Consider the following 70045-nt stretch of genomic DNA (forward strand, 5'->3'; position numbering starts at 1 on the left):
GTTTAAGAAATTGTCGTTGGAAGAGTTTAGCAAAGTACAATTTAATGTGTTCCCCACGTATTTCAAGTTCCAAATTGTCTCGCCCTTGATTTTGGGCCTCTTGTCTCCTTACAAGTATTGTCCATTCACTCTTGGTGCTTTAGTTGCTTCATCAATTTCTGGTTTGATCAACTTGGTGTTTGTCGAGCCAGCTTGCCATCTGATTAAGGAGGAAAGAATAAAATTGACTGCTATTAATAAGGACAAGAAGGAGAATGGTGAATTGAGTGACGAAATGCAAGCTTTGAACAAGAAATTTGGCAGATGGCACGGATTGAGTCTTTTGGCTAATCTCGTTTCTATCTTTTCCCTTGGTGCATATGGATTGGCCCTGGCAAAAGCATTGAGCAGACTTCCCTATTAAGTACACTATTGAGCACTATCGAGCACTATCGAGCACTATCGAGCGAAGCGAGATAGTGGAGCAGCATTGACTGACAGTGTTGACTGACGCTTTGCTCGATAGTAGCAGTATTGACTGACGCTTTGCTCGATAGTAGCAGTATTGACTGACGCTTTGCTCGATAGTGGAGCATCATTGACACTAGTGACACTATCGAGCAGGGGTGAGAAGAAGTTTCCCTGTGGATTTTGTGGTTTTTCAATTTGGCGAAAAGTGTTACTCTGTATATACTAAATCTAAATCAATCTATATGTATATCTTATTTATATATATCTATGTCATTCACATCAATATGCTAAAGCTTACTGACGCTTCCTTTTCATTATCTCGTTATGTTCCCTTTTCATTATCTCGTCGTGCTCCCTCTTTAATCTTTCATCTTCAATTTTTTGTTTAGCAAGTTCCTCCTTATATAAGATAGGACCATATTGAAACAAGTACAAGTACCAAATGAAAATTTGCGTTATCAAAAATAGACTAAAGTATACAACTAATTTATTTGTTGAAATGTCGGGGTTGAGGAGCCATTTCTTTATGATCCAGAGGTAATGAAAAATTCCTATACTCATCGCAATAACACCAACTATAAAATATTTGATATCCTTGATAAGCTTGGACTTAACGCTTCGGTCATTGTGTTTTTGGCTCGTTTCAACCATCTCAAAATCTCAGTGTTTGACTCTTGGATAGTGGCTCTTTGATTATCTAATTCAAGTCTCACTATCGAGCGAAGCGAGATAGTTGAGATAGGAGATAGTCAGTGCTGCTCCCACTATCGAGCAAAGCGAGATAGTGGAAGCTTGAATTAGACTGCTGAAAAATTTCGGTGCGGAGCTACCATCACAGCAGCACTAGCAGCGACACTAGCAAGCGAAGCGAGCTAGTGGAGCAGTAGAAGTAGAGAGTACACACAATGTTGCCCCACCATCGAGCAGAGCGAGGTAGTCGAGATAGTGGAGATGACAGCTAGTATGCTCCACTATCGAGTATGGCGAGATAGTGTCGGTAACCGCTAGTATGCTCCACTATCTTGCTCTGCTCGATAGTGTCGATAGTGTCGGTAACCACTAGTATGCCCCACTATAGAACAGAGATAGTGGAGCAACTTTTTGTAGCTTGTTATAACACTATCGAGCAAAGCGAGATAGTGTTGCTTTGCTCGATAGTGTTGCTCTGCTCGATAGTGTTGCTCTGCTCGATAGTGTTGCTTTGCTCGATAGTGTTGCTCTGTTCGATAGTGTTGCTCTGCTCGATAGTGTTGCTTTGCTCGATAGTGTAGCGTGTGTAAGGAAAGGAACAGAGAAATGGGGCAGAGGATATGATAAAAAAGAAACAGCGATAGGAAGGAGGCATAGGATATGATGAAAGAAGCATATGTATAAAAGGAAACAGTCTCTAGTCTCTAGTCTCTTCTCTCGTTCGACTAGAATCGCTTTGCTCGTCTAGATCATGACAGTTGAATTCCTCTAGCCACTGCAAAAATTTAAAAGTATTCATACTTTTTCATTTTAGTCATGTCTCGACACTATCGAGCAGTGCAAGAAATCAACATTATATAATTTTAACAAATATAAAAAGTAATTATATAGATAATGATGAAAGTTCAGACAAATGTGGTATCTCTAAAAGATGGTTATTAGTGAGACCATGCTATACATATATAATTATTGATAATTTGTTTAGTACATCATATTTAATTATAGATTCAATATCTGATAATTTAAAACGCTTTGAAGTATTTAGTAAATCTTCAAAAGCTAATAATAAATATATGGTTAATAAAGGTAAAGATGAGAAAATAAGATCAGAATATACTGTTAAATTAAATACAAATATACCAAGACGAATTCTTTTGCGTTTAGCTTTGAAACAAATTATGGATCCGTTGTTGATGGAAACACCATCAACCACATCTTGTATAAGTTGTACCTAAAAATCCATTAGAATTTTGTGGTAAGAAAAATAAAAAATGTGTTGAATTCTTAAAAAATGTTGTTATAAATAATGATAAAGGTAGAAAATTTAAAGATAGAATGAAACGAATAAAAGATATTAATAAAGACTTAGATATTAAATTGAATGCTTATGTTAGTAATATAGATGCAAGTACTCCTGGAGTCGTATGTAATGCTTTTAGATATTTAGCAGATAGATATAGGTTTAATAATATAGATAAATATTTCAGGAAACATGGTAAAAAAGATTATTTGTTTTTATCAAAAAATCCACTTAGTAGTACTAAATCAAGAAAAGTACTAAATGGTGTACATGGATGTTGTGATAGAGATAGAGATGAATTCCCTTACTCCTCAACTAAAGATAATACTAACTTAAAAAAAGATGTCAGCATATTATGTGTTAATAGTATAACAGATAACAGATTAGATGGATCTAGATTAGGTAGATTTTATGCTGCAAGTACTTATAATAATATTGATTATAGTAAAAGTTTTCCATTCTGGCCAAATATGGATATAAAATCATCTGAAATACCAAAAAGATATGAAACTAGTCCTGTTGATGGGTTTATTTTATTTTTTAACATAGAGGGAGTTGATTGTAACTTAAAGACTAATGAACCTTTATTCAATGGTAAACTTTTTTCTGAAGCTATTCGATACCCAACATTTGAATAATATCGTAAGTAAATTTAAATCTAATAGGTTTGTCGAAAGACCTATATTTTTGAAAATTAAATCCTTCACTGAAATAGAATTCGTATTCTCCATTTATAAAATAAAAATAGTAATTATTTCTAGATCTACATGTTTCTCTATAGGTTTGATGATAAGTACTATATTTATAATCTTCATCACTATGTTCTTCTTTGCAATTGTATACATCGCATTTATAAATTTGAACCCCATATTTAATTTTGAATATGTCTTTTTCATTTATAATAATAAAACTTTTGTCTATCAAAAAATATAATCTTATGTCATCTTTAACTACTATATAATATATGTTACAACTAGATATTTCATTGTCGACAAAATCATTTATAATTTCGTCTTCATTTTTTACATTGACTATTATTAATTCATTAGATTCAATTTTTTTATTGTTATAAACATAAGCTTTAATTGGATCAGATACTACAACTCTCATGATTGCAAAGTTTGCTGTGCTCTACTATTTTATCATATAAATCTAGATCTTTTGCATAACAAGCATAAAGATAATCTTGATCTGCGATTGTAAAAGGTAATATAATATGGTAAGTAAAAGGAGTTGACGTAGACTAAACTCCAAATTTCTTATTTCTAGTATATATTATCTATATGCCGCTAGCTTCTCCATAATTATCAAAAATATATTTCTTAATACCAAAGACTGAATCGTACTCAACAATTTTAAAATCTTTATCTATTTCTGTATCAATATTAAGATCACGTGGTTTGAAAATTATCATTTTTATAATATTATAATATTTATATCACATATATATATATCTCTTATTATTTCATAAATGTAACTGTAATAAAATATACAAAGAAGAACATATATAATAGTCCCCCCCCCCCGGAGCTATATAATCCGGAACGGGCTATCAATTGTTTTTACTTTTTTTCCCTTGTCGATGAAGTGGGGTAAATGAGTGTTGCATCCCCCCCCCTCTTCCCCCACGTTCTCTTTGGAAAAATATAGACAGGGCCTAGAATTTAAGTTTTTTTTATTTCAAGGGTTTATATAGTTGTTTGCGTGGGTTTATATAGTTGATACTATCGAGCGAAGCGAGATAGTGCAGCATAGGCTGCCACTGGCACTATCAAGCAAAGTGAGATAGTAGAGAAACACTTTGTAGCCATACCATTGACACTATAGAGTAACACTTTGTGACCATACTATTGATACGATCGAGCAGACAAGATAGTTGATTCATTTAGGTTACCCTCGCAAACATCGATTAATGAGTGGGAATTTAAATACGATTTTATCCCCAAAACCGAACAGAAAGTACCTCTAATTAGCAGAGAAGCAGTAAAGCAAGATATAGCTCATGAGAAGGCTAAATCTGTCGAAAGGGAATTGTTCACAAAAGAGTGTAACTCATCGCATAAAGTTGAAGCAAACGAAGCACATGTTGCACTATCGAGCAGAGGTACTGACTAGCTTGTAACAACACTATCGAGCAGAGCGAGATAGTGGAGCAATATCGACTAGCTTCTTACAACACTATCTCGCTCTGTTCGATAGTGTCATCTCTTTCCACTTGATAGTGGAGCAGTACTAGCTTCTTACAACACTATCTCTTTCTGCTCGATAGTGGAGCAATATCGACTAGCTTCTTACACTATCTCGCTCTGCTCGATAGTGGAGCAGTACTAGCTTCTTATAACACTATCTCGCTCTGCTCGATAGTGGAGCAGTACTAGCTTCTTATAACACTATCTTGCCCTGTTCGATAGTGTAGCACCATTGACTAGTAAAAAATATACCACGACATTCTTACTATTCAAGAAAAAAAAGTGCTTACATTTTAGCTGATTTTCAGTCAAAAAAATGAAGCTCCACCTTGATCTTCAATGATGAAAGAAACATTGGAATAAAAAGAAAATAGTTTCTAGTTTCTAGTTTCTAGTGTCTAGTGTCTAGTTTCTTCTCTCATTAAACTAGACTTGCTTTGCTCGTCTAGTTGGATGAGATTATCTACAAAGGACGTTAGGTCATTAAACGCCGCTACGACTCAATTCCCAATTTCGCCGAATATAGTTGACTCACAACTGCTCCAAACGCCTCACTTTTTTACAGATTTTTTACATCTCGCCTTACTTTTTTATTTACAGATTTTTTACCGCTCGCCAAGCAAAGATCCTATTGTTTCGGAGGTGCATTTCCCTTTCTGAGCAAACGGTTCCGTCGACGCATGTCACTCTGAGCAAACGGTTCCGTCGACGCATTTCCCTTTGAGCAAACGGTTCGGTCGACGCATTTCACTCTGCGGATTGTTCCGTCGACGCATTTCACTACCGAAAAAAAAAAAGAAACTAAAAAAAAGAAAAGGCATCACAAAAAAAATGAGATGAGAATGCCTTATATCAATTTTTTCAATATACATATACCAGAAATGCCTATTATTTCCTGAAAATTTTTTAAACAGAGTTTATTGCTCAAGGATCTCCAAACTAAATTAACTTTATATTGGCATAATTTGCTTTATTTGGAATGAGTAATCGATGATGAGCTCTTGCCAAAAAAAAAAAAAAAAGAAAAAAAAAAAGAGAAGAATGACATTTGATGTCACTTTGTAATTAAGATGGTTACAATCAACTGTTTCTTATAATTCATGTATCCTTTCTATTTTCTTTCATTTCTTGTAATTCTTTCATCCTTGTAATTCTTTCATCCTTTGTCTCAGCTCTGGTGAGATCTTTATCCAAAATTGGTGAAAAATGTCAAAGGAATCAAAACTTGAAGATAATTACACATTATCGTCACTTCGACTACAATCTCCAAGCAAACAAGAAATAAGCACCACTACCACCACGACAAATGAGCAGCACACTGAAAATTCTGTAAAAGACTCTTGCGTTGTTTCCTTTTTCAAATCCTTTCAAATTGAAAAAAAAGGGTTTGAAAATGGTGAGATTGAAGTTTTAACGCCCGAAGATAACTTACGTCCATACCAAGTTAAATTGATTGCGCTAGCATCATGTATTGGTTCAGGTTTATTTATAAGTAGTTCATCAGTCATATCCGAAGCAGGTCCAGGTGGTGCTATTATTGGATATGTGATTGTTGCATTTTTGATTTTCTTGGTTGTTCAAGCTTTGGGCGAGTTGACAAGCTCCTACCCAGTAAGAGGCAATTTCCTCATCTATAACTCGAGATTCATAGACGAGTCATGGGCTTTTGCAATGAATTGGAATTACTGTTTACAGTGGATAGTTACTATCCCCTTGTCTTTGGTTTCCGCTTCTTTAACAATAGATTTTTGGGATAGTCTGATTAACCCAGCAGCATGGATAAGTATCTTTTGGATAGTCATTTGTGTAATCAATATCTTTGGTGTTCGTGGTTATGGCTATGCTGAAAGTTTTTTTTCAATTGTTAAGTTATTGGCCATTGTTGGATTTTGCATTTTGGCGATTATTCTTATTGCAGGTGGTGGTCAACAAGGGTATATCGGTGGTAAAAACTGGCATCCACCATTTGTCAATGGATTTAAGGGAACTTGTAATACCCTTGTCAATGCAGCATTTAGTTTTTCGGGTACAGAGTTGGCCGCAGTTGCTGCTGCAGAAACATCAAATCCTCGAAAATCATTATTGAAAGCAACTAAGCAGATTTTTTGGAGAATTGCTCTTTTTTACATGTTGTCTATTATATTGCTTTGTTTTTTGGTTAGATACGACGACCCGGGCTTAGCGGGAAATTCAGATTCCTCAACTTCCCCCTTTGTTATTGCCATTACAAATGGCGGTATTAAGGTCCTACCATCTATTTTCAATGTCGTGATTCTCCTTTCTGTTTTATCGGTTGCTAATGCTAGTGTTTTTGCCACTTATAAACCATTGGTGGCACTTGCCGAGGCCGGTCATGGACCAAAGTTTTTGGCGTATATGGATCGCAAGGGGCGACCAATTTTTTCAATTTTGATCGCATTGGCATTTGGACTAATTGGGTTTGTTTGTGCCTCGAAAAGCCAAGTCACCGTTTTTAATTGGTTGCTCTCTTTGGCTGGATTGTCTTGTATTTTCATTTGGTTTTCCATATCCTTGGCTCAAGTGCGTGTCAATTACGCTTGCAAAGTTCAAGGCGTTCAATTGGATCGAGCTTTCAATGCAATTGGTGGAGACTATGGTGCTTATTGCTCAATGATTATCAACGTTTTGATCTTGATGGCTCAATTTTATGTCGCATTATTTCCAGTCGGAGGCAAACCACCATTACAAGCAACTACATTTTTCCAAGCATATTTGGCTGCTCCCATTGTATTAGTTTTTTATGTTGGTCATAAGATTTGGACTAGAAACTGGAGATTGTATATCAAGGCCGAGGATATCGACTTGATGACTGGAAGAAACCTTGTTGATGTCGAAATTACAAAACAGGAAATCTACGAAGACGAAATGAACTGGAAACTGAAACCCTTTTGGTACAAGGCTATTCGTATCTGGTGTTAATATAGAGTTTAGCATTTTGCACTTTATCAGATTAATCTCTTTTTTTTTTGGTTTTTCCGCTCCGCTCTCCTTTTCTTTTTTTTCCGAAAAAAGTTTTTCCGCTCTGGTATTTCCGATAATCACGTGATTCTTTTTTTTTTGGCACCTGACGAAATTTTCCACGCTGGAGGAAATTTTTCAAGTTCAAGGAGATTGGGGTGAAGAGAAGAGGAGAGGAAAGGGAGATTGTGAAGGGTTGACTGACAATTTGAGGAGTTGACGATAGAGGGTTTTGGTATAAGGATAATAGAGAACAAAGGTTTGGTTGCGTTCTTATAAATATTTTGACAAATGAGCAATGTACAGCATCTTTTGACTGAATTGAGCGGTTTGCTTCTGGAGTCAAAAAAACGGTATCCTGAGGTTAAGCACTCGGTAGATGATATTGTCAAGACGTTGAAGTCATATAAGCCAACAACTCCCTTGGCGGCCATTCAAGATACCAATGTCCAATCGAAAGTAGCGCATAGTTTAATTCTGGCCTGTGATACAGGGAACGTCAAGTTGAACAATACGGCTCTTCCAATAATCCAGCGTCTTTTATTGGTGCTGTTCTTGCCCAATAGCAATCTAAAGAGTCTAATAAGCTCTTTTTCCGAAGCTTCACATCTATCGGTAGACATTCAGTTGAAAATACTACAATGTTTACCGCCATTGGTGTCTAATTACGGCATGTTTCTCACCGAGGACGTCATATTGGACTTGCTCGATGTGTGTTCCAGTTTAACGTCGAACAATAGGTCGCCAATAGTTATGAATGCGGCATCGGCTACTCTACAGCAATTGTTCTCCGATATCTTTGAGAATGCTAAAAAACTCAACTCGGATGTTCCAAAACAGTACATGGTTGAGATTGAAGGTGAGGAACCAATTAAGTTGGACGCTTTTTCTAATGAAGCATATTTAATGTTTCGTGATTTGGGACTAATCATCAATAACAAAAAAACGATGCACTTTAAACAACTGATGCATATCAAAGTATCATCAGCTTTGGAAATTATTGAAAATTTGCTCCATAGCCACAAGACCACTTTTGAAACCCATCAAGAATTGGCTAATTTACTACGCACGGAGATTGTCCCAGCATTGTTGAAAATACTAAACTCACAAAATAAAAATTTTTCATTAATAACTAGATCTATACGAATCATTCAGATCTTATTAAGTACACAATTGCAAAACTTACAAATTGAAATTGAAATCATCATTTCGTATCTTAATCATATGTTGCTTGAAAACAGTGAGGACCTAAAAGATGAGGCAGCGCCAAATTGGGAAAAAGTGCTTGTTCTAGAGATGTACAAAAATTTGTTTCAGGATTTCAATGTTATCAAGTCCATTTATGAAACTTATGATTATGATGATCAGAAGAAAGATGTGTTGAGGGAGCTTTTCACGATCATGAATGCTTACTTACAAAACAATAACCAATTTTGTGATGATATAGTACGTTCTCCAGGAATGGTTTTGGAACATAGCCAACATAACCAACAACAGCAGCAACAACAGCAGCAGCAGCAACAACAACAGCAACAACAACAACAGCAGCAGCAGCAGCAGCATACAAACACTAGTCGAGGTCGAGTAGTACACTTTCTATCTCAAGAAAATTCAAGTCTCAAAACTTCGATATTAGATCATTTGGACAAGTCAGAGCCACCCTCAAACATTCCTTATGCGTACCCGGTATATTTGATTTACGAGATTTTATTGCTATATTCCAATGGAGTCTCCAGCTTTGTAAGCTTTCTTTCTGGTGCTGATAAAGACCAGAAAAATTTAGAGTCTGATGTCGACTTTGTCAATGCTATTATTAAATCCACGGCACTAGAAGCTTCCTCCATCTTTCAACAATACATATATACGTCAACTTCAGACATTATGTTTGGCAATGTTTTGAAATCATTCCGAGTTTTCACGCACAGGGTTGGACTATTAGGAGTGAACTCCATTCGCGATGAATTGCTCTTGATTTTATCCAAAGCAATTACAAACAACATAAGTAAGAAAATACAGCAGCAACAGCAACAGCAACAGCAAACACCACAATCATCAGCTTCAACAGCACCATTGTCATTACAAGAAGAAACAGCCTCTATCTTAGAGGGACAGAAGAAACAATTGATGGCAATTGGGGGTTCATTAGTAGATACAATCAGTGCAACTATGCAGTATTCGGGAGTTGATCACAATGCCAATTCAAGTGGTCCTTCTGCGGCAGTTGTAGAGAGACCAAGATACTTTAACTCTAGACAAGTTCAGTGTTTAAAAACGCTCTTGAGCTTAGCGGCCAGTTTAGGATCGACTTTGGGAAGCTCATGGTCGATTGTTTGGATAACATTACAATGGTGCACATATTTTTTGGAGGGATGCGACCAATACAGTGGGGTTATTAATGCCAAACAACAAAAAGCTCAAGCAAGTGATCTTCAAATGAGTAATAAAGACCTTAGCATCGTTGACACTTCGTATAGGAAACTTTTTGAGGCTATTGCAGAAATGTCAACAGCTTCATTTGAAGAGCTACTTGTTTGCATAATAGAACTTTCCGATGCTGCATTGTTTTTAGATTTAAATGAGTTTGAAAAATTTGAACTAAAAGAGTGTCCATATAACAAAACTTATTATTTACGAATAGTTCTTGAATTGTCCGAATTAAACACTATCAAGTTTTTCATTGAGGACGACAAAATCTGGGATGTGGTCTCTGATTACTTTACAAGATTAGGAGCTGCCAGAAATTTGAGTACAAATCTAAGATTGTTTGCTGTTTCTGCTTATACCAATGTTATTCAATCCGTGGCACAAAAGGGGTTTGAAACGGATGTTGATGAAATCACCAAAAGAACTTCAAAAAAGTCATTGGAAGGAATGAACCTTTGCTTGCAAAAGCTCTTTCATCGGGGCATTCCAAAAGAGCTTTTGATACTCAATTGTCAAGTTGAAATTCATTTGATCATTTTGAAAACATTACACCACTTGATTGAAAAGTATGATTCTCGTTATCAACAATCTTGGGGCCAAGTCTTTGAAATACTTAATACACCATTCAAGATAACTGGTGATCTCGGTAATGGAAACAGCAGCGACAACAACAACAACAATGATGATTCAAATTTGCGACAGAAACTCCAATCCCTTGTTGAGAAATCGTTTGAGACATTGAAATTAATTTTGGACGAATTTTTATCTTCACTCCCCTTCCAGCAATTAAAAATTTTAGTTGATACACTAGTTGATTTTGCATGTCAAACATATGACCTTAATATCTCGTTTAGTGCTGTGAGTTATTTTTGGCTTATCAGTGATTCGCTTAAATCCAGACTTTTGTCGTCGAGTAATAGCAAGGGAATTGACTCATTAAAGGACATCAATCTGGAGTCAGAATTAGTGACTTTTATTGAAACGAGCAAAGAGAGCTACGCTTCGTATGTCTGTCTTGATTTGTATCTCTTGTTTTGTTTAGCTAAGCTTTCCAAGAAAGAAACGCAAAGAGTTCAAGTACGAGAAGGTGCTATTCAGACGTTTTTTCGAATTATCAATGACCATGGACCGATATTGGAGGACAATTGGGATATGATTTATGACATTGCATTTCCCTCCATGATTGAGATATGCCCTGAACAACACTACTCTAAGGAATGGGAAGAAACGTTAGTTTTATTATTGGGAGGGTTTACAACAATGTATCGAAGATTCTTTTGCAATCATAATGACGGGAAGAAAGAAGAAGAAAAAGAGGAAGAAGATCCAAGGATTTGTTCTAGATGGAAAGTATTGGTTGATTACATGCAAAAATTGTTACAAAAGAATTTGATTGAAATTAATTTGATTGTATTCAAGGCATTTCAAGAGTTACTTCAAGAACCCAGAGGATTTTTTAGTCAAGAGGTATCCTACATGCTATTCAACTTATGGAGCAGCATATCTATTGAATATGACTTGGTGAATCCTGAGTATCAAGAATCGTTAGTCCAGTACATGAAATGTTTTCCGCTGTTGTATCAGATTCTCAAATCTAATATAACACCCAAACAAATCAGTATTATTGTGGATTTATTCAACAAGAGTGCAAGATACCCTGTGTTACCGCAGCACCAATCCGATGATATCAAACCATCCAAACTTCAATCGTCTGTTTTGTATAATATAGGTGAATTAGATGCTGGCGAACAAGTCATTCAGCCTGCTGTCGTTCAATTATTGACCAATATCATTGTATACCCCTTTGGTGTCAAGTCACGTATTCAGCAGAAATTGTCTACAAATTCAGTTGTCAAGAACAATTACAGGATTCCAACCTTCATTGCCATAAGTCGAAGTGCGCTTGAATTAATGCAAGTTAAATTTGAAAAATTTGGCTACTTGGAGTGTTTTGAAGATGACCAAGGATTAACGAGGTGTATGAGATCGTTACTTGAGATAGTAGAGAACAAGGAAAACGAAAGTGTTCAAACAAATTCACCTACATTATGGATCAAGAGTCAAGAAATTTTGCGAGGTTTAATCAAGGCACAATTAGACAAGGAAGATATGACTACAAGCGATGAGCTTTGGAGTTTGTTTGTAAAAAGTTTAACATTGACTTTTAAGAATGAGAACACGAGAGCTGGCTCTCTGGATGAAGCTACAAAGATTGTCCAATATTCTCATTTAAGGGATATAGTATTGACCAAATTGGTAAAAACGGATAAGGCTCAACTAGTTGAAAGTTTTTTATTGGAAATTTACAACAACTCCTATATATATGGGTTGAACGAAATGGAAAAAAATTTGATATTGGATGGCGTTGAAGATGACGACAATCTTAAAGCAATAGACAGATTCACGTCATTCAAGTTTGACGAATTTTTTGGCACGACGGAACCTTTGCATCTATTACCCAATACTGAAATAAGGTTCAATTGCCTTTATGAACTTTATAAGCTTCTCAAATTAGAAACCAGTTGTAAACTACAAATTGAAATCTATTTCTTGAGAAGAATTTGCTTTAGTTTGAGAAGAGCTGTTGCCGATTTGAAATTGACCTTAAAGTGTCCTTTACCAATCCTACAATTGGAAGAGTTGAATTTAATAATTCAAATGTTGACGGACTTGCAAGTTTCTGAAGAGAATAAAAAAGAATTTGCAAAGCTACGCATCTTGTTGACTCAGTTGATACCTCATGCTTATAAGATTCGAGGGTTGAGTGAAAAGTTGCCTCAACTATTATTGTCGGTTGGGGCTATAGGTAATAGCTGCTAGTACTACACTTGCTAGTACTACTACCCACGATGCCTTGTGTGTTATTATGTATAGTATGAAATGAAATGAAAATAAAATCAACGTGTTTTAACTAAAGAGAATATAAATTTAGCCTAATAATGATAAAACTCCACTACCGTCATCATCATCATCATCGTCATCATCATCATTTTTGACATCTCCTTTGGTCGTCAGCGTAGAAGTTGACAAAACAATTGTTTGCAGTAAAGCACAGATCGCTTAAAGTACCATCTTCATTGGTACAGTTTGGAGTATATGGACTCAATCTGTATCTAAAATTAGTGAATGTCTGACTAAACTCTACATCGCTCGTGTTCCATAAACGTTGAGCAACATATTTATGCCAGAAAGTACCATTCAATGGCGCATCCTCGGGCCATGTGTGTTCTGGATCATAAACGTCTCTTGTACTATATTCCACCTCCCATTCAGGCTCTTCACCATCATTAACAAAAGTGACATTCAATTGAGCATAGTAATTGTAGGCGTTGATGATGTTGAAACTTTCGTTTTCAACTTCGTACCATTTCCATGATGGATTATAGGCAACGAATGGTGTCACAGATTGAGCGACCCATGCCATATTGAGGACATCATTGGCAACGGCATTAGCAGCAGTTACATTGCTCGTGTAAAGGATTGTGAATTGATCTTCATGGGTGTGGCCATAGAACAAACTTGCAATAGTATATGGAGAGAATCTTTCAACGATTTTACCAAAGATTCTTGAGTGAACTGGCAAGACATCATTGTGGTTTGGAGGAACGTGAGCCATGATCCAAACTCTTTGTCCTTTTGATTCAGCATCCACTAATTCGTCAACGAGGAACTTCCAATTTCCGAATAAATCAGCATTGGTAGTATGATCAATATATGCCCATAAATTGGATCTGTAATATGTGTTTGAGTTCAAAGCAATGATTTTCAATCCACGGTTGGTCACATACGAGAACCCTGTGTAATGTTTCTTTAAATCGTTGGCATCTTTTTCATCAAACCATTCATTATTAATCCATAAATTAACCATATCATCAATATTGTAGTCATAGGAATGGTTTTTAGTTTGAAATTGATGTGGTGCCATTTGAGCATATGGGAAGGTATCATGGTTACCCAAGGATGGCATAATTGGAATATTGTTCAAGAACTTTTTCATCAAGTTGAAAGACTTTACTTCAGCTTCCTTGGTAACATTTGGAGTACAATGAGCAGTATCGTGATCGACCAAGTCACCAGTGAACAAAACCAACTCGAAATTTTTCTTTGCATGTAATTTGGCAACTTCAACCAAGGAACTGTTCATCAATAATTCTGGACTGTCAGAAAGATAACCTCCGAAAGGAGTTGCTGGAGCATTGTTGTAATTGTAGCCACGATACTTTGGGAGATCATAGTAGTCTCCTTTGATATATGTGTTGTTCTCGTCATACCTAGCATCTGGGTAAAAGGAAAAATCAAAAGTTTCAAGAGATGGGTTAAGGTTTTTATAATAGGTGGTGAAGTTGTAGTCTATTCCTGGCAACTCTTTATTGTATGATTCTGGAAGACAACATGGGTAAGAGGAACAGTTGGATTCTGAACCAAACGTGTACCTTGGTTGGATATGGAAGTCAGTAATGTGAACAACATTGAATCTTTCGCTGTTGTTTTTGTATTCTGGTTGTTGATAGTACTCTGGTTTCTTTGCTGGCCACCAACTTTGCATATCAAAAATTTCCTCAACGTTTGGAGTCTTTGGCAACCTACACAGTCCCACGCTACTGGCAAGAGAACAAAAGTATTCCAAGTCCAAATCGCTGGAAACATTGAACCTTTTGATAACTTGCAAGAAATCGTTATCGAAAAAATTGACACTTCTACCAGAAGTTATACCTGAATCGGAATCTTCATTAAATGATTCGAAATTTTCCGATTTAGTAGTAACAAAGAATTCTCTAGCATCACATCTATAAATGTTCTTTCTGTTCAAACAATCTTGGAATAACATCAAGGTAACAAGATGTTCTTGTTCAGGATAGTCTTCAACCATTTGCTTAGCATATCTCATTTTATACTTGCATAGCTCACACTTTGTACCATTAAAGTTTTTCAATTTTTGAATATGATAATTGATGAAATCAGTTTCATTTAAAGGCAAATTGACATAGATATCCAAAGGCAGGACAGTGTCTGATTTTTTGGATAAGATCTGACGTTGAAGTGAGCTATATCCTGGTACAGTAAAGGAAACTGCACCAACAGCTAAAACAAGCACCGATAAAACGTCCAAAGCAAGCATTTCTCAAGTAAAGAAAAGTTGCAAAAAACAAAATAGTTGCAAAAACAAAAGTTGCAAAAACAAAAGTTGCAAAAACAAAAGTTGCAAAAACAAAAGTTGCAAAATGAAAAAAAAAAAGAAAAAAAAAGAGGGAACGGAGAGCGGGAAATAGGACCCAGTTATATGTGCTCAGGTCCTCGTGGGGAAAGACGGCATTTCCTTTTTGAAGAAAACATTGCGTTCATGTTGCATGTTGAAAGTAGACAATAAAACCCAATAAACCGACTGGCTTCACCAATTAAATGGGTTGAAAACAGAAGCCGCTCAATTCTTCATGCTACCGAGGATTGTGTTTCGCAGCAACGTGGGCGAGAAAAACAAAAAGAATTACTCCACGTGAGCCGAGCTAGAAATTTCAACAATAGAAACAACAAAAATGATTAGCAAAGGAAGGAAGTCTATTGTTTGGGGTATGCTTTACAGCTATCCATTTTGGTAATTGCCGAAAATTCCCACCATTAACCGAGAAAACGGCACTATTTGAATACCTTGTGATATAATTAACAAAGCAACACGTGCTCCGCAAAGGAAGAGCCTTTGATAAACAAAGCACTTGTTACATGAATGAATGAAAAGAACCCGTGGGACACTAGAGCTACACGAGTGAGCGAAGCGAGTAAGTGGAGCAGTTTGTAAATAGACTATCGAGTAGAGCTCCACTAGGGAGCGAAGCGAGTAAGTGGAGCAGTATGTAAAGAGACTATCGAGCAGAGCGACACTAGCTCGCTTCGCTCTCTAGTGGAGCAGTATATAGAGAGGTATCTACTTTTGGATAGATAGCGCTTCTAGGTAGAAAAGGCTTCTAAGTAGATAAAACCTTTTTGAGCGAGGAAAGTTGACGGGTAATTGGTAGGAGTTAGATTATACCCAGTGTAGTCAGTGTTCCACTATCGAGCAGCGAGATAGTCTCTCTCGATAGTGTCGGTAGCAGTCAGTGTTCCACTATCGAGCAGCGAGATAGTGTCTCTCGATAGTGTCTCTCAACAGTGTCGGCCATAGATTCAGACATCTATATCCTCACTTGATTTCCTGTAAACCATTATTCAGAATGATACTGTGAGGTATCTAGAGGTATCTAGAGGTAACTAGAGGTAACTAGAGGTAACTAGAGGTAACTAGAGGTAACTAGAGGTATCTAGAGGTATCTACGTTTGTTGAACCCGGTGTAGTAAGTGTTGGCCATAGATTGTAGTCAATGCTACTCCACTATCTCGCTCCGCTCGATAGTGTCGCTTCCATATGCTAACAATTTAACAGTATGAGTTATCGCGCTAAAGTTTTCTCTATAAAAACTTCATCTATAATAGTTTCCTCTGTAAATAATCTATAAAAGTGTTTTTTCAGAAAAAACCCCGTTAAAGAACTCGTAAAACTCTTTATTATTGGAAAAATCCAGTGTCGTCAGTGCTGCCCCACTATCGAGCGGGGCCAAAATTACAACACTATCGAGCGGAGCGAGAATTACAACACTATCGAGCGGAGCGAGATAGTGTAGCACACTGACAGTAGCTTGTTGCAACACTATTGAGTGAAGCGAGGTACACTTTGTAGCTTAGTACACTATCGAGCGGAGAGAGATAGTGTAGCATACTGACAGTAGCTTGTTACAACACTATCTCGCTCTGCTCGATAGTGTTGCTCGATAGTGGAGCAAATTGACATTAGCTTGTTACAACACTATCTCGCTCTGCTCGATAGTGTTGCTCGATAGTGGAGCAAATTGACATTAGCTTGTTACAACACTATCTCGCTCTGCTCGATAGTGTTGCTCGATAGTGTATCTCGATAGTGTCGCGTAAGGGCCCTCTCTTTTAAAGTCATTCTTAAAATCTTAGAAACCTCTCGAATGCACTAGCAAAACTGCCTTTAATGAAAGGGTCTATTGTTTTCGAAAATTAGACGAAACGCTACCATCAATTAGAGCTTACATATCATTCTAAATTTAGAAATAGAATCTTGATAGGGGCTTCTTAGGTGACACGGCACTAGGGAGCGAAGCGAGCTAGTGGAACAGTATGTAGAGAGGTTAGAAAGCGAAGCGAGCTAGTGGAACAGTAAGTAAATAAACTATTAAGCAGTAAGTAAATAGACTATTGAGTAGTATATTAATAGACTATTGAGCAGTAAGTGATGGACTATTGAGTAGTAAGTGATGGACTATTGAGTAGTAAGTGATGGACTATTGAGTAGTATAGACTATCTCGCTCTGCTCGATAGTCTAGCTTTAGTTTTAAACTAAGCCTCTAGGTAATGCGACACTAGGGGGCGAAGCGAGCTAGTGGAGCAGTATATAGAGAGGTATCTACTTTAGGATAGATAGAGCCTCTTTTAGCGATGAAAGTGATTGAAAAGAGTTAAATTAAACTCAGTGTGGTCAGTGCTGCGCCACTATTGAGCGGAGCGAGATAGTGTTGTAACAAGCTACTTTCAGTGTGCCCCACTATCTCGCTCCGCTCGATAGTGTTATAGCAAGCTACTTTCAGTGTGCTCCACTATCTCGCTCCGCTCGATAGTGTTGTAACAAGCTACTTCCAGTGTGCTCCACTATCTCGCTCCGCTCGATAGTGTTGTAACAAGCTACTTTCAGTGTGCTCCACTATCTCGCTCCGCTCGATAGTGCTGTAACAAGCTACTTTCAATGTGTTCCACTATCTCGCTCCGCTCGATAGTGGTGTCACTAGTGTCGCTTATTTTCTTTTTTTTAGCCTTGATCAAATCAGTAAACAATAGATTCCATAAATATAAACAAGATGAAACCCCGTGTGTTCTACTATATCGCTGTATTGGCACTACTACCTTGCTACGTCTACTCTACTTCCTTATTCTCATTGCTACATTACTCTTGCTCCACTATCGAGTGGAGCACACTAGTGACACCAGCTCCACTATAGAGCGGGGCGAGATAGTGCTACATTACTCTTCCTCCCCTATTGACCGGAGCGAGATAGTGGAGCACACTAGTGACACCAGCTCCACTATCTCGCCTTGCTCGATAGTGCTACATTACTCTTGCTTTACTACCTTGCTCCACTCGATAGTGGAGCACACTAGTGACACCAGCTCCACTACCTGCTCCGCTCGATAGTGGAGTACACTAGTGCTATTCTTAGTATCTACAATTATATTTTTTCTAAAGAATCTCAATCTTTCCAAGGCTCTGGTCAATAGAAATTCAAGTATATTTGCAAGCGCTCGATAGTAATCTAAGCCCAGTGTAATAAATGCTGCTCCACTACCTTGCTCCGCTCGATAGTGCTACATTACTCTTGCATCACTACCTCGCTCCGCTCGATAGTGCTACATTCTCTTGCTTTACTATCTCGCCTTGCTCGATAGTGCTACATTACTCTTGCATCACTACCTCGCTCCGCTCGATAGTGCTACATTCTCTTGCTTTACTATCTCGCCTTGCTCGATAGTGGTGCTTAGTGGATTGCCGGGTAACTTTTCTTTCTTTTCTTTTTTTTTTTTTTCTTTGCTTTATTTGATACATCAAGGTTACATTGAAGAGATTGGACAAGAAGAGGAAATTGGTATACTGGAAAACAGGGTAGAGGTGACAGGTTTCTTTCACAGATAGTAATATTTGCCTAGTTTTGAGCTGTTAGATATGTCCTATGGTAGAGGTACTAGTCCCAATAGAGGTTATATGGAGTTTGATCCTGAATCAGGAGATAATCTAAGTAGGAAACGATCACTCGTTAGACCAGAAAGATCAAGGATAGATCCTAATCATCCAAGGTTCCACTATACGCAAGTAGCTAACCAAGAGTCGGATCATATCAAAGTACAAGTTTCCTCAAATGCAATACATCCTCCTCCTCGTGGCTCAAACGATTTGACCAGATCAAGGTCCCATTTGAGCCCTTATTCCTCGCAGAGATCAGACTCTCAACATCTGCAACTGCAACTGCAACTGCAACTGCAACTGCAACTGCAACGCCGCCACCACCACCACCAACAGCAGCTGCGTCACCCGCTACGTCAACAACATGGCCCCCTCGGCACTGACGTTGCCCCGCCTTCTCCACTCGATGACGAAAATGAAGGAATACCTCTTATGGATATTCACAACTCATCGCCAGGAACAAGCTTCAACAACAATAAAACAAACTTGAAAGGTGGTAGAGAAGTATACGGATTGAACGATGAAGTTGGCGGCGAATTCGGTAGAACTCCACTGAGAAGCAAGGTCATTTCGAACGGGTTGCCGAGACCACAAGTTCAAGGATCGAAATCCCGTAAAAAGAAAGCTGGTAAAAAGCACGATATTTATTTTTGGAAAGTATATTGTTACGCTGTGACATTTTGGGCTCCTTCACCATTATTGAAATTGTTTGGACTTCCTACAAAAGATCGTCAGTTTGCTTGGAGAGAAAAAATGGGATTGATCTCATGTATATTGTACATTGGTGCCCTTGTTGCTTATTTGACTTTTGGTTTTACGAAAACAGTATGCTCTTCAGAAAAATTGAGAACAAGAATAAATGAAGTTAGTACCTCAAGCTTGATCATTAATGGAAGATCTTTTGATTTGTCTTCTTCAAAACATCCAGCGGCTGCAGGGATTGGCGCGGGTTCTAATGTCTTGTATCCTCCTATCAATGCCGGTGGTAAAGATGCTTCGTTTTTGTTCCAAAATGTAAATGGTAATTGCAAGGGTTTGATTTTGCCAAAGGAAGGTTGTACTATACCGTTTAATGAAAATAACGAGTTAGCCTGGTATATGCCGTGTCGTTTTTTTGATCAAGATGGCTCTAACGAAGTTAACAACACTCAGGTGTATTATAATGGATGGGCTTGTCATACAAGTGAAGTGGCACGTAGAGCTTATTATGGGCTTAAAGTATCAGGTGATGTTTATTTCACTTGGGATGATATTAGAAACTCGTCAAGAAATTTGGTTGTTTATTCAGGAACTGTTTTGGATTTGAATTTGATAAATTGGATCCAGAATGAAGATGTAACTTATCCCGAATTGTTTGACAGATTACGCGATGATCCAACGTTCCATGGTTTGGATATATCCATGGTTTTAACTAGTCCAAGTGAACGTCAAGCGGCTAGGTGTTTGACTGAAATTATAAAAGTTGGTGTTATTGATTCAGATACCATTGGTTGTATCGCTTCGCAAATTGTCTTGATTGTTTCTTTGGTGTTTATTTTATCGGTTGTTGTTGTGAAGTTTATTATGGCTTGTTGGTTTAGATGGGTTACTTCGAGAAAACAAGGTGCAACTGAATATGATAATAAATCAATGGTGGCAAGAAACAAGGCTATCGAAAATTGGGTTGATAACAATAACTCAGCAATTGGGACTCAAATCAAAACTGTTCCACTAAGAGCAAGAGCTAATTACAAATCAGCAAAAACTAACAGGCAAAGTGTTTTCCATAGGTCACAAAAGCTTTCGCTTGGACCAAATGCCGATTTGTCACAATATTACGATAATCCTAGTGCGCTTTCAAAAACTTTCAAGTATACAACAATGTCAACACAAGCTGCGTTATTAGGACGTAACGGATATGGTAAAAAGTCTCTGACAGTTTCAGGAAAGAATGGTGGTAGTGGTGCAAAACAATCAACTATCTACCTCAACGATCAAGGTTCATCAACAGATTTGTTGAACCGTCCCATTTCAACTTACAATCCATTTGAAGCCTTTGACGAGCAAGCAGCTGTTGTTCATGGATTATCCCCAGATATTATCCATCCAGACATCGTTCCTCAACCGCCTGTTGAATATCAACCTTTTGGATTTCCCTTGGCGCATACCATCAATTTGGTCACTTGTTACTCCGAAGATGCAGATGGTATACGTACCACTTTGGACTCTATTGCAACTACAGATTTTCCCAATTCTCACAAATTGATTCTTGTGATTTGTGATGGTTTGATTAAAGGTTCTGGTAATGACAGAACCACTCCGGATATAGTTTTGGATATGATGTCTGATTTAACTGTGCCAAGAGATGAGGTTGAACCATATTCATATGTTGCAGTTGCTCAAGGAAGCAAGCGTCATAATATGGCCAAAGTTTATGCAGGGTTTTATGATTATGACGATGGAACAGTTCCACCTGAAAAGCAACAACGTGTTCCGATGATTACTGTGGTCAAATGTGGTACTCCTGAAGAAGCAAACTTGCCTAAACCAGGTAATAGAGGTAAGCGTGATTCACAAATTATTTTAATGTCCTTTTTACAAAAAGTTGTATTTGACGAAAGGATGACAAGTTTAGAGTTTGAAATGTTGCAAGCAATTTGGAGAGTTACGGGGCTAATGGCGGAGTTTTATGAAATTGTGCTTATGGTTGATGCAGATACTAGAGTGTTTCCTGATTCACTAACACATATGGTTGCTGAAATGGTCAAAGATCCTCTGGTGATGGGGTTATGTGGAGAAACCAAGATTTCAAATAAGGCGCAATCGTGGGTTACTGCAATTCAAGTGTTTGAGTATTATATCTCGCATCATCAAGCAAAGGCTTTTGAATCTATATTTGGTGGTGTTACTTGTTTACCGGGATGTTTTTGTATGTATAGGATTAAAGCTCCCAAAGGATCCGATGGGTACTGGGTTCCTATTTTGGCCAATCCAGATATTGTTGAAAGATATTCAGATAATGTGGTTGATACATTGCACAAGAAGAATTTATTACTTTTAGGTGAGGATAGATATCTTTCTTCATTGATGTTGAGAACGTTCCCCAAGAGGAAACAGATTTTTGTTCCTAAAGCTGCTTGTAAAACAATTGTTCCTGATAAGTTCAAAGTCTTGTTATCACAGCGTCGTAGGTGGATCAATTCCACGGTGCACAACTTGATGGAATTGGTATTGGTGAATGATTTATGTGGTACGTTTTGCTTTTCGATGCAATTTGTTATTTTTATTGAATTGGTTGGTACATTGGTTCTTCCAGCGGCAATTGCATTCACGATTTATGTTATTATTTTTGCTATTGTTTCGAAACCAACGCCAGTTATGTCATTGGTATTGTTGGCTATTATATTTGGATTACCTGGATGTCTTATTGTTATAACCATTTCATCACTATCATATATCATATACTTTTTCATTTACTTGATGGCCTTACCAATTTGGAATTTTGTTTTACCGTCTTATGCATATTGGAAATTTGATGATTTCAGTTGGGGTGAAACAAGAACTGTGGCTGGTGAGGGCAAGGGAGATCATGGAACTAGTGAGGGTGTATTTGATGCATCAAAAATCAAAATGAGAAGATGGAGAGAATGGGAAAGAGAACGCAGAAGTGAGGAAAATGCTATTATTGCTACTGCTGCTGCTGGCCAAGGTGGTCAGGGAATTGGTACTAACCAGAGAGGATATTCATCTAATCAAAATTTGGTTGCCCCTTCAGCCGTTTGGGATCCTTCAAATAATGAAAAAATAATTGATGATTTCGAAAATGAAGGATCTTACTCTGAATCTAATTGATAAAGAGGAACGAGAGAGAGAGAAAGAGAGAGAGAGAGAGAACAATGTAGAGTAGATTATATATATATGACATTATATGGGCAAAACAGTATTTATTGAACTCATTATATGTGGTGTAACTATGAAGAATCAGTGCAGCTGGCACGTTTCTTGTAGATGAAGAACTAGTGCAGCTGGCACGTTTCTTGTAGATGAAGAACTAGTGCAGCTGGCACGTTTCTTGTAGATGAAGAACTAGTGCAGCTGGCACGTTTCTTGTAGATGAAGAACTAGTGCAGCTGGCACGTTTCTTGTAGATGAAGAACTAGTGCAGCTGGCACGTTTCTTGTAGATGAAGAATCAGTGCAGCTGCAAATACAACTTTAAATTCTATTCTTCAGCTAAAGCTGCACCATTACGCCGTAAACAGCCTCTCGTAAAATATACCATCAACGTTGCTTCATTATGATAATTGATGTGTCCCAATTGTATTGAATAGAAATTAATTCTTGAGGGGTATTGACAAAACGGCTTTTGTCATCAATCTATTGTCTCATGTAGCCTACAAAAACAAGGGACACAATGAATGCTGACAGCCTTTGTTAAACTCTGCATGCCAGACCAATGTTTCATTGTGTGACAGAATTGAGCTTATGCTTGAATAGCAAAACTTCAACAAACACTATTTCCCTCAATTTAACCAGTTCAACGGTTCTACCTTTTTCACCAGTTCACGTCAGTTTAAAACTCATCATTAGTAGAAGAAAACGCACAAGATACCGCTGAGGATCTGACACTTGACTCTGTCGAGTTTTCACTACTTGAAGAAGCGCCTCCTTTTTCAATATATCTCTTTTTAAACTTCTTCAATCGCCATGTATTTTTGACCTTTTTGATCAGCGGTTTGAATGCAGAGTTTGGTGTAGCTAATGCAGTTAACATTGTATGTAGAAGTTCAAAGTATCGAACAAAGAAATAAGAGGGCTAACCAAATAAACCAATTCTACCAAGCTATATATATATATATATATATATTGTAATACCAGGAATAGCTAATACGCAAAACCGGATCTTCTATACAAAAAGGGTTAGTCTTTTTTGCACTTTGCTATGCAGAAATGTTATTCTGTTGATTCTTGTTTCATACCTAATTTTAACAAGCAAGCAATATATATTAACTACACGCACAAAGTCTCCCTCCCCACCACCACACCCACACACATACATATGAACACCTTGGGGTTATACTAGGGTGGAAGGAGGCGTGGTGTTAGATAAGTAGTAAGGAAAATATACGTTTCATACAATAAAAAAAAAAGGTAAAAAAAATTTTACTTGAAACAGACGAAGTGCAAGAACTAAAGTTGAAAAAGTAAAGTCTTTTTTCAACTAGCAACGTTCAAAGGCACTAAAAATGATAAAGAGACCTCCTGGTTTGCACCATGTGACAAGTAGTACTTGTCGAATAAAATTATCGAGCCATATGGACAAATAAGGTTTTATCATCTTTGAAAAATTTTCCTTTTGGCTTATACTAACAAATTAGAAACCCCTTAGGTATATTTTTTTTGCATTTCTTTTTTTCTTTTTTTGTGGAGGGGAAAGGGAGTAGACCATGTATTAAATTGCCGTACTCTACTATCGAGCAAAGCGAGATAGTGGAGTAACTTGTTGTAACACTGACGGGTAATTGGAAATTTAAAAAGTCCCTGCTGTGCAAATGAAGGATCTTAGACTGGTTTGGGATCCTAAACCAGTTTATGATCCTAAACCAGTTTACTGTTTCCCTCCTTGCTCATGCTGAAACAAAATACAAACCCTTTTCTTTTCATGCAGCTTCTTACTTCTATCCTCCAATAAATTTACTCATTTCATCGACACCACAACCAAAGAAAACAACATATTCCTATTATTATATTATCTCTTCTTTTTAGTATTGACTTGAAATTTGCACTAGGTGACGTAAGAACTGGAAACAATTGGAAAAGGAAAAAAAAAATGGATTTTCTGAAAACGCAATTTCGCTAATATTTTTTTATTCTGATTAATCGATTTGAAGATCTGGCGTAGCATAAAGTAGGTGGAGGGTAGGTAATAGAAAGTATACGTTGATCTAATTTTGTTTATCCATAAAGAATTTCGGTCTATAAATTTCAATTGTTACACTGCTCCATACTTCAATGGCTGCGAAAAAAAAAAATAAAAAAAAAAACAGATTAGCAATAATCAAAGCCAAGTTTCCAAAAGTGTTATGCTGTGCTAGTTTCGACTTTACTACGTAATTTAATACGAAAACTGTGGGTTACAATATGTATACTTACATTTGGGTATATTTTTGTCACTTTTACTGAGAAATTGATACGGTCGTTAGGCTCGTTTGAGATGTAATTTTTGTCCAGTGTTGCTACAAAGTGCTGCTCTAGTGTTGCTACAAAGTGTTGCTCTAGTGTTGCTACAAAGTGCTGATCCAGATCCAAAAGAAAAGCCTTTAAAGTAAATAATCTAAATTTATAATAGAGAAAAAAAACCATATACATCTATATATGTATAAGTTCAATCTAATTGGAATTTTTTTTATGAAAATTTGGTAGTAGTAGAATTGAATTAATAACGATTAGAATCTAAACCGATTTTTATCAACAACGATGAAAAAGTCAACCAGAATGAAAAAGAAAGATAAAAAATAAAATAAAATAAACCCGAATTCAAGGTTAAACTTGATTGAAGAAAAAAGGAATTTTTTTTGAAACTGCAGTTCAAAAAATAACAAACTGTCTCCCTCTCTTTCTCCCTGCTTCTGGTTACAAGTCCCACTCTTTCTCCCTGCTTCTGGTTACAAGTCCCACTCTTTCTCCCTGCTTCTGGTTACAAGTCCCACTCTTTCTCCCTGCTTCTGGTTACAAGTCCCACTCTTTCTCCCTGCTTCTGGTTACAAGTCCCACTCCTTCTCCCTGCTTCTGGTTACAAGTCACTCAAAATGCATTTAGTAGTTTCTTCTCTTTAATGAAGCTGCGGCACTGTTAGCAGCTCCCACCAATTGGTTCAAGTTGTTAGCTAAATTTCCAGTGTCCACGGTAGGTGCTGTGGCTGTGGCAGTACCATATTGGTTAATCAACGAGTCCAAAGCATTTGTGTTTCCAGCAGCGGCAGCGGTAACGGCAGCTGTGGTAGTGGTAGTGACGGCCTTGGCAGTTGTGGAAGCTGGAGCAGCGGCAGCAGCGACATCTCTAGTTGAAACAGTTGAAGTTGAAGCAGCAGATGAACCAGTAGCATTATCAATTTCTGATGCACTAACTAAACCTTTTGTCAAGGCATTACCCAAGAATGATGCAATAGCACCAGCCCAAGTACCGGCATTTGCTTCAATGTATGATAAAGCAGAATCCCATAATCCAGATGATTTGGCCCATCCGTAAATTTCTTGGGCAACAACCAAACCAGTTTGGAAAGCAGTAGTCAAAAAGTTAATAGTAGCTTGTGGATCAGCCAAAACCTTATTGATCAATGAAGAAACAATTCCTGAATCTTTGATTTGAGTAACAATAAACGACAAGATTGAAGCCAAGTCTCTCTTGTCCATGTATTCTCCATCAAGGATAACGTCCCTCTTTGCTGCAGTAGTAGCAGGAGTAGCTGCAGCTGTTGAAGATGAGGAGGAACCGCTCAACCATGAAGTAATCAAATTGACAGCAGTACCAAAGATTGATTTAGCAACATTCAAAAAGGCGTTTCTCAAGTCAGCGTCATTTAAGAAACTATTGAAAATTGATCCCAATAAACCAGAGTTCCAAATAGCTTTAATCAAAGCAGGACCCTGAACAACAGCAGTTTGAATTGCTGATTGAATAATAGCTTTAATGGAAGAAGAAATAGCTTCATCGGTGGTTAAAATGTGCCAAATGTCACCAATAATTCCAGAATTGGTTAAAGCAGTGATCAAATCTCCCAAGACGGAATCGCTTCTTTTATCGTGTTCAATCAACTCGTCTCCTGATAAAAATTCTCTCTTTGCATTGTGATTTTGGAGTTCACTTAAAATAGCCAATACTTCATTGATATCTTCTCTCTTGACCATAGTTTGCTCAGAGATGATAGCTGGAGCTGGAGCAGCTGAAACAAAGGCTGAGGAAGCTAATATAGCTAAAAGGGTAGCTTGTGAAAATTTCATTTTTGAATAACTTTAATTTGTCAAAAGGTTGCAAATGGAAGATTTAAGATTGTTGAAAGTTGCAAAATATTCTTATTTAAAATAAATAAAAAAGTGGAAAATATGTGACACTTGGTAGCGAGCAAAGAAAGCGTCAATTGAAGAAAATGGAAAAGAAAGCAAGATTTTGATTAATAAATCAATCAGGGAACTCTGATGTATATTGCTTTGAGGGTCTGGGGGAATTAAAAGAAACAAGAGTCCATTATCAAAATGAGGAAAATTGTATAGATATTTATAATCGAGATTATTGAGAAAAAATTAAGTTAAAAAAAAGAAAAGAAAGAAGGAAAAAGAAATTGAATTGAAGACTTTACTCATAATAGGTTGGTTCTTTGATGATAAAGCTCCTTTACATTTAGACATTATGCCTTGTTAACTAAAGTTGGTAAAGTATTAAATTTATTATTATGGATATTTTGAGTTTGTTCTCCAAATACTAAAAAAAAAATTATATTAAACTAAAATTCATTTACCTAAATAGGAAATAAATGCAGCAGCCAAAAATAAAAAAATTGTTAATAGAAGTTCATAGTGATGTGAGTGGTTATAGTGAGTAAAACTTAACTCGATATAGCAATGACCATGGAGATGGTTAGAAGATAACCCTGTGTGGGTAAAATTTTACAAAAGGTTGAAATTTTCAAGTGTTTACTCCTCAAGTGTTTACTCCTTTTTCAAGTGTTTTCCTTTTTCAAGTGTTTTCTCCTTTTCCTGTTACTTCATTATAGTTGTTTGTTTCTTTTTTTCCTTCAGTAAAAGTGGAAAATGGTATAATTGAGTTTGAAAGGAAATGTATATGGAGAGCTTTCAAATTAAAGTTGGTATTTATTTGCATAAACTCTCAGATACTTGCAGAACATTTGATAATCGATTCACATTGTTTTATTACATATTATATTATTAGAAAATATGCTCACTTCTTACTCCTCCTCCTCCTTCTCTTCCTCCCCCTCCTTTTCTTCCTCCACCTCCCCTCCCCCCCTCATTTTAGGCTCCTGTCTATTTCTGTAAGCCTTACCAGTAAACTGCGTCGAATCTCCTTTTACTCGTTGCTTTTTTTATTTATTATTTTGTCTTTTTAGTTAAAGCCGTAAGGGAACAAAAGTCAAAATTTAATTACTGTATATATTACATTTGGTAGCAATGGGCCAAGAAACAGACGAAAGAAACTCAATGGGGTAATTAAGAAATTATGAAACAGGCCCCATTAGAAATGACACATGTGTTTTTGTGAGGGAACAAGTCCGAACCTGTGCAATACAACAAGGCCCAACAACAATCATTAATTGAAGAAGAAGAGTTGCCAAAGAAGGAGAAGGAGAAAAAAAAATAAGTTTGTACCAAAAGGTATAGCTTACCCATTTGAATTTAATAGCTTTTAATAGCTTTTAATAGCATTTCCATTTGATTTAATAGCTTTTAATAGCATTTCCATTTGATTTAATAGCTTTTAATAGCATTCCCATTTGATTTAATAGCTTTTAATAGCTTTTAATTTGATTTTATAGCTTTCCCATTTGATTTTATAGCTTTCCCATTGATTTTATAGATTTTTCCATTTCAATTTAATAGCCTTTTCCATTTGTTTCTCTATAGTGATTCTAGCCAGTTTTCTATTGTTTTATTTATTTGTCTTGATGAAAAACCGTAATTCGGGCAATTGTAAAGGATGAAACCAAACTCTAGTGTGTACACAATTGTGGTTCAACTATTGTGGATCTCAATAAATGTGCTCGATGGTAGTCACGCGTCTCCTATACACCTGATATCTACCTATTGCCATTTTGTGCATACGCATGAGCTCACTTGAGTCAAAACGTTGGTACAGAATAGCGATAAAAACTAAAAACAGCGTCCCATGTAATAAGATTTCCCATTCCCCGTAAACAGTTTCATATTGTATTTTTACTTTGACAATCGCGTAAATATGAAAACCTTAATTAAAGATATGTACCTGAATAGTTTAAATTGTAACAACACAATGTCAATCCTGAGCTCAGATACTTGTTTTTTTGTCACTCCCTCATTCTCATCTCCTAATCTCTGTTTTCACCCTCATTCTCATCTCCTCTCCTCTTTCTACCAAGACACACGGGTTTTCTTTTCTTTTTTCAACCTACAGTGTGACTGCATTATCTCCAAGAAAAATACATTTGGAAAATGCTCATAACTATTCAAGTTTTATACGTTTACATACTTCTACGCAATGATTTTTGAACGCAAAATCTACTAATAAATCGAGATCAGTCACTCTGATTCAATTCTTTAAGGCGTAAATTGGGTGCAAAATATGTTTACAAAACTACACTACCTCTCTGCATATCCGAAAAAAAAAAATAAAATAAAATAATAATAATAATTACCCAAAAAGGAAATCTCAAAAACTGCTCTTTCTAAAATCATCTTCAAATCAATTTGACGGATTTATTGCAAACCCATTAGTTGCGATCGACGTTTTTAAAATGGGTCTTATTTTTTCTTTCCTTACATTATCTCATTCGTATTATTCATAATTAAATAAAACGTATTGGGGGGAAAAATCGCTCTCGCAATTCAATGGTATCAAACGTTATGTAATTATTGTGTCAAGTGGTGCTGCTCTGTTCCACACATCCGCAAACACCCCTCCTCTTTCGTTAATTCTTTCCACTATCGAAAAACACCATTGGTAGCAGCTACTGTGCTCTACATACAAACCCGTGTTGGCAATTTTAGAGTTGAGTAAACTTTACATTAGTTCACTTTTTTCACAGTGTCTTTTTTGTTTCTTTTTACTCAATCTAGATATGCTGTAAAAGATATACGAGGTCCTATTTCCCACTATAGGGCAGAACACTATCGAGCAGAGCGAGATAGTGGAGCAAAATCGACTAGCTACATTCTATCAACTAGTGTCTCTCTACATACATTCTATCGACTAGTCTCTCTCTATATACATTCTATCGACTAGTCTCTGTCTATCTACATTCTATCGACTAGTCTCTCTCTATCTACATTCTATCGACTAGTCTCTGTCTATCTACATTCTATCGACTAGTCTCTCTCTATCTACTTTTTCTCAATCTACATTCTATCGACTAGTCTCGTTTCACTCGTCTAGTCTCAAAACAATATCATAAGCTACTGCGTGTTACTCCACTATCGAGCGAAGCGAGATAGTGTCGATAGTGTCGGTGGCAGCTGGTGTTGCTCCACTATAGAGCGAAGCGAGATAGTGTCGATAATGTCGATAATGTCGATAGTATCGGTAGCAGCTAGTGTTGCTTCACTATCGAGCGAAGCGAGATAGTGTCGATAATGTCGATAGTATTGGTAGTGTCGGTGGCAGCTGGTGTTGCTCCAATATCTCGCTTCGCTCGATAGTGTCGAGAGTATCGGTAGCAGCAGGTGTTGCTCCACTATCTCGCTTTGCTCGATAGTGTTGATAGTGTCGATAGTGTCGATAGTGTCGATTTTTTTGCATCAAAAAAAGATAAACATAGTTGATGGATAACTTTTTTCATCCAATCAAGGACATTTTAAAATTGAAAGAATCTAAAATCGAAACAAATCACATAAAGAGGCTGATAGTGGGACATTCTCATGTTTGGACCTGTTTTCTCCCTCTCTTTCATTGAGAATGCCAAATTGTAGTCTATAGAAATAGAGTCCAGTAATAAATATGCACGGCTGTATTTTGCATGAATAAGTTACCCGTCCCACATAGTACAAAACTCTATAATCTACATGCTCCACTATCTCGCTCTGCTCGATAGTGGAGTGGAGTTCTGCTCGATAGTGGAGTAGAGCATTACTAGCTGCCTCCGACAATCAATATTTCACCACTTCCCACAATCTCTTCAACACAATGAGATTCTTCTTGAAAAGACAAACTGTCTGAGCCGTTGATCTAAAAATAGTTGTCTTTGATTTCTTTTTTTTTTCCGTTATCTCATCGCGAAAAAAAACCAATCACCAAGGACTCGATGTAAGCACCGGTAGCTCAGTTCGATGATAGCATTTAGTATGAAAGGAGAAAGACAGAGATAGTCGGGGTTTAACTTTTTGAGAAACACACGGGGTTTGATAATATACAAATGTAGTTTCAATCTTTCTCTAAAAAGAAACCACCAATTTACTACACGTTTCAGCACAAGGAAATTTTTCACATCCATTCTAAATTTATTTCATTTGTGGATACAAAGGTAAAAAATAAATAAAGAAGGATGAAAAAAAAAAAAAGAAAAAGGTCAACGTCTTTCTTTGAAAGGATACTTGCATTTCTCTTTCTTAGCTGTTGAGTTCTCTTTTTTAGTTGTTGATTTCTCTTTCCTAGTTTTTTATTGAGTTGCGTTGAGAAGAAATGAGTATTCTTGAGACAGCTACAACTGGGACTAACCACCAGGAAGACCAAGACGAGTTTACCAGTAAAAACACATTCACCAAGAGGAGCAAAAATTTTGCTACATTAGAGACAACTACTTCCTCAAATCTCAAGGTTATTGATACAAATGGGAATGTGTTGAAAGTCCCCGATTATACAATAAAAGAAATTTTACAAGTAATTCCTAAACATTGTTATGAAAGATCTTTAGTCAAGTCCTTGGGGTTTGTTGCTCGTGATATTGCAATGATGTGCATTATTAGTTATGTTGGCCATATGCTTATCCCAGAAATCGAGTTTGTTGGGCATGAAAGATTATCATATTTTGCTAGAGGTGCTGCTTGGATGGTGCAATCGTACGCTATTGGACTCTTTGGTTTTGGATTGTGGATTTTAGCTCATGAATGTGGTCATGGTGCATTTTCAGATTACCCAGGTATCAATGATTGTATTGGATGGGTATTGCACTCATATTTAATTGTTCCGTATTTCTCCTGGAAATTTAGTCATGCCAAGCATCACAAGGCGACTGGCCACTTGTCTAGGGATATGGTGTTTATCCCATATACTAAACAAGAATACTTGAAGAAAAAAAAAGTTGATAAGGTTGCCGACTTGATGGAAGAAAGTCCAATTTGGTCCTTGTTGGTTTTAATCTTTCAGCAATTGGGAGGATTACAATTTTACCTAGCTTCAAACGCTACTGGTCAAAAATACCCTGAGACTTCATGGTTTAGTAGATCACATTATGCGCCATCATCTCCTGTTTTCGATAAACATCAGTATTGGTTTATCATTTTATCCGATGTAGGTATCATTGCTGCCGTTACCATGGTTTACCAATGGTACAAAACATTTGGTCTTTTCAATATGATGATAAACTGGTTTGTTCCTTGGTTGTGGGTGAATCATTGGTTGGTTTTTGTTACTTTTTTGCAACATACAGATCCAAGTATGCCTCACTATACTGCAAAGGAATGGACATTTGCTCGTGGTGCAGCTGCTACAATTGATCGTAATTTTGGCTTTATTGGACAGCACATTTTTCACGATATAATTGAAACACATGTCTTGCACCATTATGTATCAAGAATCCCCTTCTACAATGCAAGAGAAGCTACTAAGGCTATAAAGAAAGTTATGGGCGAACATTATAGATATGAAGGTGAAAGTATGTGGTTTAGCTTGTGGAAATGTATTAGAATGTGTCAATTTGTTGATGACGATTGCCCTGACGCAAAAGGGGTATTGATGTTCAGAAATGTTAATGGTTTAGGTGTACAAGCAAAGGACTAATATCGCTTATATATATATATATGTATAGAGAGTGAAAGCTTTCATATGGAAACCCCTTGGTGATATGCCATTGGCTTTTTTGCAATTGGTAGCAATTCTGCAACCTTTTTTTTTTTTTTTTTTTTTTTTTTTTTTTTTTTTTTTTTTTTTCAATTCTTTTTATACCGTTGATTCAACTTGTCTTATTGGAAACGATATATATCATGTCCAGTGTGGTACGTGGTGTTTGGAGAAGCTCAAGGTTGGTTGAAGGTATTACATACAAATGTAGTAATTATAACTTTGGTACGAACAAGTTGACTCGAGGAGGAGTTGGTAAAGGTTTGTGTGTCCCTAGATGTATTTCGAGAGGTTTCCAGACATCGACTTATTTAAGTGAGGACGTGAAGCACCAGCGGCCACACACTTATGAGGAAGAAAAAGTTATTATAGATGAAATTATTAAGAATTCGACAACGGAAGATATTCTAGCTTCCAAAAGAATAAGAAATATTGGAATTTCTGCTCATATAGATTCAGGCAAAACGACATTTACAGAACGTGTTCTTTTCTATACTGGTAGAATCAAGGCGATTCATGAAGTTAGAGGTCGTGATTCTGTTGGTGCCAAGATGGACCATATGGATTTAGAAAGAGAGAAAGGTATAACTATTCAATCTGCAGCAACTTATTGTTCATGGGATAAGGACAATCAATCGTATCATTTCAATTTGATTGATACGCCAGGACATATTGACTTTACGATTGAAGTTGAGCGAGCTCTACGTGTGTTGGATGGTGCGGTTTTAGTTGTTTGTGCAGTTGCAGGTGTTCAATCGCAAACGGTTACGGTCGATAGACAAATGCGTCGGTATAATATTCCAAGGATTACGTTTATCAACAAGATGGATCGTATGGGAGCCAACCCATGGAAAGCCATTGACCAAATCAATGCAAAGTTGAAAATGCATGCTGCTGCTATACAAGTGCCTATAGGTGCTGAAGAAAACTTGCAAGGTGTTGTGAATATAATCGATCGCGTCGCTTTGTATAATGAAGGAGCACAAGGTGAAACAATTAGAAAGGACAAAGTGCCTGAAGATTTAAAGGATTTGGTAGAGGAAAAAAGACTTTTTTTAATTGAGACTTTGGCCGATGTTGATGAGGAGATTGCGGATATTTATTTAGAGGGAGAAGAGCCAACAGTCGAACAGATCAAAGCAGCTATTAGAAGAGCTACTATTGGAAGAAAATTCACACCTGTTCTCATGGGCTCTGCTTTGGCTAATAGAGGTATCCAACCGGTTTTAGATGCCGTTGTTGACTACTTACCACAACCTAATGAAGTTTTAAACACCGGGTTTGAAGTACAATCCGATGGGTCCGAAACACCTATTAACTTAGTTGCATCAAGTGCTGCTCCATTTGTTGGATTAGCTTTCAAATTAGAAGAAGGACCTTATGGACAATTGACTTATATTAGAGTTTACCAAGGTAAATTGAAGAAAGGTGCATACATGACACATATCAAATCCGGTAAGAAGGTTAAAGTTTCTAGATTGGTGAGAATGCATTCCAATGAAATGGAGGACGTTTCCGAAGTTGGAAGTGGTGAAATCTGCGCCACATTTGGTATCGACTGTGCTTCGGGGGACACTTTTATTGGCCAAGGATTAAATAAACAAATTGCAATGAGCTCAATGTTTGTCCCTGAAGCCGTTATTTCATTGAGTATTGCCCCAAAGAGTAAAGAAAATGGAGCTTTCTCCAAAGCTATGAATAGATTCCAAAAGGAAGATCCTACATTTCGAGTCCATTTTGATCCAGAATCAAAAGAAACAATAATATCCGGTATGGGAGAATTGCACTTGGAGATTTATGTTGAAAGAATTAAAAGAGAATATGGTGTTGACTGTGTGACTGGTAAGCCACAAGTTTCTTATAGAGAAACAATTACAGGATCGACTCCATTTGATTACACACATAAGAAACAATCAGGAGGTGCTGGTCAATACGGTAGAGTTATTGGTGAAATGAAACCAATTGAAGGTGAGAACAAATTTGAAACTCAAATAGTAGGTGGTAAAATTCCTGAAAAGTTCCTTTTGGCATGTCAAAAGGGTTTTGATGACTGCTTGGAAAAAGGTCCATTGATTGGTCACAAAGTCTTGGGAGTGGATATGCTTATTAACGATGGTCAAACGCACGTTGTTGATTCTTCAGAAATGGCCTTTAGAACGGCTACGCAAGGTGCTTTCAAACAAGCGTTTGAGAATGCTCAGCCAGTTATTTTGGAACCAATCATGACTGTTGATATTACAGCGCCAAACGAATTCCAAGGTGCCGTTGTTGGGTTGATCAACAAGTTAGGCGGTATGATTAATGAAACCGTTAATGGTCAAGACGAATTTACAGTTTCTGCAGAATGTTCATTAAACTCTATGTTTGGATTCTCAACCACTTTGAGGGCATCTACTCAAGGTAAAGGTGAGTTTTCGTTGGAATTTTTGAAATATGCTCAAACTGCTCCACAATTGCAAAAACAATTGATTAGCGATTACCAAAAAGCTCAAGCTAGTAAAAAGTAGACAAACTTGTAAATAAACTTGTAAATAAACATTAAAAGATAATTGATAGAGGGTTATTGAAAGAAACGTAAGAGAGAAACGGCGAGAGGGTACTTCAGAACTACTACTGAATACCTTCCTTTTATGCTACATTTCCAACTTACACGTTTGCTTACTTACTTTATTTTCTTTTTTTTTATATTATTCTTTAAATACATACATATATTTATATATATATATATTACTATAACTAGTAGTGGTAGGAGGGGAGATAAAATGATGGCATTAGTGTGATGATAAACTGTTTTTCAATGCAATACGTCGTTAACCTTTTCTTATTCCCTCCCCATATTTAAAGCACTGCTTTGAATGGAAAAAAAAACATCAAGGGGACTAATACAAATGTTGGTGTTGGGAGGAGTAAAGTTGAGTGTTTTCAATTGTCAAAAGCCAAAAAAAAAATTAAGCTTTAGCTAAAGCCTTCTTAGTAGCGAATCTTCTTTGTTTCTTTAATACCAAAACTTGGAATCTTTCAAAATCACTCAATTGGCTTCTTCTTTCTCTTGCAGCCAATTTCTTAGACCATGCTGATGAAGCCCATTTGGAGTCAACATCAGAAGCAGCCCATTTCTTGTTGACGGTTGCGGTTCTTGCACCTCTTGGTAAGTTTGGTAATACAATTGGAGTCAAGACAACTTTTGCCAAGGAGATAGCTTGTCTTGGGACTTTAGGACCATCTATTAAAACCTAGAAAAAAAGGGAGTTAGTAAGTGTCATAGGATTATCAAGAAAAGAAAATGCAGCAAAATTGAAGCAAACAAGCTCTTTGTATTGGGGATAAGTGAGTAATATTGAGTATTGATCCATGCAAAAAATTTCAAGTATTGATCCATGCAAAGGAATTCAAGTTGATCCATGCAAAAAATTTCAAGTATTGATCCATGCAAAAGATTTCACATTGATAAATGAAAAAGAATTCAAGTTGATAAATGCTTTCAAAGAGAAAAAGAGCACTCATCACTTAAGCTTTTCCCCCCCTCCTGTCACTTAGCCGAGCTTGCCAGTAACCTGTTTTGCTACTTTTCTGCCACACTCCTTTGTCTGTTTCCACATACTCTTTTATCATCTATGATTTGAACTATACTAGCTAAGTTCTTGTTTTCAACCAAAACAATACGTCCTTCTTGAACGAATCTCCAGTTAGAAGCTTTGACTGAGGATGACATTATACTGTTATTCTAAGTGTATTCTGTGTGGATATAAAGTGTTGATGAAAAACAGATGGGATATACACAAACACTTTTAGTAATGAACTTTGATCAGTGTCTTCTACTTAACCGAGCGAGCTTTTGAAAAAAAAAAAAAATTCACCAGACTGAAAAATGACACAAAACGGAGCATTTCTTTTTTTTACACTGAAAAGGTAGTGCATGTGTGAGAAATGAAGGTTCAGTATATGATAATCGCGCGCAATTAAACAAAAAGTGTAAGAGAAAAAATATAAGGAAGGGCACGTGAACTTGAGGAATTGTTAGGGCTATAAAAATGAGCGACATCAAACGACACGACACTATGGAGGAGAGCGAGATAGTGTCGCAACATTGATTACACCGACACTGATTGCACAGATTACACCGACACAGATTACACCGACACTGATTGCACAGATTACACTGACTACACCGACACAGATTACACCGACATTGACTGCTCTATGTAAGCAATATTTGTCAAGGAACATCTTGATTTATAGGATTATACCCATGTCAAAAGATTCAAGTTTCTTTAACATGTATTGGGATTAAATTACCACATTGTTATATAGCATATAATTCAGAAAATAAGTATACACGCCGACACTATCGAGCAGAGCGTGATAGTGGACACTGACTAGCGACGCCGACACTATCAAGCAGAGCGAGATAACATACGGGTTTGATTGTATCCTTACACTGACTAGCGAAAGGATGTACTCCAACGCGTGTGTAGCATCTAAAGCATGTCGGTGGCAGCTAGTGTCGGTGCAGCTAGTGTGCTCCACTATCTCGCACTGCTTGATAGTCTCTCAATAGTGTCGACAGGCTTCTCTCTATTTCTTAAGAAAAGTCGTGCATTTAAATACAGATACTATTTGTACGAGTCAAAGAATTTTGCACAGTACATTTTTTTCTTCTCTTTACCTCAAAGTTTCTTTGTCTAACGACACTATCAAGCAGAGCGACTAGTGACGCTATCGAGCGAAGCGAGGTAGTGGAGCATTGACTAACGACACTATCGAGCAGAGCGACTAGTGAAACTATCTCGCTTCGCTCGATAGTGGGATCAAGCAGAGCGACTAGTGAAACTATCTCGCTTCGCTCGATAGTGGGATCAAGCAGAGCGACTAGTGAAACTATCTCGCTTCGCTCGATAGTGGGATCAAGCAGAGCGACTAGTGAAACTATCTCGCTTCGCTCGATAGTGGGATCAAGCAGCTTAAAATAACCAGATGTTATTTTGGGCAGGTGAAGATGGAAAGAATAATCTCTCTTTTTTCTTCTTTGAATTTTGAGTAAAGTGTTTCAGTCTGTTACTTTGATGTAGAAGAACAGATTGATTTACTACATTCAAAATTTCTACTTGAAATGTTGCTGAAAATAAAGTTCTAACTTGATGATGTTTTATAATTTGCGATTGAGGGTAACTGGTTTTCCCGAGGTTTCGCCGATCTCATTATGGGGGCAGTTACGATATGCGATCAACTTTTGACTGAATACATTAGAACTTGTTTAAAACAGTATCGCACTATCGATATCGAGCGAAGCGAGATAGTGGAACAGCATTGACCGACACTATCGATATCGAGCGAAGCGAGATAGTGGAACAGCATTGACCGACACTATCGATATCGAGCGAAGCGAGATAGTGGAACAGCATTGACCGACACTATCGATATCGAGCGAAGCGAGATAGTGGAACAGCATTGACCGACACTATCGATATCGAGCGAAGCGAGATAGTGGAACAGCATTGACCGACACTATCGATATCGAGCGAAGCGAGATAGTAGAACAGCATTGATCAACACTATCGATATCGAGCGAAGCGAGATAGTGGAACAGCATTGACCGACACCATCGAGCAGAGCGAGAGAGTAGAGCACATTGACCAGTGACACACTCGAGGTGTAGGTTTTACGTTTGGCACTATTGCTCCACTATCGAGCAAAGCGAGATCTATCCCTCGGACTCTTATTGTAAGCTATTACAAATAGATGACACTATCTAGCGAAGCGCGGCACTATTGAGCAAAGCGAGATAGTGTCGTTGACAGTCAATGCTCGCTCTGCTCGATAGTGTCGTTCGATAGTGTCAATGGCAGTCAGTGCTGCTCCACTATCTCGCTTTGCTCGATAGTGTAGTTTGATAGTGTAGTTCGATAGTGTCGTTCGATGCCCATCGCGATTGGTATTTTTTTTTCAATTTTTCAGCATGATTGAAACACATCATCATCATCATCATCATTATTTCTAGCTAAACAAAAAAAAAGGGTTTATGATCTTGAAAAGAAGGTGGTTGAATCTTTCTGCAATAATGTCTCAGTCTACCCCTTCTACAGCCCCTTTGTCGGCAATGTCTGCTCTCAAAAAGCCTAGTGTTAAGCAGCCAGAGTGGCATCAACCGAAAAGCATATCCAATATTGACGAGCCCAAATTGATCATCTATAATTCTTTAACTCGCGCTAAAAATGAGTTTATCCCCATTAAACCTGGACATATAACATGGTATAGCTGTGGTCCTACTGTATATGACCATTCGCATATGGGTCATGCACGTAACTATGTTTCTACTGATATTTGTCGTAGAATATTGGAGAATTACTTTGGTTTTAATGTCAACTTTATCCAAAACGTTACCGATATAGACGATAAGATTATCATTGCTGCTAGACAGCAATACTTGTTTGAGGAGAAGATTACCAAAACTCACCCCGAATTGAGCAATGAGCTATTAGAACAAGCAAAGATTTTTCTAGAGCATTATGTTTCAAAGAATCTTCCTGAATTCAAGGGGGATCTTGAGAGTGATTTTGCTCGATGGTCTGGGTCAATTGAGAATTTCGAAGAATTGAAAGCTAGTAAACCAAAATTTCCCATGTATCTCGCGGCAGCGCTGAGAGCATACAATGCAATCTATGGCGAGCCCAGCGAGTTTCCAGTGTTTTTGTCGAATATTCAAGATGTAGCCGTTGTTTATTTGGATGAGAAATATGGAGCATCTGTTACCGATCCACGAATTTTCAAAAAATTACCTTCATATTGGGAAAACAAATACAATGAGGATATGAGAAAACTCAATGTACTTGCACCAACAATTACCACGAGGGTTTCGGAGTATATACCTGATATTGTTGAATATGTTGACAAAATCATCTCCAATGGCTATGCATACAAAACGGAGGATGGGTCCGTTTACTTTGACACTGTCAAGTATGAACATTCAAAGCACGATTACGCAAAGTTGCAACCATGGAACAAGGGTGATATGAGTTTGATTAATGATGGTGAAGGTTCATTGAGTTTGGGTAGTTCTAAACGCAATTCTAGTGATTTTGCATTGTGGAAGGCATCAAAACCAGGTGAGCCAGCATGGGACTCGAAATGGGGTAAAGGTAGACCAGGGTGGCACATTGAGTGTTCTGTTATGGCTTCTGACATTGGAGGCTCTCAATTGGATATTCATAGCGGTGGTATCGATTTGTGTTTTCCTCATCACGATAATGAATTGGCGCAATCTGAAGCATATTTTGATAATCAGCAGTGGGTCAATTATTTCATGCATAACGGCCACTTGCACATTCAAGGACAAAAAATGTCCAAGTCGTTGAAGAATTTCATAACGATTAATGACGCATTAAAAGAATACAGCTCGAGGCAGTTGCGGTTGGTATTTGCATTGAATCCGTGGGAAAAGCCTTTGGACTTTAAAGATGCATTGATAAGCGAAGTAAAGTCTATTGAGTCTACATTTAATAAATTTTTTACCAATGTTCGTGCATTGCTTAATGACTACAAGCACAAGGTTGAGATTGGAGAAGACATTAGCAAAAGAGTAACTGAAGTTGAAAAGCAATTGTTTTGTGATTTAAAACAAACGCAAGACGACGTGGATGTTGCTTTTAAGGACAACTTATCAAGCGGTCAAGCAATTAGAAGCTTATTGAACTTGGTTTCGAAAGCAAATAATTATATCCAGCAGACATCAACGGGAAAAGTAAAACTCAAAATCGAAGCATTGGTGCTGATCACGAGGTGGATTCTGAAGATCTTGAACGTTTTAGGTTTCGATGCAAGAGCAGACGAATTAGGTTGGAGAGATGAAAGTGAAGGAGGCAGTAGTGGTGGTGGTGGAAGCAATGGTGGCACGTCTAGTGAAGAAATTGCCATGCCATATGTCAAGGCTTTAGCACAATTCAGAGACAATGTTCGTAATTTGGCGATAAATAAAGCAGAGTTAAAAGAGTTTTTATTAGCTTCAGACGAGATCAGATCACAACTTGTTCTGTTGGGGGTTTCTTTAGATGATAAACCCGACGGATCTGCTTTGGTCAAGTTTCTCAATCAAACTGAGAAGTTACAATTACTTGAACAACAAGAAGCCAAGGCAAAGTTGTTAGCTGAGAAGCAAGCGAAAAAGAGACAACAAGAAGCAATAAAAGCGCAAAAGGAAGCTGAAAAATTGGCCAAAATGAAAATAAAGCCAAGTGATTTATTCAAAGATGACAAATTGTACAAGGAATATGACGAGATGGGAATTCCTACAGTTGATGCTAATGGAGAAGAGATTAGCAAGAGTATGAGGAAAAAATTGCTTAAGCAATACCAGCAACAAGAAAAGCTTTATGATGAGTATTTGAAGTTGAATAAGTAAATGAATAAATAAATCAACACTATCGACACTATCGACACTATCGACACTATCGAGCAGAGCGAGATAGTGGAGCATACTGACCTCTTACATACATGGACACTATCGAACAAACCTGTGTTTGACACTATCGAGCAGAGCGAGATAGTGGAGCACACTGACCTCTTACATACATGGACATAGACACTGACCTCTTACATACATGGACATAGACACTGACCTCTTACATACATAAACACTGACCTCTTACATACATAGACACTATCGAGAAAACCCGTGTGCTCCACTATCTCGCTCTGCTCGATAATGGAACACACTGACCTCTTACATACATAGACACTATCGAGCAAACCCGTGTGTCAATTGATAAATAAATAAATAAGCTTTGTCGTAAAAGAAGGCGAGAAAAAATGAGAAAAGCGAGAAAAGCGGATGCTACCATTTGTTTGTCGGAAAAAAGATTTTCTGTCGTAAAAAAAAAGAAAAATGAGAAAAGCGAGAAATGGGGGGCTACCATTTGCTTGTCGGAAAAAAGATTTCCTGTCGCGACAATACTCGAGGCTCTTTTTCTTCTTTTTTTTGTTTCGACGCGTCGCGACGCGTCTCTAATTTTTTTTTTTTCAATTTTTCAATTTTCCATTTCTTCAACCTTTTGAACAACGTTGGGGTTTAAAACGTTGAGTGTAGTGGCAAGCCATTGGCGAATTACTGAAGGTTCATGGGTCGGTTAATTGGAATAGAGCTTTATAACTTCAAGTCGTACAGAGGGAAGGCCGTCATAGGGTTAGGCACCTCGAAATTCACGTCAATCATTGGTCCTAATGGTTCAGGTAAATCCAATTTGATGGATGCAATATCATTTGTGTTGGGTGTTAGCTCTTCGCAATTGCGATCACAGAGTGTTAAGGATTTGATATACCGAGGACGTAAAAGCAGGGAGACGGGTGATGATGATAACGATACGCTATCGGACAAATTTGAGAGAGATCCCCAGACAGCTTATGTAGTAGCGACATACGAGAGGGAAGACGGTGAAATTCTAAAATTCAAGAGGAACGTTTCGATAAATGGGTCAACAGAATACCAAATCAATGGCAAATCCGTAACGAGACTCAATTATACGCTGGTGCTACAACTGGAGAACATTTTGATAAAAGCTAGGAATTTTTTGGTTTTCCAGGGTGATGTTGAACAAATTGCATCTCAAGCGCCAAAAGATCTCACGTCAATGATTGAGCATATTAGCGGATCAAAAGAATATGCCAAAGAGTATGACAAACTAAAAGATGAGATGGAAAAAGCCCATGAAGTTACAAATAGTTTATTTTCAAGAAAGAGGACTTTAAATTCCGAATCTAAGCAGTATAAAGAACAAGCTTCAGAGCAACGTCAATTTGAAAAACAGCTCATCTTAAGAAATGACATAATCAAAAAGATAAATTTGTTCAAACTCTATCATAATGAAAAGAAGCACTATCAGTTGCAAGATAGCATCAAAGAAAAGAGTACTGATTTGAAAAGGTTGAAGGAGGAAATGCGTTTAAAGGAAGCAACATTCAAATCATTAACTGCAGATTACTCCAAATCAGTGTTGGAGCTTAAAGCTCATGCTAAAGAGATTGACAATTGTAAGCAAAAAATAGAATCAACTAAGCGAGATCTAATCCCCGTTAATACCAGCAAATTATCATTGGAATCCAAAATCGAGTCGCAGAAGCGTAAAATATCAGATTTGGATCTGGAACTCGACTCTCAACAATTGCAGATAAAAAGCTTGATGCGACAGTTGAAGGAATCACAAAAATTGTTCAACGAATTTGAAGAGGAGAACAACAACAAGAATGCCTCACTTAATGAGTTGTCCTCCTCACTGAAAGTGCCAAAAGAAGGACGTATAGAATACGAAATATTGAGGTCTGACTATTTGGCTTCAAGCGGATCAGACTTGGAAGAGCAACTTTCCTTATTTTTAACTGAAAAGGAGAAAATAGCTGCAAGTATAAGGAGTCTTGAAAATCAAAAGTCCAATGTAGCTGGCAGGATTCATGAACTTAAGTCAGAGCTCAATTTGAATTTGAAACCAAAACTTGATGATATGGTAAATGAAATCAATCAAGTATTGAATAGCAAAGCCGAAAAGGTTCAAGTTCGTGACAAGCTAATTGAAGAAAAAGATAGTCACAACAAGCAAGAGCTTCAAATAAACACAAGGTTACGAGATGTATTATTGAAATTGGAAGAGTTGTCTTGCCAGCAGCGTGAATCCAATAAACAAAAGAAATTAAGAGAAAACGTGTCCATATTGAAGAGATTATTACCAGGAGGATCAATCAAGGGAATAGTGCATGAATTAGTCGAGCCTTCTCAACGAAAATACGAATGTGCATTGCTGACATTATTAGGCAGAAATTCTGATGCAATCATTGTTAAGAGTGCAGCTACAGCTTACAAGTGCATTGAAATCTTAAAAGAAAGACGTGCCGGTTTGGCAACTTTCATACCATTGGACTCAATTGAATCTGAACCAATTGATCTTAACTACTTGAGATCCATAAGTGAAGGTGGTGATACAGTTCCGGGTGTAGATGTGGTTGAGTATAGTGACAAAGAGTTAGAACCAGCCATTAACTACATCATTGGCAACACCTTGGTCACAAAAGACATAGCAGTTGCAAGATCTCTTAGATGGAATTCCAATCTTTCTTTTGAGAATAAAATCATTACACTTCAAGGCTCGGTAATACACAAGTCTGGGCAGATGACCGGTGGTTACCAACAGCAAAAGTCGTCAGCAAGTGTTAGCTGGGACAAACAAGAGTGGAGGAGATTAAATGAACAAAAAGAAAGTTTACTCAATCAATTGGCAAAGTTGCAAGAGTCTAAACCAAAGGAAATGGAAATTAAGATGTTGGCCGAGGAAATCAGTTTGTTGGATGACAAGCTTCCTACATTGAAAAATCAAAAAACGAGTGTGGAGAGAACCATTAAAGAACGAGAAGACGAAATTGCATTTCAAAGTCAACAATGTGCTGAATTCAAAACTGCTATACAGAACAATGAGTTAAAGTCTAGGGATATCGATACGAATGTTTCACGAGTTTCTGAGCGCATCAAAACTTTGAAAGATGGAATATTTGAGAACTTTTGTGTCAAGTGGGGGCTTGAAAATGGAATTAGTTCCTATGAAGAGTTACATGATGGTAGTAGCGCAAGAGCAAGAACCAAAGAGAGATTACAGTTTGTAAAAGCTGTATCAGTTTTGAACAATAAGGTAAATTTTGAAAAAGCCCGATATCAAGAAACTGAGCGCAGAAAGAATGCTCTACAGAACCAAATCTCGGACTTGGAAAAAGATATGGAGAATGTTATAAATCAACAAAAAACGTTGATGGAGAAGTTGGATGTTTTTGAAGCCGAACTTGATATTTTGAAAGCAGAAAAGAATAAAATATACTCCAAGTCGCAGTCAAAGTCCAAAGTCTCCAAATCGGTTGAAGCCGATATCAACGAACTTTGTCTTGAAATATCTGCATTGGCGAAACTGATTATTCAACAAGAGGAAACTTTACTAAAGGTTGATACTGACAGAGGTAACTTGTTGAAAAATTGCAAGATACAAAACATTTTTGTACCTTTGCTAAGTGACGGCGACCTCAGCACAATTCCTGTTGTTGGAGATGACTCAGAAGAAGCAATGGAGGTTTTGTATAACATCAAAGTTGACTATGAAATGCTTGATGATAAGTACAAGGAATCAAATAATCCGCGGGTTGAGATTGAGCTTGAAGCCTCGTTGCAAAGTACTATTGAGATCTTGGAAAAACTAACACCTAATAGCAAAGCTATGGAGAGGTTTAAAGATGTAGAGGAGAGACTCAGAAGTTACGATATGGACTATAGCGCTGCTAGACAGAATGAGCGGAAAGCTAGTGAAAAGTTTAGAAAAGTCAAGGATTTAAGGTATGAAAAATTTATGCAAGCTTTTAATCATATTTCCGGTTGTATCGACTCTACATATAAGGAGTTAACAAAGTCTCGCATGTTCAATATGGGAGGTTCTGCATATTTGATGTTGGAAGACGAAGATACCCCCTTTTTATCAGGTGTCAAATATCATGCGGTACCTCCAATGAAAAGATTTGAGGACATGGAATTGTTGTCAGGTGGTGAGAAGACTATAGCGGCCCTAGCCTTGCTTTTTGCTATACATTCATTTCATCCTTCCCCCTTCTTTGTACTAGACGAAGTTGATGCTGCATTGGATAATAGTAATGTTGCGAGAATCGGTAACTTTATTAAAAATCATGCAAGTCAAAACCTACAATTCATTGTAATTTCTTTAAAAAGCAACCTTTACGAGAAATCGGATGCTCTAGTTGGAATCTATAGAGAGCAAAGAGAAAACTGTTCAAAAACCGTGACTCTTGATTTGAGTCAATACCAGGATGAAGAGCAACCAATACGTCTGGAAACCGCAGTTGCCACTTGATAGTATCTATATAACTGTAAAGATTATATATAGATATATGTATACCTGGAACTTAGAATTGTGAATTCGCCAACTCCATCTCTTCAATATATCCTTTATGACTGATTATTATGGGTACTGCTTATGGGTATCGCTTAAGGGAATTGCTTATGGGTATCTCTTAAGGAGCTTTTCTTAAGGGGCTTTTCTTAAGGGGTATTTCTTAAGGGGTATTTCTTAAGGGGCTTTTATTTTTTTTTCACTTGAAGCTCATCGCATCCAAGAATACTTTAATGGTTGGAGGATGCACCATCTTCATCACTTGATGTTGCGTCGAGTTTGTGCTGTTGCAGCTTGTAAATACCCACGTGTAGCTGGTCTTGGTCTATGTTTCTACTCGAGTACTTTACAAGTCCCCCAACGACAGCAGAGGCTACTGAATTTCTTGAATACATTCAAGAAGACCAAGAGAAGAAAGGATGTTTCTGATGCCACGCATCCCAGTAATATTACAGTACTTGAGATCAAGCAATTTTTACAAGAATATGCCAAAGAAAGCGGTTCAGATATATTGTTTGAGGATATTTGTAATCAGTATGATATCATCAAGGCATTTCTACCAGCACAGCGACAAGAACATGTCCTCTCCAACATTAAAGTTTGGCGCACCACTTGCAATGGAGACGGGATAGCAATAATACCCAAGTCAATGTATTGTTTTGAGTATACAGATTCTGAAAGCATTTTGGACAAGTATACCATAGTTCTAATTCCCAAGACAACCACGGGCGATAAGGTTAGGGTGTTGTTAAAGATGCATCACGAGTTTTATGCAGAAGGCGAGTTGATCGAGGTGACTAATGCAAATTCCAAGCATTCAAAGAGGAACGACGAGTTGGTGTTGTGCAAGCACTTTCGAGAGTGCAATGGCTGCCAATTGCAAATGTTGTCTTACGAGGAGCAGCTCAAGTTCAAGCAAGATGTCATAAAAAGGGCATTTTCCTATTTTTATCCTCAACTATCAATGAAATCCAACTTTGGTACGGTTGTAGGATCTCCGTTGCAATATGCATACAGGACGAAATTGACGCCTCACTTCGAGGTAAGAGACGGCAAGAACACGAAATTGGGATTTAAGCATGTAAATAATAGAGGAAAGTTGGACATTGAGCATTGTCCTATTGCCACTGTGGAGATAAATGAAAAATTGTCAAAGGCTAGAGACAAGTATTTGAATGAAGCCCCAATGGGACAACTCACATTACGACAGAGCTTAAGAGTTGATCACGGTACTGGTGAATTTATTCCAATAGCACTTGAGGGTCAAGATAAAGTTGTAGCCGAGAGAATTGAGGATTTTGTTTACCAGTTTGGTTCAAATTGCTTTTTTCAAAACAACAGTTCTATATTGTCTTTGGTTTTAGATTTGATCCGTTATCATTTGAAACAGTTGTCCAAACCAGTAACAAATATAGTTGACACGTATTGCGGTGTTGGTTTTTTTGGTATCGCATTATCACAGTTGCATCCGGAGATCAATGTGTTTGGCATCGATGTGAGCGAGTGGAGCATAAAATATGCACAGCATAATACCAAGTTGAACGGATTGGATCCAAAAAGAATTCAGTTTATTTTAGGTGACGCTTCAAAGATTTTCCAAAATGAAGATTTTGAAAAAGCCGGAATAAAAGGTGAAGATAGCGTCGTTATCATAGATCCGTCAAGGAAAGGATCAAATGAAGCCTTTTTAAAACAATTAGTCCAATTCAATCCTGCAATTATCATTTATATCAGCTGTAATGTGTTTACACAAGCTAGAGATTTGGCTACATTTGAAAAACTACAAGGTGAGAATGTAAAGTATGTTTTGGAGAATGTTGTGGGTTTTGATTTCTTCCCCCAAACAAAACACGTTGAATCTGTGGCAATATTGAAAAGAGTTTGAAAAACAAACTCCATACAAATACATACAGGGATTGTACCGGCTATCAATATTCACCGGCGCTTTTCAACAACTCATCAATAACATTAAGCATTGCTTCGACACCCCAAGATATTCTCATCCTTTGTTTTCTCCCTAATATAATATCACTGTTTTTCACATTTGTCGGTAGGAAATATTGTAAGCCTCTTAAAAGCGTGATCTCATCTTTAGCCTTTATTACTCTTTCAATCAATAACCTATCGTCAAATACGAGGTCATGTTTGGAGCTTTTATCTATAATCAACCCAGAACCAACTGAATTCTTTGTGGATTTTTTACCGAGCTGGTTTAAAAAGCTCACAAAAACCACTTCAGCAAACAATACGGAATCCATTGAGGTTGTTATAAAGTTGAATGTTCGAAGACTATGTAAAGGTAATGAATTTTCGGCTAACAAGTATCCATATAGTCTTCCCAAGTTCATAATCTTTTGCAACTTAGTTTCTTCATCAACATCGTTCAACCCCATGAAATTGGTTTCTTCTTCATCATCATCGCCATTGTCACCGCCACTGTGACCATCGAGCTCTTTGATTAGATCCCACAACATAAACTGGAATGTCTTTTTCAATGAGTGTGAGTCACATAACTTATTTGCCAAAATCGCGTAGTACGGATTCCACGATGGTTCCATTGTGGCACAATGTATCAACACCTTTGGTATATCACGCTCTTGGGCCCTTTTGAGAGCTAATTTATCCAATTTAGTTTTTGCATCAATATAATCAGTTGCTGACATTATTGAAATGAATATGGCTCGACGAATATCTGTATTCATTCTTTGTGCTTTAGCAAGCGCCATCCAGTTTGGTTCTGCCGTATCGAGAATATCACTTAATGCTACTTGGTCCACCACTACAGATTTGGAATCATTGCTTGCACCAGGAGTGGTGATACTATCATGCCCCTTCCAAGCAGATCCTACTAACCACCACTTTCCCCTGGTTTCAATGCTTTCAATATCCTCCAAAGAAGCTTGTATTGGTTCTCCGCCTAAGTTATTATTGATATGTCCCAAGAATTTCTTCAACCTGATGGATAATTGATGATTACCCTCATTCAACACTTTTAGCTTGTTATTCTTTAAAGATGATATTGTTTCAACCAAGAACTGAATTCTTGTATTTTTGGCTTCAGAAGGTAAACTTGCATATTTTTCGTTAAGTAGAAGCACAATATCCTTCAAGGAAGTAGGATCATCTGAGCGCATTAGGTTTCCCAGACTTTGAATCAACCTCAATAACAAATCGGCATTGCTTTCGTTTAAATTAATAATTAATTGCTTGATTAGATCGTATAATAGCCTTGATGAAACTAAATGAAACAAGTAAACAGAAGATAAAAGTGAGATTATATTTGAAGCTTCTTTGGAATTTGTCCTTGTAAGATGATACTCCTTGAACTTCTCCACTAATCTCTGAATGAAATATGCTCCAAATTCGACACCTTGTAATCGATAGAGTGCAACAACAACAGTAGCATGTAAGTAAACAAACGTATCCAAAAGACGACCTTGTTGTATGATACTATCAAGTATGATTTTGGTAATCTCCTCGTTGAGAACTTGCCTGGGGTGTGACATAAAAAGTGTTTGTAAATCATTAACAACTGTATTTATATTGGCTTCAGAAAGCTTGTTCAAAGGACCTTTGATTAGTTTACGAAGGTTTAGTAAGTCAGCAGAATCTCCATTAGATGTTTCCAAGGCCATCTTTCGACGTAATGCAGGCGGAACGTATTTTTGAGTCAATGAATCTGTCTCATCCGAACCACCAGGTGCAACATACGGATTCTCTTTTTCTCGTTCCTCCTCTTCAGAATCCTCCTCTATAGAATCCTCCTCTTCAGAATCGTCAACATCGTTAACCTCGCCTCTATCCTCAACCGTATTCGACTTAGAATCAGTATCGAAAGAAAAATCAAGTCCTTCCAATAAATCATCCAACCCATCGTCTTCATGACCCTTTGGTAACCTGTCATTCTTCTTAAGCCCTAGTTTCTTAGCATAATACTCGATATCGTTGTCGTCATTATCCCAAGAAAAAAAATCTGGTGTAGCAAATTTATCTTCCTTCTCCGTGTCAGTTTTGAGTCCTTTCAATCTTTTCAAATCATAGCCATCATGTTTCTGGTCCAGCTCACTTTCTTCTTCACCATCATCATCAAGCAGTTCATATACATCATCATCGTCAAGCAGTTCATATACATCATCATATTCATAGTCTTCTTTTGTTGCTCCTCTTGGAGCCATGGGAGTGGTCTTTAAAATCAGTTTTAGTTTTCCATTAGTTTTATTTACATCATTGTCAAACCCTTCAAATTCGGACTCCTCCTCTTCATCCTCTTCCATACTTGACCACTCATCATCCAAATCTTCCTCTTTCACTATCCTTAACTTTTCTCCATCATCATTATCCCTTTTGGCCAACTTTTTCATTTTCAACAAGCGTAAAGTTTCCAAAGGATCTGTAGTTTCGCCTGGACTAAATTCCTCCTCCTCAGAAAGTTCCACATCCTCAGAAAATTCCTCCTCCTCAGAAAGTTCCACATCCTCAGAAAATTCATCACCTGAAAGCTCGTCGTCTTTATCCAAATCCTCTTCCTTGACAATTCTAATATCCTCTCTCTTGCCATTTTTATTCCTTTCTCCTTTTAATTTCTTCAACTGTACTAATGGATCATCTTTATCTTCTTGCTCTTTTTCAGCCCTTTTCAGCTCTTTTTCAGCCGCTTTCAACCCTTTCAGCCCTTTTCTTGACACATTTCCTTCTAATTTCCTCTTTGCTTCTTTTAATTTCCGTAGTTGTTGCAACGGATCGTCTTCCAGCAGTTGAACGGGTTTGTTTCTCATTACAACACTATCTCGCTCGGCTCGATAGTGGAGCACGGGTTTGTTTCTCGTTACAACACTATCTCGCTCCGCTCGATAGTGTTGTTTTTGCTTCTTTTTCAATCTCTCCTCTTTCCTCTTTTCCTTCCTACAAAGTGGTTTCTGTGCATTCCTTTTCCTCTTGTGTCCTTTGGGTATTTGTCCCATAATATATCTAGAGTCATTCAGATCATACTCACCATTGGCTTCTTTAGCATTGATTTTTTCCAACAACTGAGTAGGAAGTCGCATAGACTGCGCCCCACCATCAACATCAGTCATCGTCATTATACAAACCACCCTTCTTCTTACCAAAAACCTCTTTTTTCACCTTGCTCCTCCTCATACAATGCCTCTAGGACTCTTTGAGATGAGATGAGATGAGCATCGCAAAAGGAAAAAAAAGTGAAAAATTCGACATATGGTAGCATAAATCAGTGGTAGCATGTAACATATGGTAGCACTTGACATCTGGGTTAGGTCTTAACATATGGTAGCTACTTCCTTTTTTTTTTTATTCAGAAGCAAAGCGAAAAGAAAAAAAAAAAAAAAAAAAACGTTGGGGGAGTGTGTGGCCCAATGGGGGAGGCGGTGGGGCGCGCGGGCACGACGCTTGCACGCGCGCTCGCTTGCCTTTATTGGACTCACCTTTTTGTTATATAGGCTTTGATATATAGGCTTGATATATAGGCTTGATATATAGGCTTGATATACGGGGGTTAGAAGAGTAGTATCAGCAGTAGTAGTAGTACCTGGGGGTTCAGAGGTGTGTTTTTTTTCAAAAATGTTCAACAGGTTCAAGTTAGATCTTGGGAAGTTTAAGGTTGATCTTAAAGTACTTGGTGATCTTCTAGTTTTAGCTGGTGCGGGTTTATCAGTGTACTACTTATTAAATGCGATAATAAATGAATATTTGGACAATACGATAAAGAATAAGCTGGCGGATAAGAAAGGTGCTGGGATATTGAAGAAGCTTCAGAGTAGCAATCCTCACTTGAAGAATATATCGCTCAATCAGTATGAGAAGTCGCTTCTTAGTTCCTTGGTTACACCTGAAGAGATATCCGTTACATTTGAGGATATTGGAGGGTTAAAGGATATTATCGATGAGCTAAGAGAAGCTGTTATTTTGCCCTTGACAGACCCCGAGATATTTGCGGCGCATCTGAACTTAATCAGCTCGCCCAAGGGCGTATTGTTTTACGGCCCGCCCGGCTGCGGCAAGACTATGTTGGCCAAAGCTATTGCTAAGGAAAGTGGCGCCTTTTTCCTTTCGATCAGAATGTCGACTGTTATGGACAAATGGTACGGAGAGTCAAATAAAATAACTGATGCTATATTCTCGTTGGCAAACAAGTTACAGCCATGTATAATATTTATCGATGAGATTGATTCCTTTTTGAGAGATAGATCATCAAGTGACCATGAGGTGAGCGCCATGTTGAAAGCCGAGTTTATGACATTATGGGACGGCTTAAAGTCGAACGGGCAGATTATGGTCTTGGGAGCAACAAACAGGAAGAACGATATCGACGAGGCGTTTTTAAGAAGAATGCCAAAAACGTTTGCTATTGGGAAACCCAATGCAGAACAACGCAAAGCCATTTTATCAAAGATACTTAAAGATGCCAAAATCGACAAGGAGAAATTCGATTTGGATTATATCGTTCAAAACACAAGAAATTTTAGTGGTTCAGATTTAAGAGAGTTGTGCCGAGAAGCGGCAATTTTACCAGTGAGAGAGTATATCAAGGAAAACTATGATTACAAAAATGGCAAACTCAGTCGAGATGAAAATGACGACTTGCCAGTTAGAGCATTGAAAACATCTGATTTTGAAAAAGTCAAGTCTGTTGCCTCTGCTGAAATGACAAGTATTTCAAGTCTAGCACTTGATTAAGGCGACACTATCGAGCAAAGCGAGCTAGTGGAGCAACACTGACTAGCGACACTATCGAGCGAAGCGAGCTAGTGGAGCAACACTGACTATCGACACTATCGAGCGAAGCGAGCTAGTGGAGCAACACTGACTATCGACACTATCGAGAGAAGCGAGCTAGTGGAGCAACACTGACTATCGACACTATCGAGCGAAGCGAGCTAGTGGAGCAACACTGACTATCGACACTATCGAGCGAAGCGAGCTAGTGGAGCAGTACTTTGTAGCAGCACTGACTGACTATCGACACTATCTCGCTTCGCTCGATAGTGTCGATAGCGTCACTGTCGCCGTATCACGTGATGAATTCTTTTTTCAATTGTATAACCCAATTCTTATTTTTAGTGTGAAAATTTTTCACTAGTACCACTATAGTAGTTTTCAATAGTATAGCTAGTGCTGCTCCAGTGACTAGTGACACTATCGCTCTGCTCGATAGTGGAATACTGGCTATGTATATGTGTCTATAGACTGGAATAATATATTAGTTCTCTGACACCAATATTTATTCTCTAGCATTGGGATCGTTTTTTTGACGTTCTCTTTACTAGGCCTCTTCGAAGATCCTTATACCCAGTAAATGGTATAATGATTCAAAGCGAGGCCCAAATGGAAATATCACAGATTAACTTGGCTGCTATCGTTGAGAATTAAAGGAAATCTTTATGTTTCATGGTAGTTGGCAAGATGGTAATGTAATTGCTTTATCAGTGAGACACCTACAAGCCTCACTATCGAGCGAAGCGAGATAGCGGAGCATTGAACAACGACACTATTAAACAACGACACTATTGAGTAACGACACTATCGAGCAGAGTGAGATAGTGGGGCACTGTCTGCCACCGATACACTCGAGGTGTAAGTTTTACGTTTTTCATAAGGGACAAGTACAAAAGAGTCCACTATCGAGCAGACAAGATAGTGGAGCACAGTGAGTAGCAACACTATAGAGCAAAGCTAGTCAGTGTCATCACAAGCTAGTCAGTGTCATCACAAGCTAGTCAATATTGCTCCACTTTGCTTTGCTCGATAGTGTCGCCAAATCTTTTCCCATTTTATGAATATGAATATAAATATATGAGTTCCCAACCATATAATCTCTAGAGGAACTTTAACGCCGTTTTAACCACGGCCTCCAAGTAGTAAAATTCTCCCATAACTATCGAGCAGAGCGAGATAGTGGAGCAGAAATGACTAGCTTCTACTCCATCCACTCTATCACAGCACTCTACCACTACAACTCACTACTACCACCACTACAACTCACTACTCTACCACCACAGCTCACTACTTCACCACTTGACTCTACTACTACAACTCACCACTCCACCACTTGACTCTACTACTCCACTTACTACCACTCCACTACTACCACCACAGCTCACTACCCTAACTCACCGCTCAATAACTCCACCACACCACTCCTCCACTCCACTCTACTTACAACCACTTTACTATTTATATGTCACCGAGCAAGCTGTCAGTTTGAATCTGATGAAATGCTTTATAGTCAATTTTACATATCGCTAGTCGCTCGCATTTTGGCTCGCTAGTCGCTCGCATTTTGGCTCGCTAGTCGCTCGCATTTTGGCTCGCTAGTCGCTCGCATTTTGGCTCGCTAGTCGCTCGCATTTTGGCTCGCTAGTCGCTCGCATTTTGGCTCGCTAGTCGCTCGCATTTTGGCTCGCTCGCCCGATTGGTGCGCACTTAATTGAAAAATTGCTACCAAATTGATCATTAAAGTAAATATGAAGCCTTTTAATTAGTAATATAAGATAATTAGCTGATTATAAGAATTAGCTTATTACAAGGGATTGGCTTATAAGGATTGGCTGGTGGTTAAAAGAGTTGGTAAGGTATCTTTTCATCTTGGTTATATCTTTCTGCACAGTGCTATTGGTCACTTGGTTCTGGTTCTTGCTTTTGAAATTTTTGTCCTAGTATTGCTATCAAGTGCTGGCGGTTAGATTTTCAAGTGCTGGTGGTTCTAATATCAAGTGCTGGTGGTTATCAAGTGTTGGTGGTTACATTATCAAGTGCTGGTGGTTCCAATATCAAGTGCTGGTGGTTATCAAGTGCTGGTGGTTCCAATATCAAGTGCTGGTGGTTCCAATAGCTATCAAGTGCTGCTCCACTATCTCGCTCTGCTCGATAGTGTAGGTTTACTATTACAACATGTCTCAAAAAATGAGATATTTGGAGCTAGTTAAGCCTCCAAGACAAGCGCAAGCTTACAACTCGGTAAGCTTACACTGGCGCCGGTATCACTCAACAGATATAGAAAATCTCAAAAAGCAGTCTGACTCGACCGAAAGCGACAATTCAGTATTAGCCACTGGTGTTATTGATAAGGAGAGCAATGAAGTCCTATTATACTATTCGTTTGCTGGTTCTCAAAATTTAGCAAGACAGTATCTTTCTAGACTTGTATCACCAAAAATTACTAGTGACAATTTACGAAAAAGGGTTGAAAAAGTGTCCTCGCCATTACCCAAGGATGCCTCAATTACTGAGTTGGTGCCGTTACCTAGAGATAGTGGCGCTTTTGTGAAATTCAAATATCCTCCATTGGTGGCAGCAAAGGACTTCTTAAACGAGATAAGACTGAACGTCATCGAATACGATAATAAAAGGCTCGATAACATTTTCAAGCGAGTGTTCAACTATGTCTGGAATAAATCTCCTCAAGTCTATACTGTTAAGGGAGTACCTTGGATTGAGGATTTGAAAAGGTTCCCAAGTGCCAAACTCGGCATAACATACGAAGGAAACCCACTTACAGAAGAAGAATTATATGTCTTGTTTAGAAGGTACGGTTTGATTGATGATATCAAAGTTTCAGCAAATGGTGGCGGAGGCGCAGCAGCATCATACGTGTTCTTTCACAATGTTAGGTCAGCTACTTGTGCTAAGCATTGTATTACTGGTATGGAATTGAATCATGGTGAAACCACAATCCATATACAATACGTTCCAGTTAAAAAGACCAATTTCTTGGTGAAAATGATCATGGATCATACAAAAATTGCATTGCCTATAATATTAGCTCTTTTAGCAACTTTTGCAGTTTTGATATTTGATCCAATTAGAGAGAGGTTCATACAATATAAAATAACCCATAGTGGCCACATTTTGGATCAGTATAGAGACAGCAGATTGTTCAAGTTGTTTTACGTTCCTTACAAGAAACTCACTGATGCGGTTTCCAGCAGTTATGATTACATAGATAATCAACTACATGAGGTAGCTGGAGTCAAAGTTAAGAATTCTGGAGATGATTATGATGATACCAGTGACGATGGAAATTCTACTTCAACAATGCAAGAAAGAAAGCTAGAAAGTAATATGCTTTGGCAAGAGCGGTTTGAGAAATCTAAACAATTGAAATTATGGATAAAAGAGAATATTGATACGTTTATCATTGTAAAAGGTCCACCGGGATCAGGAAAAGAAGAATTTGTTTTTGATCATACATTGGCATCTGATGCAAAACTAAAGAAACGAGTCTTGTTTTTAGATTGTGACGAGTTTAGTAAAGCGAGATCAGAGAATAGTCTTATAGGTCACGTTGCTTCACAATTGGGTTATTTCCCTGTTTTTACATGGACCAACACGATTTCTCAGTTTGTTGATTTGGGAGTTCAAGGTTTAACTGGACAAAAATCTGGATTGAGTGAAAGTAAAGAAACACAATTAAAGAATATGTTTGGCTTGACTACTCAAGCAATTAGGCATATTACAGATACCGATTACCAGCGATATGTCCAATCAGTTGAAAAAAGAAACCGTAAATTGAAAGATGATGAAAAGATTGAAGTTTTGAAACAAGAAGAATTTTTGACTCAATTTCCTGAATCGAAACCAATTATTGTTATCAATAAGTTTTCCAGGAGAGCCGATATTTCATCAAATGATTTCATATACCCATTAATTGCCGATTGGGCATCCGGATTGATTCAAAATAATATTGCACATGTTATATTCCTGACTGCTGATGTGGGATCACTTCAACATTTGACCGATGCCTTACCTAATCAAGTGTTCAAGACAATATCTCTAAGCGATGCTTCCATAGCAAGCTCAAAGCAGTATATTTGTGACGCTTTGAAGCTCAACGATACAGTTGCTTTGGATAGATGTATTGCGCCATTAGGTGGTCGTATGTTGGATTTGCAGGCTTTTATCCGTCGTATCAAGTCGGGAGAACATCCACCACAAGCAATTGAAGAGATGGTCACCCAAGCTGCTGAACTAATTACCACTGTTTTCCTCCAAGGACACAAATTTCACAATGATGATACCGTTTGGAATCCGTCACAAGTTTGGTTGATTATGAAGCTATTACTGAAATCAGATGCAATAAGCTATGACAGTTTAGTCAAACTGCCATTATTCAAAAAATCCCAACAAACTTTAGATACTTTAACAGCATTGGAGAAGTACGATTTGATTTCATTAGAAAGAGATAAAGGTGTATTGGATAAGATATCTACAGGACGACCACTCTTCAAAGCAGCATTTGAGAACATTGTACTGGATGTTAGGATTTGGAAGTTATACGAAACTGAATATTTGACCAACTTAATTGCTATCGAAGTTGCCAAATTGACCAAATTTGAAAATGAATTGACCAGTATTTATAAGATTGGTAAGATTAATGGGAAAATTGATGGCAGGATTGATTATTTATCTAGAAAGATTGAAGGCTCAAATAAGAATATTGAGGCGTATGAGAAGGAAATCAAAGAAATAGCTTCTTTCAATGTTGAGCGAAAGCATAATTCATTTCTAGGTATATTTTAATTGCTGATGATGGTAATGATGGTGATGATGATAATAATGATTATAATGCTTTTTTTTATTTTTATTTTTATTTTTATTTTTATTTTAGTAGTAAATTATTCAACATTTCATACACAATTCGCCTTCTTAAAGTTTTCATATCTGTTTGCGAATAGTTCAACTCCTTATTTTCAGCAATGTATCTTGCTGCGACTAATGTAAAAACTCCACAATCTGTGCCATTTCGTTGCTGCGGAGCTTTTCTTGAAGGAACCAATTTATAAGTTATTGAATCACGACCTAGTCTTTGAGCTTCTTTATCCATATACATTTGTAGATTTGAAACGGCTTCGATATTGCCTCTTCCTGAACCATCTAATGAATCATAATACACTATACTCTTCTCTTTATTGTCAATCACAGCTAGAGCCCAATGAGTGTTATGAATATTAACAGGAACCAAAATTTTTTCCATTGTGAACAAATCCAATTTTTTCCTCTTTGCCCATCTTTCAACTCCCTTGTATCCTCGTTCCTCTAAAGTTGTATAAAAATGTGTTGTCCATCCAAATATACGGGGAATTTCTTGCATTATCAAATTGATATAAAAATCTATTGCATTGTCATTTAACCATCGATTATCTTTTAGTGTTTGTATATCGCCTGCTACTAATTCGATGCTATATTTAACAACATACAATTTTCTTGGATTCGATTCCCAAGCTTGATAAACTTGCTTTAATTGCTCATCGGTCAATTTTTGAACTGCAGTGGTTGTTGTGCTTGTTTCTAATCTCTTTTTTGTTATCAAGTCTTGAATTTTAGCTTGAGTTTGTTCAAAAGTTGACGTGATCTTCTCCTTGCGAATGTTTGAAATAAGAGTATCCAATATTGAAGGTGATGTGGTAGATAGGAGTTTAGTATGCGCATAGTAATTTAGTACCGATTCTTGGTATTTTGTTATAGGTTTTGGTGGTATGCCGAATTGACCAATGCTGGACAGTGCTGTTGAAGTAGCTTTAACCATGTTGGACAGTGCTGTTGTAGCTTTAACCATGTTGGATAAAACAGTAGCTGCGGGAAGATTATACTGGATTGGTTTTGCAATTGAAAAGTCTGTGCCATATTGGGAAGAAACTGGTTTAGCATTGGATTGTAATCTTTTGATAGCCATCCCTCGTAGCGCCCGACCAACATTTTGCATCTCGTCGTGTCTATCATGTTCCAGTGAGCTTAAAGTCCAATTCCCACCATCACCAAAACCAAAACCATCACCAAAACCATCACCATCGTAGTCAACCAAGATACTGTTTTCACGTAGTCGCGGAGATGTTTGTTTATTTACCAAGTGGTAATCGTTTGTGATGAAATCTTGTTTGCTGATAATCTCTATATCTGAAATGTCGTTAGATTTTGATTCATTGTTTAGCATCTTTGTTTGCTGGACATTCTTTTCGAGCAGCTGCTTGTATAAAAAAGGGTTATGCCTACTGCAATTCCCTAGTAGCGATAATAGATAAACTTTTAAACAAGATACAACTCGATTGATAAAGCCCCAAACCTCTTCTACCAGGGACGTTTTCGCCAGCTGTTGATTATCAAATAATTGCCTTACATCAATATGACCATCTTCTTCTATAAATATCCTCTCATTACGTACTATAGGGTTACCATTGTACATTTGTAACTAACCGTTTCTATATCCCAAAGCTCATTGAATCAAAGGTCCGCTTGAAGTTTTTGTGCAACAAAATCTGAAATTTTTCACCCAATGGTTGGTGAACTTGGTAGCGTTTGGTAAGTATAAGGAGAGTTTGTTGTACAGAGATGAAGGTGATGTGCTAAAGATGAACTGGTGGTGTGCTAAAGATGAATTGGTGGTGTGTTGGTGATGTGCTGGTGATGATATTTTGATGTTTCAAAGTGTGCCTTGGGGGAAGAGGGGGGGGAAGTCTGTTTTCAAGTGTTTAAACAGGGGGTAGCTAACACTTGGTAGCCTAGTCGCTATCGAGGAACGAGATAGTGAGTAGTCCCTACCTCTATGGGTTAGCCTACCTCTATGGGCTAACCTACAGCTATAGACCCACTATCGGGGAACAAGATGGTGAGTAGTCCCTACCTCTATGGGTTAGCCTACCTCTATGGGCTAACCTACAGCTATAGACCCACTATCGGGGAACAAGATGGTGAGTAGTCCCTACCTCTATGGGTTAGCCTACCTCTATGGGCTAACCTACAGCTATAGACCCACTATCGGGGAACAAGATGGTGAGTAGTCCTCTACCTCCTTAGGATAACCTACCTCTATGGGTTAGTCTACCTCTATGGACCCACTAAGGGACGAGATAGTGAGTAGTCCCTACCTCTATGGGTTAACCTACCTCTATGGGCTAACCTACCTCCTTAGGAGAACCTACCTCTATGGGTTAGCCTATCTCCTTAGGAGAACCTACCTCTAAGATAATATAGTTTATACTACTATACTAATCAGAGCAAAAGCGAGATACCTTACTCTCTAGACTAGACTAGTGAAACGAGTCTCTACTCTCTATAGACTACTCTAGTCTCTACTCTCTATAGACTACTCTAGTCTCTAGTCTCTCTAGTCTCTCTAGTCTCTACTTTCTAGTCTCTCTAGTCTCTACTTTCTAGTCTCTCTAGTCTCTACTTTCTAGTCTCTCTAGTCTCTACTTTCTAGTCTCTCTAGTCTCTACTTTCTAGTCTCTCTAGTCTCTACTTTCTAGTCTCTCTAGTCTCTACTCTTACTTTTGACAAGACTCGTTTCACTCGTCTAGTCCCTAGTCTATTATTCTGCTCTCTCCTTTCCATCATCTATACCCCTTTTGGGCTAACAAAGTCAAAGGAAATTTCATTCTCTACACTGTTTTCTCTAGTCTCACTAACTTTTACTTCTTCTCTTTGTAGACTATCGAGCAAAGCAATTGACTATCGAGCAAAGCGATTGACTATTGAGCAAAGCAGTTGACTATCGAGCAAAGCGAGATAGTCCACACTCTCTATCTACATTCTAGCTACACTCTATCTACACTCTATCTACAATCTAGCTACACTCTATCTACAATCTATCTACAATCTATCTACTCTCTATCTACTCTCTATCTACTCTCTATCTACTCTTTCTATCTACTCTTTCTATCTACTCTTTCTATCTACTCTTTCTATCTACTCTTTCTATCTACTCTTTCTATCTACTCTTTCTATCTACTCTTTTCATAGACTATCTCGCTTTGCTCAATAGTCTATCTCCTTTCTCTGCAGACTATCCAACTACATTTCATTTACGATATATATTACACAAGGAATTGAAATAATTTAAAAGTAAAAGTTTACCATATAAATATTGATTAAGCCAAATACATGATAAACTAAGCCAAATACAAATTAATCATCTGCAGACTATCTTTGGTCTCTTTATAGACTATCTCGCTTTGCTCGATAGTCTATATCTACCAATTAGTAAAATAACATGCAATAAAAGTATATATATAGAAAATATTCACACCCCTTTTGCATTTGCAATCACACAGAAAAGCCATTGCTACCCTTATCTCATAAAAAGTCATTGCTCTACAGCGACAATACCGACTAGCTTGTTACAACACTCTTGAGCAGATAGTACCAAAGAGTACTAAAGAGCAACTAGTTCATAGTAACTAGTTCATAGTAACTAATTAATAGTAATTAGTCACTAAGCTCCACTATCTCGCCTTACTCAATAGTGTTGCTATATTTTGCCGCATGAAAGGCGGCTCATAACCACTGTTTCCTGGCTTGTTATTAGACTCTTGACCAGATAACTAGCCAGTAGTGACCAAATAGAAACTAGTCAATATAAATTAGTTGATAGTAACTAGTCAGTAAGATCCACAATGGAGCAGAGCGAGATAGTGTCGCTCAATGATGTCGCTCGATAGTGTCGCTCGATAGTGTCGCTCTATAGTGTCGCTCAATGATGTCGCTCGATAGTGTCGCTCAATGATGTCGCTCTATAGTGTCGCTCAATGATGTCGCTCTATAGTGTCGCTTGAAAATGTTGGTATAGATAGTGTCGCTCAGTAATGTCGCTCGATAGTGTCGCTCGATAGTATCGGTGTAGACAATGTCAATAGTGTCGATAGTGTCGATATTGTCGATAGTTAGTGCTGCTCCACTATCTCGCTTCGCTCGATAGTGTCGCTCGATAGTGTCGCTCGATAGTGTCGCTTGATGATGTCGCTCGATAATGTCGCTCGCACGTGGGCGAAATATTGCATTAATTTTTCATCAAATCTAAAGAGAACTAATTAATTTTATATAGAAGGTACCAACACCAACGTAAAACAAAGTCTAAAGTTAAGTGGACAAGAAAAACTGGTTAATAAAAGGTGTTTGAAAAGTGATTTTTGGTAGCAATTGACTAACCGTTTTCAAGTATCTCTTATTTTTTTTTGTTTGGCATTTTATTAGGCGGTTGAAATAATTTTTGAATCCTATGGTTATGCTGGCAAGTAAGGATTCAAAAGGTGCAACTACTCTTGAAGAAGAAGGACAAGGACAAGGACAAGGACAAGGTACGAAAATGTTATTTAGCACGAAACTTGAGACTGAAACCTATCCTGAATGGAAGGACTACTACATCAAGTACAATCACTTGAAGAAATTGTTAAAAGAAGGTGTAATCTTGAAGAATAACTGGACAGATAAAGATGAGCAAAACTTTGTTTGCGCTTTGGATGAAAATTTGGAAAAAGTGTTTACTTTCCAACGTAACAAGTTTGACGAATTGAGTGAAGAGTTGAATAAATTGCAAGTTGAAACCGAAGCTGTTGATTCTTTTAATGTCGATGAGTTTTCCAAAAAATTGGATAACTTGTTAAATGAAGCTCAAAATTTGGAGCGTTTCCAAAGATTCAACTATACGGGATTTATCAAAATTGTTAAAAAGCACGATAGAATTCACCCTGGGTACTCAGTCAAACCTTTGCTAAATGTTAGATTGAAGAATTTGCCTTTCCATTCAGAAGACTATTCACCATTGTTGTACAAAATCGGTACCTTGTTCCAATTCTTAAGAGACAACTATGAGGTAGACCAATCGTTATCCAAATTATCCTCATTCAATGATGGGTCCTTGAGTGGCGAATTCCAATCGTTTAAATTTTGGATCCATCCCGATAATTTGATGGAGGTGAAAACTACAATTTTGAGACATTTACCTGTATTGATTTACAATTCCAAGCATAAGAATGGCAATGGCAATAATGATGATGATGACGATGATGACGACGACGACTATGAAGATGAGAATGACCCTGAAGGAAATGGAAGACATAAAGTAACTCAAACTGATCAAACCATCAATTGCCTATACTTTGATGACAAAAACTTTAGCCTTTACAATCACAAATTAACCAAATTAAATAATTCAGCAACATTGAGAATTCGATGGATTGGGAAACTATCCGATAAGCCAAAGATCACAATGGAAAAGAAACAATTTGATGTTAATTCCAATTTTCATATTGATGATAAAATTGAATTGAGACAAAAGTATATTAATCAATTTGTTATAAACAAGACTATACCTCCCAAATTTCTCAAGATTAATGATGAATCAAAAGTCAAGAGTTTACTCAAATTTATGGACGATAACAATTTACAGCCGGTATTGCGTACCACATACAAGAGAACAGCATTTCAAATACCTGGAGACGATAAAATTAGAATCATCATTGATTCAAATTTGACATTTATCAGAGAAGATTCATTTGACCCGCAATTGCCCATTAGAGACCCCAAGCAATGGCACCGCTTGGATTTGGACAATTCTATAAATGGACAACAATTTTTAAGAAAAGGAGAATATAACAAGTTCCCCTTTTCAACTATGGAAATAAAGATCAAAAAATCCTCAGTCAAGAATTTCAAAAAGTTGCAATGGATTAACGAATTGATTAATAGTTCTCATTTGGTCAAAGAGATACCCAATTTCTCTAAATTTATTCATGGTATTGCTATATTGTTTTTGGAAGATGAAAAATTGGATAATATTCCAATGTGGTTCAATGAGTTGGAAGGAGATATTAATGATGATTTATTAAAGGTACCACAAAAGATTAATAATGAGGGCATCACTGAGATAAGTCACGACGATAACTTATCTCGGTTTAAATCGATGATTTTAAAGAATAAAACATCCAATTTCCAACCCAGATCTGCTTCTTTTTCGGGAAGTTTATTATATAAAGAAGATGGGGAAGAAGAGTTTGATGGTAAAAAAATCAAACCAATTGAAGAGGAACAAGAGCAACAACAACAACAACAACAGGACTCCAAGGTGCCAATCAAGAAGTTACAAGATGAGCAACATCAACAACAGATCAATTTCACTACTGATGATCAATCTTCAGACTTTGATGAAGATGAAGAAGACGAAGAAGAAGATGATGATGAAGAAGGTATTGGTAAATCTGGTAAGTCGTTATCTAGGATTAGGAATTTATCAACCCAATTCTCCAAATTGGCTGGTGTTGACTCTGAGGATGAAGAGATTGATTTACCACCTGGTGTTGTGAAGCCAGAGCAATGGATTAAAAACATGGGACCAATCAAGATTGAACCAAAAGTCTGGCTTGCCAACGAACGTACATTCAACAGATGGTTACATGTGACGCTATTATTATCATCGTTGACTTTTATTATTTACAATTCACAAAACAGCTCCAACTTCAAAAACTTGAGTCTTTACTTGGCTTGGTTCTATTTTTTGTTAACAATATTTAGTTGTTTGTGGGCATACTACATTTACATTACCAGAAGAGGAATTATTTTGGAAAGAAGCAGTAAACATTTAGATAACTCTGTTGGTCCATTAATTGTAGCATTTGGCTTGATGACAGCTTTGGTGGTGAATTTTATATTTGGATGGAGAAACTTGAATTTGAATGTCAATGATGAGTTTTATGTGAATAATCCATTACATAGGAAAGTACATGAGTTTATAGTAACTATGGTCAATTAGAAAGAGAGATTGTATAGTGTATTATGTATACATCGACACTAGCGAGCGACACTAGAGAGCGACACTAGAGAGCGACACTATCGAGCAGAGCGAGATAGTGTGGCACAACACTTGGTAACTTGTCATAATTCTGACTAGCTCGTTGCTCCACTACCTCGCTTTGCTCGATAGTGGAGCATACTATCGACACGATCTCGCTCTGCCCGATAGTGGAGCACAACATTGACTAGCTCGTTAAGTCACTGACTAGCTCGTTATAACACTAAGTAACTTGTTATAACACTGACTAACTTGTTACTACACTACCTCGCTTTACTCGATAGTGGAGCACACTATCGACACTATCTCGCTTTGCTCGATAGTAGAGCACACTATCGACACTATCTCGCACTGCTCGATAGTGGGCACAACACTGACTAGCTCGTTATAACACTGACTAGCTCGTTATAACACTGACTAGCTCGTTATAACACTGACTAACTCGTTATAACACTGACTAACTCGTTACTACACTATCTCGCTTTACTCGATAGTAGAGCACACTATCGACACTACCTTGCTTTGGCCAATAGTGGGACTAACTCGTTACTCCACTATCGACACTATCTCGCTTTGCTCGATAGTAGAGCACACTATCGACACTATCTCGCACTGCTCGATAGTGGGCACAACACTGACTAGCTCGTTATAACACTGACTAGCTCGTTATAACACTGACTAGCTCGTTATAACACTGACTAGCTCGTTATAACACTGACTAACTCGTTATAACACTGACTAACTCGTTACTACACTATCTCGCTTTACTCGATAGTAGAGCACACTATCGACACTACCTTGCTTTGGCCAATAGTGGGACTAACTCGTTACTCCACTATCGACACTATCTCGCTTTGCTCGATAGTAGAGCACACTATCGACACTATCTCGCTTCGCTCGATAGTAAAGCACACTAACACTATGTAGCTCGTTACAACACTATCTCGCTCCGCTCGATAGTGTCACTCCGCTCGGTAGTGTCGATATTCGCTTCTTTAGGTAAAAATCGGTGATTATATCCATGTACTGCATGTAGATCCCTTATTCAAACCACGGTGGTTTTTCAATTTTTTTTTTCAACATCAACTAGCATTAAGAAACTGTTGGTCTTTGTTGACAGGGTATACCTTGATATTGTTCTTTTCCTGAGTGTAACTTGCCTGAAAGTATAACAACGATGTCATTGAATATAACATTATATACAATATCGGCTTTGCTAATATTAGATAACGAAGGTAACAGATTATATGCTAAATATTACACTCCATCGCTAGAAGGATCAGTAGGTACAGGGAATAAGGAAACTGCTCTGAGCAAACAGAATTCCAGATCGAAACAAGCTGCTTCTGCTGCTTCTGCTGCCTCTGCTGCTTCTGCTGCTTCTGCGTCATTGCAAAAGGAACAACAGTTGAAATCAGAAAAGGCACTTTTTTCGAAAATCAACAAGGTCCATCAGGATATCCTCCTATACGACCAGCAAATTATAGTGTACAAGCAAATCAACGATGTCACAATGATTCTTCTTTCTCCAATCAGCGAGAACGAGTGTCTTTTATTTTCTACTTTGAGCAATTTGATCGAAGCATTAACGATATTACTTAACAATAATGTAGATAAACTGACAATCATAACTCATTACGATTTGGTGACATTAGCAATTGACGAGACTATTGATGACGGGATCATCATTGAGTACGATCCAGCTACAATCGTCAGTCGAGTGACTAATGCACCAATCAATAACCCTACTGTTGTCGATTTGAAGAATATTGATATTAGTGAAAAGGGACTATTCAATGCTTTGAGTTTTGCTAGTAAGAAGCTTGGTGAGAGATTACAGCAAGGTCTATAGAAGCTCGGTGCAAGACTCGACGTTAGAGCTGGTACTATCGAGCAATGTGAGATAGTGGAGCACAACACTTTGTAACTTGTTATAACACTATCGAGCAATGTGAGATAGTGGAGCACAACACTTTGTAACTTGTTACAACACTATCGAGCAATGTGAGATAGTGGAGCACAACACTTTGTAACTTGTTACAACACTATCTTGCTCTGCTCGATAGTGTTGCTCGATAGTGGAGCACAACACTTGGTAACTTGTTACAACACTATCTCGCTCTGCTCGATAGTGTTGCTCGATAGTGGTGCTAGAGCTAGTGCTGGTGCCGAAATGTGTATAAGTTCTTCTTAGCAGACACTTGTAAAGCTCGATTTGATATATTTGTATTGCGCGCACTAAATAAACCTTTTACTCATTAGTAGACATTTTATATAGAACAGTAAGAGTGAATAAACAAGTATACAGATACTGGTGATATATTGATGATGGAGGATTCATTCAACTTTTCGCTTCTACGAATATCGATTGCCCAGATTCTTAAGGCACACGGTGTTGATAAGTGTAAGCCGTCCTTGTTAAATATAGTTACCGACATATATATTGAATTTTTCACTCGATTAGTACAAGAATCCATCAAATGTAGTCATCTACGTATAAGTAGCAATGAGCCAGAACTACAGGATGTTATGCAATCTATGATCAATATTGGATTTATCAAGGCAAGATTTCCGTTGCGTATTCATGATGAGTATTTCAAAGAAGATGAAGAATACAATACAAAATCTGTCAACTCATTCCGTGACTGGGTATTCAAGAGTTTTGGGTTTTCAGTGGCGAGTAAATTGAACCAAGTCCCTCAAGGGTTGGTTAATGGGTTGGTAGAGAAGAGAAAATTGGATCTTGATGATGCTGCGGAAACAGAAGCCGAGAAGAGAAGGAGGAAGCATAAGGAAAGACAAGAGTTTTATAATCAGTTGAAATTAAATGATGATCAACAGAAACAGGCAGAGGAGGATCTTAGAAAACGGGAGGAAGAAGAGGAGAAAGAGAAGGAGAGGGACAATGTAAGGAGTGAGGTGATAGAGTCTCAATCTGAGCAGGATAAACAGCAATTGAAAAATATGAAATGGTTGAATTACTTGCTAGAGAAAGACTTGAAATTAGGACATGATTTGAAATTCTTTAATGCTAATGAGTTCATTGCTGGCGAGTTTCTCAAGTTTCAAAATAATAAGGAGGTCCACCCGATGGCAGGTGACAGCACCAGCAATAGTGGATTTAGTGACAAGGATGATTACTATTTGGTGAGTGAGATACCGAAACATCAATTTTCGGAAGAAGATGAAACGTCAACCGTAGCGAAAGCTAAGGAAAAAGAGAAGGAGAGTGAAGGAACTGTTAATGAGAAGATTATTGCTGATGAGGCGGTAGTCCGTGAGTATTTACCTTATAAATTGAAGTATCCAGATGCATTATTATCTGACACTATCGAGCGAAGCAACACTGACTGAAACTATCGTCACTATCGAGCAGAGCGAGATAGTGGAGCAACACTGACTGACGCTATCGTCACTATCGAGCAGAGCGAGATAGTGGAGCAACACTGACTCGATAGTCAATCGCTTTTATCTCGCTTCGCTCGATAGTGGAGCAACACTGACTCGATAGTCAACCGCTTTTATCTCGCTTCGCTCGATAGTGGAGCAACACTGACTCGATAGTCAACCGCTTTTATCTCGCTTCGCTCGATAGTGGAGCAACACTGACTCGATAGTCAACCGCTTTTATCTCGCTTCGCTCGATAGTGGAGCAACACTGACTCGATAGTCAACCGCTTTTATCTCGCTTCGCTCGATAGTGGAGCAACACTGACTCGATAGTCAACCGCTTTTATCTCGCTTCGCTCGATAGTGGAGCAACACAGACTAACACTAACTTACAGCACCATTGACTAGGTTGCTGAGTCACGTGGCTAAAGTAACTTTTAAACAAACATTGTTTTTTTATTTATTATAGATTTGTTTCTATCTTGATACCTGTAAGAATTTATCTCATGAGGGTACCAGAGTAGTTAAAAGATTAGAATGGTTGAATGCGATAGCATTGATACGTGAGAAATAGGCTTCAAAAATTGGTACATTCTATTAAATAAAATAAAATAAAATAAACAAAATACACAATCCAAATTGTTGTTCAACTATGAGCTCATTTTGATCTTTTAGCTCAATCTTTAGTTTCTAGAGTTTATTGAATTGATCGGATGATGATTGACAAAAGTAGAAAATGTAATTACGTCGCATGTTTTTCATCTAAACCCCATCTTTAGTTGTTTCCTCTCGTATATCCCCTCTTTCTATCGAGCAGAGCGAGATAGTGGAGCACCACTTTGCACCACTTTGTATCACTTTCTGATAGACATATGAAAAGAAATTGCTCCAAGGGCAGAAATAAAGAGAAATTGCTCCAAAGGCAGACATATAAAAAGAAATTGCTCTGCGTTTGGGGCTCTGCGTTTTGGGCTCTGCGTTTTGGGCTCTGATAGGCATATAAAGAGAAATTGCTCTGCTCTTTGATAGCAGCAGATAATAGTAGAAGCTAGTTAGTGTAGGCTATACTATCTCGCTCTACTCGATAGTATAGCCTACACATTAAGGCGATAATGTCAAATTAAATAGTGGGTGTTTGATGATGGTATGTTTCCGAGTTGTTTTTGAGTTGCATCCGAACTGTTTAGCTCAACTAGTTAACCTGGTTAGTACCACTGGTTCAAATGGGTCTACTAGGTTATTTAGATAAATTAGTTGCATAGATCACGTGTAAACAACTCGAAACCCAAGTGTTCCCCAAAACAAAAAAGAACACGACTAACAAAATGAGAGACAAGGCATGTTAGAGACTACTGTTACTGAGTAGATAAGAGTTACATACCGGAGTAGATGAGAAATTACAATTACACATGTTAGTACAAGACAATTGTTATATATACTTGTGTTGTGTTGTGTAGTGACACATATTAATATTCAAGATTCTAGTTGACAGGATAGATATAAATTGAAATTTTCTAGACTAGATGGGTTACGCGTCTTAATTTAACCTAAAACGGAAATCACGGAAAATGATCCCGAAGCAGAAGAAAAAAAAGAAATTTTAAATTAACTCAATAAAGCAATATGAATTTTTCATCTCTCGGCGGTTAATCAAAGAGTCAACGGAAAGTGATAAGACTCGAAAGGTAATAAATAGTTGAAACAATCTACCTAATTCTCCCCGAAACATATTGGGATCTAGAGGAATAGCTCTTTCTTTTTTTCTTTTGGCAACGTTACAAGAATTTGTTAGGTTGATCTAATCGTGAAGGTTAATTTTTATCTTAATAGGGGTAATATTATTAGCTACTACATAATTTAAGGAACATTAAGAACTACATATAAGTACATAAACACGTCAACCCCCCCCCCTTATTTAATTGACACGTTTGTTATCTTACACGTTTCATAACTTTATATGACATCGGAGGTATAACAACAGGAACCAACTTTTTCGCTACATTATTTGGACATATTCTCTCACGACGAATACTGTCATTTTGCTATTCTTTCTATTTGCTACATCTACCACGCGACCAACTGATACCAAAATATTTTTCAGATTTTTCATCCCCCATTAAAGTATAGTTGCACAACTCACAACCCACAATTCACAACCCACACCATGATTAACAAGAACCTTCATTTAAACTTGAAGTTGAACAAGCTAGATTTCAGTGCATCTCCTTCCTCCTCGTCGGCACAACCATTCACACCAATAAACCAAACCACTAGTACTCCATTGGAAGCACCATCACTGCCACATCCAGAGTATCCAAATGCACCACCTTTTAAACGCCAAACCCTGTACCTGTTTTATCAGTCAACCAATTCCTCTCAATCCCAAACACAATTGCCACCTCTACCACCGCCACAACAGCACCAACAACATGGTATATATTTAGACCCATTAGCTAACCAATCAGATGATATACTCACAGATGTCGATGAACCAACTAGTTTCACCCCAGGTAGTGCTCCTAAGAGGCCAAGCCAGTATCCTATGTCCAATAGTGGAAAAAACTCCTCAATCTCAAATTTGTCACTTAATGAAATTAATGTCAT

The 70045-nt window shown here is 37.7% G+C and overlaps 23 protein-coding genes across 23 annotated transcripts in view; 17 read left to right on the plus strand and 6 right to left on the minus strand. All coding sequences in view use genetic code 12, as the record gives it.

Annotated features, from left to right (window-relative positions):
- On the plus strand, positions 1-403 carry KGF56_003393 (uncharacterized protein; the record flags this gene model as incomplete). The annotated part of the gene is made up of 1 exon (XM_049324721.1): positions 1-403. A coding segment is annotated over one exon (403 nt), but the record flags the coding sequence as incomplete, so codon positions are not given.
- Positions 404-1355: 952 nt separating this feature from the next.
- KGF56_003394 (uncharacterized protein) lies at positions 1356-2375 on the plus strand (the record flags this gene model as incomplete). The annotated part of the gene is made up of 3 exons (XM_049324723.1): positions 1356-1411; positions 1591-1722; positions 1979-2375. 3 exons carry the CDS (start codon positions 1356-1358, stop codon positions 2373-2375), a joined length of 585 nt encoding a protein of 194 aa, XP_049179506.1.
- A 100-nt stretch (positions 2376-2475) lies between these two features.
- KGF56_003395 (uncharacterized protein) lies at positions 2476-3078 on the plus strand (the record flags this gene model as incomplete). The annotated part of the gene is made up of 1 exon (XM_049324724.1): positions 2476-3078. One exon carries the CDS (start codon positions 2476-2478, stop codon positions 3076-3078), a length of 603 nt encoding a protein of 200 aa, XP_049179507.1.
- A 2757-nt stretch (positions 3079-5835) lies between these two features.
- Positions 5836-7569, plus strand: KGF56_003396 (uncharacterized protein; the record flags this gene model as incomplete). The annotated part of the gene is made up of 1 exon (XM_049324725.1): positions 5836-7569. One exon carries the CDS (start codon positions 5836-5838, stop codon positions 7567-7569), a length of 1734 nt encoding a protein of 577 aa, XP_049179508.1.
- A 330-nt stretch (positions 7570-7899) lies between these two features.
- MON2 (Mon2p) lies at positions 7900-12852 on the plus strand (the record flags this gene model as incomplete). The annotated part of the gene is made up of 1 exon (XM_049324726.1): positions 7900-12852. The coding sequence occupies one exon, from the start codon at positions 7900-7902 to the stop codon at positions 12850-12852; it is 4953 nt and encodes a 1650-aa protein (XP_049179509.1).
- A 166-nt stretch (positions 12853-13018) lies between these two features.
- On the minus strand, positions 13019-15151 carry KGF56_003398 (PPN1 endopolyphosphatase family protein; the record flags this gene model as incomplete). The annotated part of the gene is made up of 1 exon (XM_049324727.1): positions 13019-15151. The coding sequence occupies one exon, from the start codon at positions 15149-15151 to the stop codon at positions 13019-13021; it is 2133 nt and encodes a 710-aa protein (XP_049179510.1).
- A 3649-nt stretch (positions 15152-18800) lies between these two features.
- Positions 18801-22649, plus strand: CHS3 (chitin synthase; the record flags this gene model as incomplete). Its single annotated transcript, XM_049324728.1, has 1 exon — positions 18801-22649. One exon carries the CDS (start codon positions 18801-18803, stop codon positions 22647-22649), a length of 3849 nt encoding a protein of 1282 aa, XP_049179511.1.
- Positions 22650-23369: 720 nt separating this feature from the next.
- On the minus strand, positions 23370-23570 carry KGF56_003400 (uncharacterized protein; the record flags this gene model as incomplete). Its single annotated transcript, XM_049324729.1, has 1 exon — positions 23370-23570. One exon carries the CDS (start codon positions 23568-23570, stop codon positions 23370-23372), a length of 201 nt encoding a protein of 66 aa, XP_049179512.1.
- Positions 23571-25611: 2041 nt separating this feature from the next.
- Positions 25612-26796, minus strand: OP4 (Op4p; the record flags this gene model as incomplete). Its single annotated transcript, XM_049324730.1, has 1 exon — positions 25612-26796. One exon carries the CDS (start codon positions 26794-26796, stop codon positions 25612-25614), a length of 1185 nt encoding a protein of 394 aa, XP_049179513.1.
- A 4384-nt stretch (positions 26797-31180) lies between these two features.
- FAD3 (Fad3p) lies at positions 31181-32497 on the plus strand (the record flags this gene model as incomplete). Its single annotated transcript, XM_049324731.1, has 1 exon — positions 31181-32497. One exon carries the CDS (start codon positions 31181-31183, stop codon positions 32495-32497), a length of 1317 nt encoding a protein of 438 aa, XP_049179514.1.
- A 203-nt stretch (positions 32498-32700) lies between these two features.
- KGF56_003403 (uncharacterized protein) lies at positions 32701-35064 on the plus strand (the record flags this gene model as incomplete). The annotated part of the gene is made up of 1 exon (XM_049324732.1): positions 32701-35064. The coding sequence occupies one exon, from the start codon at positions 32701-32703 to the stop codon at positions 35062-35064; it is 2364 nt and encodes a 787-aa protein (XP_049179515.1).
- Positions 35065-35505: 441 nt separating this feature from the next.
- RPL14 (60S ribosomal protein eL14) lies at positions 35506-36269 on the minus strand (the record flags this gene model as incomplete). Its single annotated transcript, XM_049324734.1, has 2 exons — positions 35506-35790; positions 36159-36269. The coding sequence occupies 2 exons, from the start codon at positions 36267-36269 to the stop codon at positions 35506-35508; spliced, it is 396 nt and encodes a 131-aa protein (XP_049179516.1).
- Positions 36270-38615: 2346 nt separating this feature from the next.
- KGF56_003405 (cysteine--tRNA ligase) lies at positions 38616-40952 on the plus strand (the record flags this gene model as incomplete). The annotated part of the gene is made up of 1 exon (XM_049324735.1): positions 38616-40952. The coding sequence occupies one exon, from the start codon at positions 38616-38618 to the stop codon at positions 40950-40952; it is 2337 nt and encodes a 778-aa protein (XP_049179517.1).
- A 715-nt stretch (positions 40953-41667) lies between these two features.
- On the plus strand, positions 41668-45438 carry SMC1 (cohesin subunit; the record flags this gene model as incomplete). The annotated part of the gene is made up of 1 exon (XM_049324736.1): positions 41668-45438. One exon carries the CDS (start codon positions 41668-41670, stop codon positions 45436-45438), a length of 3771 nt encoding a protein of 1256 aa, XP_049179518.1.
- A 304-nt stretch (positions 45439-45742) lies between these two features.
- Positions 45743-47362, plus strand: KGF56_003407 (uncharacterized protein; the record flags this gene model as incomplete). Its single annotated transcript, XM_049324737.1, has 1 exon — positions 45743-47362. The coding sequence occupies one exon, from the start codon at positions 45743-45745 to the stop codon at positions 47360-47362; it is 1620 nt and encodes a 539-aa protein (XP_049179519.1).
- A 43-nt stretch (positions 47363-47405) lies between these two features.
- Positions 47406-50522, minus strand: SGD1 (Sgd1p; the record flags this gene model as incomplete). Its single annotated transcript, XM_049324738.1, has 1 exon — positions 47406-50522. One exon carries the CDS (start codon positions 50520-50522, stop codon positions 47406-47408), a length of 3117 nt encoding a protein of 1038 aa, XP_049179520.1.
- A 532-nt stretch (positions 50523-51054) lies between these two features.
- Positions 51055-52170, plus strand: KGF56_003409 (uncharacterized protein; the record flags this gene model as incomplete). Its single annotated transcript, XM_049324739.1, has 1 exon — positions 51055-52170. One exon carries the CDS (start codon positions 51055-51057, stop codon positions 52168-52170), a length of 1116 nt encoding a protein of 371 aa, XP_049179521.1.
- Positions 52171-54396: 2226 nt separating this feature from the next.
- KGF56_003410 (uncharacterized protein) lies at positions 54397-57012 on the plus strand (the record flags this gene model as incomplete). Its single annotated transcript, XM_049324740.1, has 1 exon — positions 54397-57012. One exon carries the CDS (start codon positions 54397-54399, stop codon positions 57010-57012), a length of 2616 nt encoding a protein of 871 aa, XP_049179522.1.
- Positions 57013-57091: 79 nt separating this feature from the next.
- Positions 57092-58672, minus strand: ULP2 (SUMO protease; the record flags this gene model as incomplete). The annotated part of the gene is made up of 1 exon (XM_049324741.1): positions 57092-58672. One exon carries the CDS (start codon positions 58670-58672, stop codon positions 57092-57094), a length of 1581 nt encoding a protein of 526 aa, XP_049179523.1.
- Positions 58673-61483: 2811 nt separating this feature from the next.
- VTC3 (vacuolar transporter chaperone) lies at positions 61484-64012 on the plus strand (the record flags this gene model as incomplete). Its single annotated transcript, XM_049324742.1, has 1 exon — positions 61484-64012. One exon carries the CDS (start codon positions 61484-61486, stop codon positions 64010-64012), a length of 2529 nt encoding a protein of 842 aa, XP_049179524.1.
- Positions 64013-65228: 1216 nt separating this feature from the next.
- Positions 65229-65903, plus strand: KGF56_003413 (coatomer subunit zeta; the record flags this gene model as incomplete). Its single annotated transcript, XM_049324743.1, has 1 exon — positions 65229-65903. The coding sequence occupies one exon, from the start codon at positions 65229-65231 to the stop codon at positions 65901-65903; it is 675 nt and encodes a 224-aa protein (XP_049179525.1).
- Positions 65904-66376: 473 nt separating this feature from the next.
- KGF56_003414 (uncharacterized protein) lies at positions 66377-67405 on the plus strand (the record flags this gene model as incomplete). Its single annotated transcript, XM_049324745.1, has 1 exon — positions 66377-67405. The coding sequence occupies one exon, from the start codon at positions 66377-66379 to the stop codon at positions 67403-67405; it is 1029 nt and encodes a 342-aa protein (XP_049179526.1).
- Positions 67406-69605: 2200 nt separating this feature from the next.
- The window catches only part of KGF56_003415 (uncharacterized protein), a gene marked incomplete at both ends in the record, with an annotated part of 1503 nt that continues 1063 nt past the window's right edge, over positions 69606-70045 (plus strand). The window contains one exon of the mRNA XM_049324746.1: positions 69606-70045. This exon is cut by the window's right edge and continues 1063 nt beyond it. Within this exon, the coding sequence (XP_049179527.1) occupies positions 69606-70045 (440 nt within the window).

This window comes from Candida oxycetoniae, assembly GCF_023343755.2.
Source record: "Candida oxycetoniae strain CBS 10844 chromosome Unknown scaffold35, whole genome shotgun sequence".
In the NCBI taxonomy this organism is placed as follows: domain Eukaryota; kingdom Fungi; phylum Ascomycota; class Pichiomycetes; order Serinales; family Debaryomycetaceae; genus Lodderomyces; species Lodderomyces oxycetoniae.